Below are 72,089 nucleotides of genomic sequence, written 5' to 3'. Positions count from 1 at the left end.
ATCAAAAGTGTTAAAAGTGTCAATTTGTACCAAATCAAAAGACTCAAAAAGCTTTTAAAGAAATAATTGTTAAAACAATTTATAATCATCATTTGATTGAGTTCTACAGTTAACATATTCATATTCCTTGTAGGTAGTCTCTACATATCTATAAAGTGTTAAATATGAATGAGTTAAAAGATAATATCTTTATCTTGGTATGCAATAATTCACTCAAACACTTCCTGTGTCATCCTGGATCTAGCTTACTTTTTAGTTCCTACTTTTATAAGAAAGAAAGAGTGAAATGAAAAGTCATGCCACCAAGTAACTATGAAGTGTTGACATCTGTGTTAAAAAATTATGTGAGTGAGCATGTTCTAATTTTGAGGCAAAGCACTGTCTTAGATAACTTTATTAATCTGCATTGGTCTAATATATATATATATATATATATATATATATATATATATATCAAAGTAAAGTAATAATTTACTTTGAGATATATAAATAATTTACTTTGTTAAGGCTTAAAATTCCAAATTAATGTAATATAAAATAAATTTTTCCAAATCAACACTATTTTCTATTTCCTCATCTTTATTTGAAATAATGAAGAATAAAGTTTAAAAAAAAAAGAGAAAAGGGTTATTTATGAAAATTAAATCTCACTATAAACAAAAGCATACATATTAAAAGAATAAAGAACATAAAGAACACAATGGTAGTGAAACACAGTTCTCCCCAAACTTGATTTGCTTCCTCAATCTCTACAAAATTAATATCAAACAAAATGATACAGAATTGAGTGATGCTATAAGAACAAAACAGAACACCCACAATACAGATACAGAGAATGTCTAGAAACTCATGTAAAATTTCTTCAAGATGATTTCACATTTTGGGATCACTATGAACAGATGCCATATAATGGAAAATTGTCAACTGCTTTGAAAAAGTTTTGCAGCTTAGATCAGCAATGGAAGTACTCTGTAATAATAATATGCTTTCATGCTATATGTTATTTCCATCTGGTTAATATTAAATATAATTATTATTTGATAACATACATAGCAATTGGCTCTAAGAATCCAATACATAATCTGGGTAAAACATAGCAATTCTATATCTCTACAATGGTAACCTTGGACCTGAATACAATATTTCTTAAAAGAAAAAAAAAGGAAAATATTTTTTAAAGGATGGTCAGAATTGTATCTGTTCAAAAGTCCAATATTCTCACACTCACTCAAAGTGAAGGAAATGTAGCTAGATGTTATAAGTGCTGGGTTTTAATAAAAATCATTTCCATATTGACTTCTACCAAACAGCAATGATTTAGGTCTCCCCATGCACCAAGTCCTATCAACTTAATCATCGTGTTATTTCTCTCATATTCCCAATACTAAGCCTTTTGTAAATGGAACAGAAATCTGATACTGGCTCTTTTTGTAGTTGTGTTTTGTCACATATATTTGGAAACTTTGGGGAGAAGACTGAAAATTTCTGTGCATTTCTAAATTTCTTCTAGAATATTAGAAATACTTATTACTTTATTTATATCTTGAAGTTCAAAATGTAAGGCAGCATATTCAACAAGAACAAAAATATACACAAATGACCTTTCAGAGCCTTTCCTATGCAATGGGCACTACCTCGTGCTTGGCCTTGGAATCATGTTGGTTTTCTGTGATTGTTCTCCTACATCTCATTACTTGAGGGCACCAACATTTCAGAATGGATCCTTTGTATTACTGAGTAGATGTTGGGGAAAGGTGACTCTTATCTTGAATATTCTTAACACTGTCACGGTGCACAGAGCAACAGTGAAGATTTCTTTGTCCTTGGGATGACTGCTTTATTTTATCTGTTTATATTTTTCTTCTTAATTTTATGTGTACTTTCATATATTCTTGGAAAGTACTGAGATCATCAACCAGATCACCAAAGAAGAGGTACGCCAACTGAGCCTATGCTAAAAAAGTGATAAAGAACATAATGGCAAAGCCAAAGAGGTCTTTGGCAAACCAAGAAACAGTGTGGGCAGTAGGCTCATGGTCCCATTAGGATTGATAAACTTGAAGATTGACAAAAGAGGGAAGATATCCACAGATAAATGAATAAACACAATGTGGTGCATAAATACAATGGAATATGATTCTGCCACAGAAAGAAATGGGATTTGGGTACCTTGTACCATGCTGACCTTGAAAATATTATGCTATGGGAAATTATGTGTCATAAAATGTCAAAACTGTACCACTGCACTCATATGAAGCACTCAGAGTGGTCAAATTCATAAATAGAAAGCAGAAAGTATGTTACCAGGGCCTGAGGTGATGGGGAGATGGGAAGTCAGTGCTGATGGGCAGAGTTCCACCTTAGGATGATGACAAAGCTCTGGTAGTGCACATTGGTGATGGTGGTCCAACACTGTGCATATACTTTATGCCACTTCACTCCACACATTAAAATGTGACAATGGCAATTTTGTATTTTATAAGTTAACCACAGGAAGACTAGGAGAGAGGAGAGAAAGGACTGATTTTGTTGTTGTTTTCTGAACCCAGAACTTCTATTCTCTTTTTCCTGAAGGGTTTGCTGAGTCCCTATCCCATGACAGGCACTGTTCTTGTTGCTGGGAGGAAGCAGGAGGCAGAACACAACTGCAGGCTCAAGTGGCAACAATTTTCCAGAATGATTAAAATATCATGAAAATGGCCTTCCTTTTAGTTACATCCACTAGTGATAGTCTCAAAAGACAAAATAAAAGAGAAAAAAGCTATGCCAAACACCACACCAAATTTTCAGGAAATGCTATTTGTGCATTAGTAACTGTCATTCATGTTTGCATCAATGGTGTGGATGTAACAATGGTTATGTCACTGTTTTGAATCTGTACCATGACTCAAAGGCTGGCCGTCTATCCCCAGATTTAGGCTGGGCTGAGAGCCAAGAGGGACTTGCTGTGCGTTATGGCAAAGCCACCTGGAGTACTGCTCTAGACAAGGCTCAAGAACCTCTGCCCAGGTTGTACAGTTCACAGCCCTGGGGGCAGGACATCTGCACAGCTTGGAGGAGCGGCCTTATGGAAGAGCACCTGGGGGATATCAGAAGTTCAGTCAGGATCCCTGCCTCAAAGAACTTGAGAGTCAAGTTTTGGGAATTGAAAGAATTAACACAACAACCCAAATTAAGCACAACCACCTAAGGCCTATGATGGGAAAAAAAAAAAACTCAAGTATTTTTCTTAAGGTCTCTTCTAAAAGTTTTTTTTTTTTTCATAGTAAAAGAAAAATGTAAATGCTGATGTAATTCAACATTACTCTTGATGTCCCTTAGATGCTATTCATTCAATATCCCTGGTTATTTTTTTACTATTTCATGATAAAGTTTTGAAATGTTAGTTATGGTTTCTCCTGAACAGAAATATTGCTGAGTAAGGAGAATTAAAAACAAAAGGTGAGGTCTATGCCTTATGATGAACCTCAGGCTTTCTAGGTATAAACATCAATTCAGGAAAACACATAGAGCTTGGTAAGAACCTTCTGGAACAGCTGTTCAAGAGAAACTTCTGTGATGAAGGAATTGTTCTAGTATTTCAATTTCCCATTATAGTAGCCACTAGCAACATTAGACATTGAACACTTAAAATGTGCCTAATGGGACTGAGGAACTGAATATTTAATTGCATATAAACTTTATTCACTGAAAATTAAATGTAAATAGCTACCTGTAGCCAGTGGCCACTGTCTACACAGCACAATAAGAACCTGAGCTAGTAACAGATTAGGAGCTTCCTCAGAAGTATTAAAATTTCCAGCATCTCCAGAAATGATGATCACTGTACATTAAATGCCCCAATCTATCACCCACCTGGAAATGCACATTATACCTTGGGAACAGAGGGAAACATGTGAGTGAGGAACACTTGAGAAGAAGTTTCTGTGCCAGCATAGGTTCTGACTAATTTTTTTCTCTGGCCTCCTTCTGGAAGAGAGGATCCTCTAACATTTCCAAGTGCAACATCTCTCCCTCACCTGCACAAGATCTTCTCTGACTCTGGCTTCCTCTTCTTCCCTGAGTACCCACTATCATGGGATACTCAAATCTGCCCCTGAGTTAGAGTGTGTGGTTTCCCAGCCTAGCTACATAATGAAAAGGCCTCTTTTGCATGTGGTAAATGAAACCTATATTGTCAGATGGTAGAAAGAGTTCTGGCACCAGAAATAGAATTACCCATGCCCAGAAGAATGGTCACATGAGACCCACTAGTTTGACCAGATGTAAATGAAAATCTCTCTAAGAATTGGAAAAAAAATCTTTATATTTTACTCCTGTAGTATATAAATAAAAAAGAGTCTCAAAACAACTAGTTTATTTTACTAAACCAAGAAATTATTCTAGGTTTTAAAGACTACTGCTTAAGACAAACATATGATTGACACAATCCTGTAGACTTCAGAGCACGCACTGGAGAAATAAAACAGGAAAATAGAGGACAGAATCTCAAAGTGATGTCAAGGTGCAATGTATAGAATGCAATTACTTTGCTTAGGTTTCAGGTGAACTTAAAAAATTTGAGCCAGATAAACTCAATGCCTTGTCTGTATTCACAGGTTTGATGGTGTGATGAAGTGTGGGATGCATTTGGGGGAGAAAAATACAATTCTTATTCTACTTGATCTGAAAACCTTCTAAAGGAGAAGTGGATTGGCAGTCACCCTTTCCTGTTCTTCACAAAAGCACTCTGATTTCTTACCTTTGCAGTGTAAAGAGTTAATAAAAAAGAAAACAAAATGCAGCAAGTTTAAAAAAAAATTGATACTGCTGCGACTACTAAGCTAAAGAATCTAGTCATGACTCCTGCGAGATTAGCTATCTTCCCATGTGTGTGCATAATGGGTTCAAGGCAACTCACTGGAGTAAGGGAAGAGAACATGAAAACATGTAGGGAGGTGGTGAGAAAGTGTTATAATTCTATTTATAATTATCTATATTTTGCTCTTCTAAATGTGTATGTTTTTACAGATATGACCAATATTCCAATACATATAAGAATTTATACACACATTGGAATATGCAATCAAACTTTTCACTAATACACATGCAAGTTTAAAATGTGGAATTGTACTGCTTAGTCTTTGGTCAATATTGAAATCATTTGGTAAAAAGAAAACAATTATGCTATTCCCTTGGAAAATATAATACTTGCACTTTTATCAGATTTTCAATAACTTAAATAAAACTAAATCCACATAGATCAAGAAGCAGGGTATATATCCTTAAGAGTCGCAAAAATAACTGTGCTCTGGGATAATTAATAATCTATGTGCACTGCACTCTGCCATTAAAATTATTTGGGGAAATTATTTCCAGAGCTGTTGCTAAGTTTCAGTTTCAGTTTTACACTGAGACCTCTGGAAGGAAGTAATTGAGATGGAACATAATTAATAAGTAGTACAGAGGAATAGAAAGCCAACTGGACAAGTTCTAGAGCTACAATGCAGTTAATGGCAGGCACAGCATGAAAGAGGGCCTGATCTTGATTTCAGTCTCTGCCTTAGATTTCTTGTACCTTATACAGAGAACGTTGATGGAAATATCTGAAATTTTCTTTTTGTGGACTATTTGAAGGAAATTTTAAACTGCAGGAAATTTATCCTGATACTCCACATATTTTCAAAATATTTTTTCTTTTCAAATCTGACAAGTGTGCAGAGATACACAATTTTTTTTCAGAAGGTGGAGAAAAATGTCACTAGCAAAATCCCCAAATAAATAATTTCTCTCATATCTTATATGGCAGGCCAAAGCCAACTATGAATCAACAAGTTTTTCTGTGATAAATGAGGTTAATTGAGAGATCACTGTAAATGCCTGTTGATTATGAGAGGTTTCAACTCAGGAATTGGCAAATATGTGGTATCCCACAAACATAATTTAAAGAAAATGTCAGATTCTCTTCTGGGGATATTGGGAAACAAAATGCTAAGGAAATAAAAGATTATAATTAACATTTTATAATAGGGTAGGAAATTTGATGTTCTTCAAACTACCACAAACATCACCATATTCAGACAATTTCAGAAACCCTGAAAAGTTATATTCTGGGAGTGTAGATGTCCAATATCTCTTCCAACTACAGTAAAAGAGAAAGAGGCAAAAAAATCACCACTTTCCAGGAAGGAGCCAAAATTGGTGATGTATCAGATAAACTTGACCAATTAAATTGCCAATAATGAACCACATCAATGTTGCTGGTAATTCAACCAATAACCTGAACTGCGATAGGAGGAACTAAAACAACAAAAATACATAGATATGTACAAAAGAGTCTCTATCTCTTTTTCCCTGCCTTTATAAGGTAAAAAATCTACACCTGCAGCTTATTCCAAGTTAGCTGCAAGTCATTTTATGAGAGCCAATACCTTCATACTTTTGGAATCTTGCACTAAGCAAAAAACCAGACTTCTCAAGGCCTCTTTTCTAAAGGATTTCATCCTTTTCAGACCTTCATTCAGCTTTCTGGTACTTATACTGCCCAAAATGTTGTACAATTTTCTTAAATGAAGAATTCACAAAAAAACTCTAAGGTTTCTTTTGGATGTAAAGACATTTTACGAGGTAGAAAGAAGATAAAGGAGACACTAACCATGCACTGAAAATAAATATCATCTAGTGGAGAAGAGGGATGGATATATTTATATATCCATAAACCAAGTGTCTCTTTCATTCAATCAGTAGACAACTCCTGATCAAATCTGAAGTTTACCACTGGGGTGCTCCAGCACACAGCCTGATGGTTCATAGGTTCTCAGTAAATGTGTATTGGCTGAAACAGTAACATGTAGATTTCACACTCATGCTAATGCCACTAATCTTTAGTGCTTTCCTGAAACTGAGGTGAGGATTTTTCTTGCCAAATTCCAATTTCATAGGTGTCAAGTTAAGTGAATTACTTAATGGTAGCATCTTCCTATCAATCTAAAAATAGAATGTCTAGCTCCATAATTTATTTCAGATATTTACAAGCCCCTGGTCAGCTGTTAGGCAACACTATCTCCTCTAGTACTGGAGGGGAGGCCACACCTGGAGTCTAAGTTGTAGCACCTGTGGGTGGCCATCCCACGCAGGAGCTAAGCTGCCACCACCCCCAGCCTTGAGTAAAGGGGGTATTGGGCGGGTATCACAAGGGTATATTTTATTTATTTTTCCTATTGTGCTTAAGATCCAGTACTGCATTTTGATCCTGAAGGTCTGAGGATCTGTTTAGCTTTCATTACTTCAGTAAAGGAGTAGGAATGGATTGCTTTGATTATGACACGCCATCTGCTGGACATACTGGGAAACAATGTCTTCTAGCCCTGAAGAATGATTATTTTAACACAGTTCATCAAACACCAACCTGGTCCTTTTCCTGGGGCAGCCCAAATGTCCTTGAGTGACAGTTCTACATTTGGTCATGAATCAGCAACACAATGAGTCTATGTTGGTAGCAGTTAAATGATCCTTGGATTTGAAGTCAGATGATAGGAACAAGGTTTTCAACTTTTCTCCAGCCTGAATATCTGCCTCTAGGATTCATGATTGGGGATGTTGATACACTGGCTAGCTAATAACTCACCTGTGCTTAAATACTTTTTTGTAGGAAATGAATACAGTAGAATCTAGCACTTGGGAAAACTAAAATAAAGAAATGTAAAGACATTTGCACACTCTTAATATGCAATGGAAACTTCATATTTCCATCACTTCTCTGGTCAGTCTTTGATGGAATATGCCACTTGGATGGCACCCACTCTCCCACATGAATGTAATTGTGAAGGCCTCAGCTCAGAAGAAACAGACAACCTGAAATGAGTGCTGGAAACACTTATATATCCATGTGAGCATAGTCATTCTGCTTTTTGGCTAAAGTCCTAACCCTTCGTTTCCAATTTTCCATAAATGAAACCAGAGCAAAACATTAAAACACAAGTAACCAAATAGTAGGTAAACTACCAAAAGCTGCCTTTAAACATGGTTAATCATTTCAAAGTAGTTGATGGTTATTCTTCTGTTCTTAATATTCTTGAGAAAATACAATACAAATATTGAATACAAATAAAGATATTTAGAATCATATCTATTACATAAATTAGTTACTAGAAAGATTAAACAAACTAATATCTAATCTAAAAAGAGAAAAAATATTGAAAATAACAGGAGAGTGTGCAAAAGAGAGGAAAAATAAGAGAAATTTAACAAAAGCATAAAATGTAAATGAAAGAAACTCTTATTGATGAACAATTTCCAATAAATATTAGAAAATGACAATGACATTTGTACAACATTTTTAAAACCCTCAAAATAATGTTAAAAAAAATCTTTGCAAAGATGTATGAGGGACAAAAATATTTTTTAAATGTGTTAGGTGATACTATACTCATTTGATAAATGAGAGTATAAAGTGAACATGGGGCCTGATGAACATTATTTAATGTTGATATATGTATGATAATCAATGATTTAAGTATCATGAATCATATGGATTCAATTGTAGAGCTTCAACACAGAAAATAATGCCTACTAGTAATATGAGGAAAATTAGCAAAATCATATTGCACTGGAAATTTAAACCTACCTCTCTCAATCTTTGATGGAGAAAGTAGACAAAAATTGCCTAGAAATAAGTGTTTGAATTGAATATGTGACTTGCTATATGTACATCAAACTTCATGCAGGTTGAGCCTCCCTAACCCCCCCAGAACTGAAATCTGAAATTGTATGAAATCTGAAAGTAATAGGTCAATTTGACACCACAAGTGGAAAATTCAACACCATGAAACTTTGTTTCATGCCCTAAATTGCTAAAAAATATTGTATAAACTTATATTCAGGTGATTTGTACAATTTGCAGATATCTTGGATCCATCCCAAAGAAATGTATATATATACTTTCAGGTGTTGAGATTATATAATGTATAATATGATATAATATTATATATTATGTGCTATATATATTATACATTATATGTTATATATTATAATAATTATATATTATAAATAATATAATATATATTAGATTATATATATATATATATATATATATATATATATATATATATATATATAAAGGTGCAGGGTGATTTAAGGCCTGAGAAAGGTGACTGGAAGAGAAGTAACAAGTAGTTTACATGTGTTCAACTCAAAGCCATGGCTCTTCTCAGGATGCTTGTATAGAGATTATTGGTGTTATCAGATATGAGATATTATATTTTATATATTATATATCAGATATTATTATATATTATGTATAATATATAATATATGTTATAATATATTATATATTATAAATGTATTATAATATATATTATATTTATTGTATATAAATATGTATTATATATTGTGATATAATATATATTATATGTTATATATATAATCTCAACACATGAAAAAATTCCCAAACCCAAACATTTCTGGTTCCTAATATTTTGCATAAGTGTATTTAACCCTCTCTACCCAATTTTTACCTAGCAGAAGTATTGCCCCAAGTGAGTCAGAATCTAGATTTTATTGCTCATAATGCTCCACAATTACTCAGAGTCAAATGGGCAGGGAAATAGGTTTCATTCAAAGCCAGATTTGAAGAAAGATAAAAGAATGCTCTTTGTTTTGAATTTCAATCTTCAGAAAGCTCCAGGGCCAAGAAAGCTTTTATAAGAGAAGGAGTGATAAAGAGGACAAAAGGTAGGGAAATATATACATGAAAGTTTATCTAATCTGTGTTAGAGATCATGTCAGTGGTGCCTGGCCAAGGTGGGGTTAGTTTCTCTTGTCAACATGAGGAAGTTCAGAAGTTCTAACAATTTGGGGCTTTAATCCCTCTTAATTTCAGATGCATTTCCCTAATTTTAGAGGGAGTCATTTCAAATTCTCCTGTTTAGTCAGCCTTCAGAGTTGAGGAAATTAGTGTTCCAATGTCATCTGACTAGCTGTTGAACATTGTATCAGTGTGCAGAATTAGAACATAAGGAGTCAGATGCTTATTCCCAAAGGGGTAAATTCTGAATTATCAAGTATTTCCACCTAGGGAAAGAGCTTCAGTGTTAGTTTGTGTAATTGCTCCTTCAATGCCTTCTCAGTTGTTTGATTTGGTGGGTTGGATGGGTTTCTCCATGCAATCTCAACCCTGTCTCTGAACTATGTCCTTTGAAAACACTGTGAATTATTTATCAAGCTTACTTACCCCATGGTGTGGGAGCCTTGTCTCATTCTTTGATCTCAGTGGGCTCAATTCAGAGGAGATCTCTCTTCCTGTCACCAGTGAAACAAGGAGGGTGAGTTTTTTCAGCTGTTCCCATTCCATTACTTCCTCATCACTTCTTGACCATCATAGAGGACTTTGCCCAGTTCTTCAGAGGCCCCCAGTAATAGTGAGCAGAACCAAGGGAGTGAATGCTGTCACATAGTCTGTCCTCCACTTTTGGCATTTAGTCCCTATTCCTGTGAAACAGAGTTGAAAGTCTAAATAAATATTCCATCTTCACATGCTTTTCTTTATTAGTTAATTGACTTAAAATCAATAATTTTGGAAGTCATGGAGCTGAGCAATATTATCATTAGCCTCCTACTAGCTTTGCGGTACTTAAAATCAAGGACATGTGGGGCATGGTGAAATCATTTGCTGGGGTTGTTTCCCAGGGATTCAAAGCCCATGTTCGTTGGAGCCAATGACTTCACTTGGGCTTGCACCAGTATTGCATGGGTAACATTTTGACATCCCCAGGCCAGAAATTCCATGCTCATATCTGCTAACACCAATAATTTCTGAACAAGCATCCTGAGAAGAGCCATGGCATTGAGTTGAACATGTGTAAACTACTGGTTACTTCACCTCTAGTCACCTTTCTCATGCCTTAAATCACCTGCACCTTTATCCCAGAAAACACCATAAACCTTACTCTCAGGAGGGTCTCTTCTTTCTTTGTGCTGAGTCTATTTACAAATACATTCTTTTTTACAAAACTTGTCATTGCAATGACTGGCATACAGTGAGGTGTGCAAAATGGAACTTGTTTGGAAACAATTTGATGAAATGGCCAAAAATAACATCCAGAAGAACATTTGCCATGGCTTTTTAGCCCCTTACCACTCTAAAAACCTTTGAACAAGTCAAAACAAGTATCTAAGCACCTTGTCCCATGGAACATCCCCGGGACTTTTCCTGACTCAGCACTGTGGACCTTCAGTGCATAGTTTCAATTTTGCACTCTGGATTGAAGACTTCCTACCCCGCGAGTCACTTTCCTATAAGCAATCAGATTCCTATTTCTTTTCCCCTCTCACTTGGCTTTTCTAGTGAAGGAGCTGGATTTGGATAGACAAGATTTAACATCTGAATGGAAGTTCTGGTTTGAACTTCCTTGGAGGCAATGTGATTCCAGACCAGAGAGGGATTAAGGATCCTCTATCTACAGAAGTTCTCTTTGGTTTCTCTCTGGGTTGGTCTGGTTGTGGTTGGAGATGGACCGCATCAGATTGCAGAAACCTGGTCAGACCTGGTTTGGCCTTCATTGCAAGTGTCCTGAGACCTGATTCTAACTACAATATAAGTAATAAAAGAATATAATTTTGACTTGTTTTGTCACTATTCGGAAACAATGGGAAATATTAGCTACATCTCCACATGCAGCCCATTAGTTGAAATTCTCCAACAACTGGGTCACTTGCAGCTATAAATCCATGAGAAGAAAAAATGATTTTTTTTGGTAATCCTGTCTGATCTTCATATTCCTTGAATTAAGGAAAGCATTAGCCTGCTGGAGACAGCACTGGGAAGAATTTAACTTAAACCTGCCAGGTATACTGTCACCTTAATTCTGAAGAGTAGCTTTAGCAGAGGTTCCTGGGGCCACTCTGCTCTTTTGCAGGGGATGCCCATGAATTTTTTAAACACTATTAACTCCCAGTAACACCTTGTTGCCTTTTCTGGTAAATTCATTTTGGGTCTGCAAGCCTAATTTAATGTTTTATCAGCATGCCTAATTTACAAACTTCTTGGGAGTGCATTTTAATTAATCTTAAACTGCAATTATAGGGTGAACATATAAAAGTTTTAAGCTTTTCATTTTTTTCTTCTAATGACTTTCTTCTTATATTAAGGATACCTGTTATTATGTGGAATGCAAAATCTAAGAGTTACCTCATAAATTATTTTGGAAATGAGAAGAAGGAAAATGAAGGAGAAAGATGAAATAAATAGTCAAGAAAAGAAGGGTGAAGAGGAGGAGGGGGAAGAGGAGGAGCAAAGGTCACAGTCTTTTTAAGAAATCAGGCTGCTATGAGATCTGCTTTACCTAAAAAAAATTTGGTCCACAAACTTCCTAAGATTACAAAAGAATATCTTAAAGTGTAGTCATATAAAGTGGTTATCTTAGCTTCTACCATTTTGTCATAAATATAATTTGGATTGAAATGCCCTTTAACAAACTATTCAATTCACATTGCTTTATCACACTTGTGTATCATGTGCATCAAGTACATGGGTTTTCTTTGACTAAGAAATAACTTGAAATGGTTGTCTGATGTCTCAGCAATGCAGGTATAACTGTCAAATATAGACTAGGTGAATAGAAATGAGATTAAATATTTATAAATGTACTGCTCATGTTGCCTAAAGTCTTAAATTCTGTTATGCTGAAATTTGATACAACATCTGAGTCATTTCCAAATAAGAAATTTAGGAGATAGAAGAAGACTGTAGCCTATTTTTCAAAACAGCTGGATATAATCACTAAGTATGCCCATATGCCTGAGTATGGTAGCACCCACTGTGATTTGCTGCAAGAAGCAGAGAAGTTAAACTCCAGCCAGGTTATCACTATATAAAGTCCACTTGCAGGAACAAAAGAAGGGAGTTGACTTACCTGGGGAGGTGAGGCAACATTCAAACTATATTACTGAGCAATTCTAATATCACCATGAATTCAGGATAGACTTAAACCCAGACTCTGTGTTTCCCACTGATGCAAAAGTACCCATTCATAACTGTATCCATATTATTGAGCAAGTGTATTCCTACCATCTTGACCTAATGAAGCTGCCATTGGAGAATCCAAAACTTGAGATGTCCACATAGATAAACAGTTTTTTGAACCAAGGTGTGTTAGCTTTCTATAAACATAACCAAAATACCTGATAAGTACACTTAGAGGAGTAAAAGTTTATATTGTTAAAACGTGTTGTTATTGTTGAAAGTTTCAGATGTTTAGTTCATAGAAGGACATGGTGGAGGAAGTTGGTCAGCTCTTGGAAGCCAGGAAGGAGAGAGAGAGAGGGAGAGAAAGAGAGAAAGAAAGGAGAGGAGAAGTGAGGCCAGGGACAATATACAAACCCTAAGGACACATACACAATGAACTAAGTTTTCCAGCCAACCTAATCTTATCACCTAGTAAGTAATCTATTCAAATTATTATTTCTTCAAAAGAATTAGTCTACTCAGTTATTGCTCTCATAACCTAATGATTACACCTTTGAACATTCCTGCATTAACACATGAGCTTTTCCAGAGACACTAAAGAGTCAAACCTCAAAACAAGGACAGCACAGAGCTGATTATAGGGCATTAACCCAGAAAAAAAAACATTGAAAGCAGAAGTCCTCCCACCTAGTTTTTCCACATACAAGGAAGGGTTTGTGGCTCTAAGAAAGGCCCCTCCATTTAGAAGGAGTAACTAGCACATAAAAAAAAAACCCACACCACCACCACCACAAAACTGTTCTAAAAATGGAGAAAGACAATGTTAACAGTTCCCAAAATCAATAGAACATCATCTAAGCACATGCAAACTCATATCTGTATTTATAAGATTACCCTACTTATAAATAGTAAAATGTGGGGGTTTGCAAGTGGGATAGAGGGAGTAAGAAGGAAACAAAAGGAAAGAAAGAGATAAGAGAGAGCGGGAAAAAGAAAATAAGAGAAAAGAGAAAAGAAATAAAAGGGAGGAGGGAGGTGGGGCATATGCAATTCCTCTATATTATATTATTCTGGTGATTCAGTTGTTAAAGACCTTTTTCATGCACAATTCTTGGTTTCACATATGTTGAGGTTGTGAGGACCAGAGGGGGAAGGGTAGAGGAGACTGGATGAATGGATGAAAAGAGAGAGAAGAGAAAGAAAGAAAAGAAAAAGAAAATGTCTCTCAGAACTGTTTTCTTTTCTTCCAGTAGGTGGCGTTGTCTATTCCTAGCTTGAGTCTCTGCGTTCAGGGTGGTGGAGGTAGCCAGTGTGAGAGGACTTGAGCTTCCACCTGTGGCCTCTCTACTCTTATTCTCTGAGATGTAAACCAGGCGCCTGATCCGCCACAGAACCAAGTTGGTAGCCACGCCCACCAGTTGGTGGATTTTAAGGGTTGGTAGGATTTTCCAAGATGAGTTCCATCAGTTTTTCTTGTAAGGTGTTTGATAAGGTGGGGGCTGTTGGGGAGACCTTATGTTTGTCCAGAGTTCAGTTCAGTGACGGCACGGGCAGATGGCTGGGCCCCTCCTCCAGTTGGGGTGGTCTGCCTACCGTGTGGGCGGGCGGCTGGGCCCCTTCTCCGGGTTGCGTGGTCTGCCTTCCGTGAAAAATATGGAACGCTTCATGAATTTGCGTGTCATCCTTGCGCAGGGGCCATGCTAATCTTCTCTGTATCCTTCCAATTGTAGTATATGTGCTGCCAAAGCGAGCACTATTTCATTATTTTCATTCAAGTATTTTCTACATAACAGTTTTTGGTATATATTTTGAATTTATTTATTTGCTACTTTATGTGTGTGCAGGAAGCAAATCTAGGCTGTGATCTCTCTATCACTGAACTTCATCCCCAGCACTCTGAATTCTTTTATTTATATAAATTCCAAAATACCTTATACGACCTAATATCCTGTTTCTGTTATTTATGTTTTGTCTCAAAATCACATTTTCTTTCTCCTTTTTCGTATGTTTATACTATCTTTGAGTTGCTGTCAGAGAATGCTGATACCACAATATTCATTAAGATCCAACTATGAACAGTATCCTAATTTTGGTTTAAAATGAAACCTGAATAAATGTATTTCTATATGAGTCTTCCCAGTGACAAAATGAATCCTTAAAAAAAAAAAAATCATGAAAATGTTTGTGTTCATCATGGACATATACTTGAAGTTCTTTAAGTCTCCAATATAGTACCTTTGATATTCTAAAAATTATGTACTGTCAATTTTCTTACCTTCCCTTCATGCCTGATTTTCCTGAATAGGACACAATATTAACAATAACTCCTGAGGTCAACAGCATGACACCATGGTTTTTCTTTGTAAACTGCAGATAGAAGATTTTGTCCACATGCAGGTGCTACTTTCTGAGGCCAGAGGCACGGGGTGAATGCTGGGATGGCAGTACTTGCTCACAGAACCTGGTAACCAGAACTTCTCCTGAACCCATGCTATCACTTTCTAGGGTTTCCTGTCTCAAACTAATGCAGAGAAATAGTTATTTCAGCAGAGTGAAAACATAGAAACCATCCACAGGTATACGTTCATTCAAACCCTTCATCCCTTTAGATTCAGTTCCTGATGTATTTGGCTCTGGACACAACCATCTAATTTGTCCCAAATTCATTAACCAGAAATCACCTCTTGCCCTTGGGATGGGTGAAGTGTGAGAGCAAAAGCCTAGGTGTCAGAACTCCTAGTGCTCAGGGACAGTGAGCGCAACAGTGCCAAACCCATTCAGTCACATGAGGTGTCCATCAGCCTTGGAAGTACCCACTAGAGCGAATTGCTTCTGTTCCTTTGAAAAAGCACCAGAGGTGGGGATTTTGGTTTGTCCCTGTGTGGCCAGGGACAGTCTTCTCCATCAACTGGACTCCGCAGCGGGGCAGTGGTCCCTGAGGTTTGGTGCCTTGAAAACAGAGGCTTACCACAGTCTATCAGTTGGTGCCACACCTTTTGCCTTCTGCCCCCGCCCTGACCCAGGGAACACACTTCAGGGAGAGGTGGCCGTGGGCATGCTAGCTGGACAGCCTGAGTCTCCTGTACCAAAGTCCAGTCCAGGCTATCTCCTAGAGGTCCAGTTTGCTGCCCCCAGCCCTGAGAGAGGCTACTAGCACCTTCCCACTAGGTGAGTGTTTCTCCTCTGGGTAGAGGGAGTGGTGGGGTCATCTCCATCTGGGAAGGGATCAGTGGAGGCTGTGGGCACTGTCCTCAACCCCATAGACAGCTTCATCAGAGTGCAGGAGAGAGGGGAAGCACTTAGACCTCCACTGGGGAGGGAGGGAAAGGAAGGCAGAGGAAAGGAGCCAGGGGACTGGGGGAAATGCTTGAGGATTTCTACAACAGTACAGATGCTTGGTGGCCTTGTGGACTGGAAGCTGATGTTTCATGGCCTGTATGGAAATTCAAGCTGACTCCTTTTGACCTCCATATCTGTGCTTTATATCCACGAGTTTTATGCTATGCCTCTGAGCAGAAATTTGTGCCCTTGGTCATTTGAACTACTATGAAGTGAACAAGTTTGTGTGCCAGGAAATGTGGGTAGGTATTTTTTTTTTATTTTATTTTTTTAGAAAAGAGCACACTGGGGCTGGGGATGTGGCTCAAGCAGTAGCGCGCTCGCCTGGCATGCCCGGGGCACTGGGTTCAATCCTCAGCTCCACATAAAAATAAAATAAAGATGTTGTGTCCACCAAAAACTAAAAAATAAATATTAAAAATTCTCTCTCTCTCTTTAAAAATAAATAAAGACATTGTGTTGTGTCCATCTACAACTCTCTCTTTAAAAAAAAAAAAAGTACATTGCTTAAATGACATGGCTGAGTTTGTACCCTTGGCAGTTTGATTTGAGAGCAGGAAATAAAAACAGTCCATACAGAATTTTTTTCAGAAAACGATATGGCAGTGCAACTGATTCTGGGTCTGGTAGGGAGTCCAGCCTGCACAAGTCAGTTAAGATAAAACTCTTGCCTGTTCTCAAATGTGTGAAGATAAGGAGAGTTAATATTGAAGAAGGAAAACTTTCCTGAGCATGGAAATTACTGCTGGTGGAGGAAATATTTATTAGCATTAATACTGTAAAGGGATTGGCAAAGCAATTATTTTTCTTATTTCCAGGTTAGTTTTCTCATCAATTTGGGTAGTTTGCTACAGAGTTCTTGAGGTCTCTTTCAGAATTTTTATGGAAATATTTCAGTTTTGATGATTAAATGTAAAAATTAACCAACTATTTACAACACTTACTAAAAACAATACTAAAAACATTCAAATGATGCAAAAAATTCAGCCCAAAAACTAAATTGTAAGTAAGTTTTAAAATGTTTGTGTATACAAAGCAACATGTTCATATATATATATATATATATATATATATATATATATATATATATATATATATTGTTTACTCATTCCTTTTTCAGAAAAATATACAGATTCATAGCAACAAGTGTGTTTATTGGGCTTATTTGTTCCAGGGTCCTGGACATTATTCGGGAGTTCACTTAGGGAACACATTACTTTACATAACATGTATTAAAATACAAACACATGTGTGCAAACCTATTTCTGAACTTAATATCATTAGGCACCCATGAAGCATTTGAAGTGAGCATGTGAAAGATAAACTACCACCTAGAGTAGAACATTGCCTGAGGGAGCACATTGCAATAGACACAGGTGAACTGAAAGGCCCTCTGTACATAAAAATGTGTATCCTGAAGGTCATTAGAGAGAGAGAATGATCAGTCATTCCCTCTGAAGCTGGTTCATGAGAGAAGCTTTTCCTGGTGTTTACTTTTTATTATTTTAAAACTTTTTTTCTCCATTTTTGTTGCATTTTATGTGTACATAGTGACAGAATGTTGTTTCATTTTCATGCTTCTATATCCATTCTACTGTATATTCATTCTTCTATATTTGGATAACCTGCTTTCCAAGCTCCGTTTTTTAAAAAGACTGTCCATGCTCCCATGCATGTTTTTTGCATCTTAGTCTAAAAGGATTATTTGAGTATTTCTGAATGGTTTTGTTTATGAGTCTTCTATTCTGTACCATTAGTCTGTGTTTCAGTTTTCATGGCAGTTATTTTTGAGCAATATGTTGTGTGTGTGTGTGTGTGTGTGTGTGAGAGAGAGAGAGAGAGAGAGTCACCTAGGCATGCAGAAGAGACAGAGGAATGGCAATGGAGAGCACCCTCAGTGTGATCCTTATGTATGCAGTAGTGTATGTTCTAAGGGCACTTCCTAAGGAGGATTTTTGTAGTTGTAACTGTCCTTACTCTGTTACGGACTCACTTGAATGATAAGACCCTGTGGTCCCACATGCTATTGTTGATGGCTGGATCTTTTTTGGGAATAAACCTGGGTTTTATAGAGGGATAGGTGAGCATCATATTCTTTTAATAGTCTATAAATGGGTTTGTCATTAGTTTAAAAAATATATGTATATATTTTTCAATTGACCCACACTAATTTAACATAGGTAAGTATTTGGTGTGACATTTTCTTACACATCTACAATGTGCAACTATAAGATGAGGGTAATTGGTTTATCTCTGTCTTCAAACAGTATGCTGACAGTTTTTGATATGAGTTTGGTAGCAGTTGAAGACAGGATCAAGGAGGGAGGAAGATTTATATTATGTTAAAAATGAACCATATACTCTGGGGTAGGAAGCTAGGATTGAAAGGTTTCAATGAAAATGAAAGAGCCCAAATGGTCTCCCTACCTGTGTCTGTCTATAGGCTCTCTAGACCTACGAGATCCTCATCAGTCCTTTAAATAATCAATGCTGAGTTCACTTCAGAATGTGAACCAAAAATTGATGGCTAGATGATTATGTTCCCATAATTTTTTCTTTTTCAATAATGTCTTGTATAATTTTATTCTTATACTGTATCTCTCCAACTTAATGTATACTTCTGTGGTTACTAATATATATTGCTATTAATATTAATATATATTCAAAGTCAGTCATGCATCATAATCCAACAAAACCCATACAGATGAGTACTCCTTCTCTCCACTCACTAGGAGGCTGAGAAGAGTAGATCCCTGAGTTTGAGTTACCCAGTAAATTTATTTATAGAGAGAAAATACTCAGTGGATCATATTTAAAGTTAGTAGTGTAGCAGTCGTTTAAGCCAGGAATGGGTGTGATAAGTACAGAGAAAAATCGCTATGCTACCTTCTGCTCCCATCTATGGTTAAGTTTGTTTTAACAAGAAGGTAATGAAATTTCTACTTCATCAGGAAACCTGTTGAACCAGTTTTCCTATACTTTATGGATCACTACCTCAATTTCTTGGATTTGTGACTGGAGAAGACCTTGCTGCTATTTAGAGAAGGGTCTGGCTGGAATTTAGTTCTTAGGCTCAGTTAGCATTAGGTAATACAATTCAGTCCATGTAGAAGGTAAAATAGATGTTTCTAGAAGGTAACAAGTCTTGTAATCTCCCACTAAACATACTGGATGGAAATTTTTCAAAGAAAGAGGAAGCACTGAATGAGAGGAGCCAAAGAAGGTCTAAAGATTGTGCCAGTAGGATGGGATCAGCTTGATGCAGAAAGTAGACAAAAGGTGAGGACTTCCCAGGGCATCTGCCAGTGATGTCTTCCTAACTGCCTCAGATACCCCTCCCCTGAGTCTTGTTACCTACTCCTCTTATTGAATACAAAGGGGTTTCCTTTTACATTTACATGAGATTTTCTCTAGTTTCCAAGGGCCATAACATCATAACATTGTATTCTTTTTTTCAAATTTCTTTTTTGTGTTGGTGATGGGAATTGAACCCAGAGCCTCATGCATGAGAGGCAAGCACTCTACCACTGAGCCACATTCCTACCCCTTTTTTTAAGTCCCCAAATTGATCATGGGCTGGGATGGTTTGGAACACGTTAAGTTCATAAGGAACCCTTACAAATCCTCTGTTCAGTTGGGTCCTTGCTGGTAAATGAGGTTCTCCTCCTCTTGAAGTTCTTTGCTTTTCCCATCCACACCTGCGTTTTCTACTGGGCCAGGAGAGAGTTCTTCAGGTGGTGTGTTCTTGGTATGTTGTGTCTGATAAACCCGGTGCTCTTTCTGTTCTTGGAGTTCTTGAGTGGTATTGTACTGTGGCAGCACACACACAGAGAAAGAGACTTCTAAGATCTTATGACAGAGGAGGGTTCATAACAGTGTCCCCTGGCTCTTGGATTGTTACAGTAGCCTCTCATATGATCTCCTTGCTCCATCCCTACCTCTGATAAAAGTCAGAGTGGTAAAAATAGTTAAATCATGCCATTCCTTTACCCAGAACTTCCTGGTACCTCTCATTCTCATTTCTAGTCCAAGTCAAATTACTTATGGGCTCTGCTTCAGCTGTCTTTCCTCTGACCTTAGCTCCTCTCTTCTTGCCCTCCATCACACACCAGGCCCTCTGACCTCTTTGCTGGTTTTGTACATTTGTGCTCAGCTCAGCACTGCTCCTCCAGATGGCCTCCCTCAGTGACAGCTCAACAGTCTCATTGGAGTTCACTTTCCTGACCACTTTTTCTACCTGAGTCCCCTTTGTAGCTGGTTATAGTGATTTGTATCATCACATCTAACTGGAGTTTTTAATTTATTTTTTAAAGGTCTGGTTATTTGGTGATAAACTATGTTTTCCTGAACATATTAATAAATGGTTTTAATGTCAGTGTTTGATAACTCCACTGTGTTTCACCTGTGGGTCTTCCTTTATATTCTGATTTGGAACTTTAGCTCCTATATTCTGGCATGCCTGGGAATTTTAGATTAAAAGTTTGTGCAATGATCTTTTTTGGTGTTTGTTACCAGGGATTAAATCCAGGATTCTTACCTATTGAGCCACATCCACGCCCTATTTATTTATTTATTTTGATACAGCATCTCATTATATTGCCTAGGGCCTCACTAATTTGCTGAGGCTGTCTTAAACTTGTGATCTTCTGCCTTAGCCTCCTGAATCCCATAATTACAAGTGTGTGCCAGCACACTTGGCTGATATCTTCTTTGAAAGTGGATTTAACTTCTTCTAGCAATGTCTGAGTAGATGACCCCGATTAAGCAGAGAATGGTCTATTTTGGGTTTTCCCTTATTCCCAGGCAATAATGCTTCTGGGATCGCTAAAGCTTGGGTTCTTAGGGAACCTCATCACCTCTGCAGGCTCAGCTGTCCAATTTTTGTCTCCCTGGCTTAAAGACTGCTGAGATATTTGCTCAGATGTATTAAGGGCTTCTGGAAGATGCCTCTAGCAGCCTTTTCCTGCCTGGATCCCAATGTTGCCCCTTTGTGTATAAAGTTTGCATTTCCAAATACCTGGAGAGGAAAAGGCATGAGGTGCTGGGATTGCTCAGTTCTCTTCCTACTTTTTGGGATTTTGGTTTCTCCACTCCTGTGGCTTTGTTGCTCTCATCAGAGACTTTTCACATGCTCCTTCTCATGTTCTGTCTGCTTCGATGGTTGTTCTCAGGAGGATGGAGCAGCTGTCCTCCATAGGCAAAGAGAAAGTTCTTCATGGATGGTTTTGGATTTCACAAATGAAAACTCTAATTACTGCAGTTAGTATTTCAAGCCTATTTAACAACCTCAGTTCATCACCAAGTCTTATTCTGAATTGATTTAAGGAGCCTTTTGTAACTCTCCAAGAAACATTTTTCACTTCACATTAACTTAATATTCAATTTTTCTTTAAGGCCTTGAGCTCTTTAACTATTCGTTCGATTTACTTAGTCATTTTCATATGTATGCCCATTAAATAAATAATAATGTCAGTACAAAACAATGTTGGAGTTTACTGTTTTAGATAATCGAAGGTGCGCAACAACCAGAGATGTACAAGTTGAAACTATAAATTCAGAAAAATCTTTCCAGCTCCTGACTGCTATACTAAGCTCCTTTTGTAGTCAAAATATTATAAACTCCAATATTAAAAAATACAGGAGCTGCATGATGATCATGTAGGCTATCCCTGAACTGAAGTTGTATCATAGTGTGAATTTCAAGTCAGACAAGATATAACTATCATCTGCCTTTTACTTCCTTTCTGGGTTTTGCATAATTTTCATAATTTTTACTTTTTAGAACCCCTGAATTTGGGAACATGATATCTAACTGGAATGCCAGGATTCTAATTTGTATCTGCCTCTGATTATAGGTTCTAATGTTGTTCTTATCACAATCATGTGGGCTATTCTTTGGGAAAGAACCTACTCACTGCAGCACAGTTTAGAAGATGCTTGGTTTAAATGTGTTCTTATCTGGTGTTTAAAATCTTGATTGCCTGAACTATCAACTTACTATTGATTTTCCCTCTACAGAAAAACATAACTCTGCAAATGTCTGCCAATAAGGACTCATTTTCAATCGACTTACTCCCAATAAACTCTGATGGCTTCCTTGGGACCACCTCCAGTGACCAGAAAGGGCCTGTGTTATGTTTCTACAACATCTGTTATCATGTAAAAGAGAAGAGAGGCTTCCTGTTTAAACAGAAAGTAACTGAGAAAAAGATACTATCAGATATCAAGTATGTGCATGACCTTTTTTTAAATTAAATTATTTATTTATTCTAATTTGTTATACATGATGGCAGAATATAATTCAAATCATATTGTACATATAGAGCACAATTTTTCAAGTCACTGATTGTACACAAACTATTTTCACACCATTCCTGTCTTCATATATGTACTTAGGGTAATGATGTCTAACTCATTTCACCATCTTTCCTATCCCCTTCCCCGCTCCCTTACCCTTCCTCCTCTTTACCCTATTTAAAGTTCCTCCATTCCTCCCATGCTCTCCACCATTGCCATTATGAGTCAGCATCCTCATATCAAAGAAACATTTGGCCTTTGGTTTTTAGGAATTGGCTTGCCTCATTTAGCAATATATTCTCGAACTCCATCCACTTACCTGCAAATGCCATGATTTTATTCTCTTTTAATGCTGAGTAATATTGCATTGTGTATATATACCAAAGTTTTCCTATCCACTCATCTACTGAAGGGCATCTGGGTTGGTTCCACATTGTAGCTATTGTGAATTGTGCTGCTATAAACATTGGTATGGCTGTGTACAGGGGTAAGATTTTGTTTTTAAGTACTTTGGGTATAAACTGAGGAGTGGGATAGCTGGGTCAAATATTGGTTCCATTCCAAATTTTCCAAGGAATCTCCATACTGCTTTCCAAAGTGGTTGCACCAATTTGCAGTCCCACCAGCAGTGTGTGAGTGCGCCTTTTTCCACACATCCTAGTCAACACTTATTGTTGTTTGTATTCTTGATAGCTGCCATTCTGACTAGAGTGAGATGAAATCTTAAGACTAGTTTTGATTTGCATTTCTCTAATTGCTAGAGATGTTGAGCATTTTTTCATATGTGTGTTGCTTGATTGTATATCCTTTCTGAGAAGTGTCTGTTCAGGTCCTTGACCCATTTATTCATTGGGTTATTTGTTTTTTTGCTGTTAAGATTTTGAGTGCTTTATATATCCTAGAGATTAGTGCTCTATCCAATGTGCTTGTGGTAAAGATTTGCTCCCAAGATGTAGGCTCTCTATGCACCTCACTGATTGTTTCTTTTGCAGAGAAGAACCTTTTTAGTTTGAATACATCCCATTTATTGATTTTTTATTTTGTTTCTTGTACTATATGAGTCTTACTAAGGACGTTGGGGCCTAATCCGACATGATGGAGATTTGGGCCTACTTTTCTTCCATTAGGTTCAGGATCTCTGGTTTAATTACTAGGTCCTTGATCCACTTTGAGTTAGTTTTGTTTTGTAAATGGTAAGAGATAGAAGTTTAATTTCATTTTGTTACATGTGGATTTCCAGTTTTCCCAATCTTTTTGAGGCAATCTTTTCTCCACTGTATGTTTTTGGCACCTTTGTCTAATATAAGATAACTGTAGTTATGTGGGTTAGATTCTGTGTCCTCTATTCTGTACCATTGGCCTACAGGTACAATACCATGCTGTTTTTGTTTCTGTTGCTCTGTAGTATAGTTTAAGGTCTGGAACAGAAATGTCTCCAGCCTCACTCTTCTTGTGCATGACCTTTTAAAGGACCACTTTATTGACCTACAATGAACTTCCAGGTTTTCTGTATTAGCAATAAACTCTATGAATATTTGTGTTCAAATCTTTAGACATATTAACAAATGCTTTCATTTCTTTTGTCTAAAGTAGGAGTGAGATGATCTCTTAAGTGTATGTTTAACTTTGAAAGGAACTGAACTAACAATCCATTTGTAAAAGTGATTGTACCATGTGTATCAATGTTTGAGAAACTGACAAATTAATGTGCCATTTAGTTTTTCATGTGTCAACCACATGTTTTGGTTGAAATAGGCCTGGTGGTATAATCTATTGCTTTTTTATATATATACTGGGAATTGAACCCATGGCACTTACCCATGGAGCCACACGTCCAGACCAGCTGTTTTTCACATATTATTTAAGATAGGATCTCCTTGTGTTGTTAGGGCCTTGCTAATTTGCTAAGTCTAACCTAGAACTTAGGATCCTTGTTCCTCATCTTCCTGAGCTGATGGGATTACAAGCTTGTGCCATCACACCAGGATAGTTTATTGTTTTTTGATTGTGGGTACATAATGTAACTCTGATCTTTCCAAACACTGAAACAGAATATGTTTCTATTTCACTACTCAAACGAGCTTTCTGAAACAGATTGGTTTTAGGTACTTGTGCACTTTATGTCCTTTATAGTCTACAACAAGGAGGTTGAAATGAGAGCATATTGTGAAAGTACTTTTCTTTTTAAATAGACCTGTTTTAAATGAATGCTCTATGATTTTTCACATTCTATAACAATTTACTTATTACTATAATGAAGACAGATGGAACATATATAAATATAAGATCCCTACAATCTCACTAATGTTATGTAGTTTTATAGAGTACCTAATAATTGTAATTTTATTTTTATTCTTTTTATCCAGAAACATAATCAGAATTCAAAGTGTGGTGTTAAAGTGAGATCTAGAGCGGAAAGGAGATGAGTGTTATTATAGAACCTATTACTATGAGGTACCTCTATGAGTTCACAGGTGCTGGCCTTAGGAGTGTCAGAGTTTTTCTGATATTTGTGAGCCTCTGCTTCCCTTCTATGGAGTCATGATGTAATTTGGCTTTGCTCAGATACCATTGCCTATGAATTCTGTTTCTGTAATAAGGGAAATAATCATCCCTAGTCAAAGTAAGCACCTTCAACTGGCTTTTCAAGGCTGAAGAGTGACTATAAAATAATTTTTTGACTCAGTGTGGCTGCAGATCTATACGTAAGTTGATGTTTGTTCTGTTTTCTTGATAATTTTATATGATTTTACACTTTTCAGTTAATGCCAGCCAACTCCCTTTAGAAATCAAAGAATTGACAAAATAGCATAGAAATTTCTGAGTCATTGGAGGTAAAGAAATAGCAAGGATTTAAGGGCTGACTGGGCTGAGGCAAGGGCTGCTGTGGAGATACAGAAAATGAAAACTCTTTGTGTGTGTGTGTGTGTGTGTGTGTGTGTGTGGAGAGAGAGAGAGAGAGAGAGAGAGAGAGAGAGAGAGAGAGAGAGAGGGAGAGAGAAACAGAGACAGAGAGAGAGAGAGGTTGACCATGTCCCAAGAATGGCATTTAATTCCTTTGACTATAAACAAAACAAGACCAAAGGGTGTACCATGATCTCATAATGTGTAGTAGATCCAACAGGAATCCTTCGGGTCTTTTCATGTTGTACAGTCAGTATTTGGGATTCAGTGTGCCATGTCTAACAGGGGAAGGTGTCAAGAGCGGTAAATGAATTATGGTCTTTGAACTGTGCGGATTCAGAGACGATGCCCCTCCTGGAAACTCTAGGGGCCTAAGTTGCCAATTTGAGACTACAGAGCTTCTTTAGTGACAACCTGTTCAAAGGGAAATTCCATACTAGCCATGAATTTATCAGTTCATGACCTAGGTTCCAATACCAGCTGCCTGGGGGAAGAGAATTAGGGGTGTAAGCTAATGGTTCTAATTGGGCTGTTTATATTCAAAATTTCAGTTTTGCTTTTCTTGAAGAAACTTTCTCACAATGTTCCTTTTGCTGTTTAAACCTATATAATGAATTTGCTGAGCCTGCTCATGGTCACTATTTATCTATCAATGTACAGTGATCTACCAGGCCCCAGTTTTTTCTCTATTTGTGTGTCTGTTTGTCTTTTATCCATACCCTCCCACCCAGTATGGAAACTTGAATTAATAGTAGTGCAGGGTGCAGCAGAAGGGCAGGAGGGAGAAGTGGTTACAGAAAGACACAGTCTTCTTGGCAAGGTTTTACAGTTTTAGGAGAGAGGCATATGCTGTAAAGCAGAAAATAAGAGGGGAATGGCTTGTGAGGGGTGAGAGAAGGGTGGAGGTGAAGATGGGGAGAACAGGAAAGGTGAAGGACTTAACTAAATTTTTGACATGAGTGTAGCTCCAGACTCTATTGAAACAAATTAGCATGGTTCTGTCTACTCATGGTGTTTGGGAAATAGAAAATAATTGACCACCTGTAGGTGCTCATTCCCTTGACTAGAGTGTGAACTCCAGGGGCTAGGACTTTGTTTTTCCATTTGTTTATCTACTGGATTTGCTCTCAGCTCTATCCCATGTCCTAAAATAGTATCTTGTACATACATAGTTGACACGAGGTAATTGTGTTGCCTGAATGGATGTGGAACTAGTCAGTGCCCTACATAGTAACTGTGGCATTTGGGTTTCTAGCTTCTGATGTTTTCTGTAACACTGGGATTTACTGTCAAAGAAAGCCAAACAAAGGGACTTTTGAAATGCTTTGCCTTACTATATTCACATTTGTTTTTCTGGTTGAATCGTTCAGGATGGCTTGCTCTTTTTTTGACTACATATCTTAAAAACATGGGAAATTTTCTAGGCAATGAAAACTTAGGAAATAAAAAGGGTTTTCCTGATCATTTCTGAAGCAGTTTCTAGGTAGATATTAATAAGGGAGATGCATTAAGAACTGTAGACAAATGCACTTTGAGAGTTTGCCCAAGCATTGTGAATTTGGGTTATTGCTAATGATTGAACCCAAGACTTCATGCATGCTAAATACCCCCACTTGCACTGACCTACACCCCCAGACATACCCAGTCATTTGTGTGTCTTTACACTGGGGGAGGAAGGATAACAAATGAATTAAGAATTTTCTGAACCCCAGTTTACCACACTCTCAATAGTCCAGTGATTCAGAGTTTCCACAGTTAATAAACAAAGTGAATGGTACATATCACCTCAGCCTCTGGCAGCGCTAGTTTCATTTGTTAAAAATCAGGTGCTACAGGCCAAGAAAGATGAGATCATTCTAGATGTGAGTGCTGTGGGGCAGTTGCACTGGGACTTTCATATTTCATGACACCTATGCAATCATAGGATCAACCTCCCTGGGTATCAGTATGTGAGGGCACATAGCTGTTGGCTTTGATCCTGTTCATGGAATAGATACTGATTCCACTGTAGAACACATCTTGATGTGCCTAGCAATTCAAAAGAGGGACTGGCATACACACCAGAGTTCTGAATGCCTGAAGCCAGACTGCTGTATGCACTCCTGTGCTCCTGCAGTAGCCCTGCCCTTAGTTCTCTTCCTCCACCTAATTCTTCCTAGTAGATTCACCTCTTATGTTTAGGATAATAATCAGCCTAAAATTGACTTCCTGGGTCTTAGCACAGTCAACACTGCCATAATCACCCTCTTCTACTCTGATTGTTTACTACCCTCAGGAATACACTTAATTTGATTGAAGCATACTTATATCCATTTTTTGACTGTACATCTCACAAGGATGTCCATACTACAGGGATGTCACCCAATACACACAGAACATTTTCCAGTCAATTAATCAGATACTTAACAAAGCAGTGAATCATCTACCCTGTTTTTTTTAATTGGTAAGATATTTTTCTTGAATGTGAAGAACACGCGATTTTTTTTTTTATAGTCTGGAGTACTTTGCTCCACTCTGATTTCTACTGAAGATATATTAATTTTCGTTATGACTAGATTTTAAAAGTGAGAACACTACTACTGATCAATCTCCAAATCAGAGTTCATTAATGGTGTCTAAGTTGACTGGGAAGCAGGTGAAGGGATTTGAAGAGGCTGATCATTAAACATGATTTAGAAACTGTTTTAAAAGGAGTAAGAGTAATGCAGATCATTCATAAAAAATTCACTACTTATTTTGTGGTCTGAACATGAAATATGTCATTTCCCCCAAAGAGATTAGGGGTTTCAAGATATTTGAGGGATCTCAGACATTTTTTATAGGTCCTGACTAGACTTCTAGTAATCAATGATATTTTACATTAATATTTGGTGCTTGTTACTTATCTGCAATTTCATCAACCTTTCCTAAATGCATTCAGTGTAGACCCTAAACCTATGGAACTCTTTGTAAAGTAAAATACTAGATCAGTATATTTTTGTGTTTACAGTGGGATCATGAACCCTGGCCTTAATGCCATCGTGGGACCCTCAGTTTCAGGCAATACTTTGTGAGTACAAAAGAAGGTGTAAGTAAGCCTTTTGGCTGCATTTTAGTATGCTTTTTAAAAAATCACATGTGTTGGTTGTGCATGGTAGTGCTCTCCTGTAATCCCAGCAGCTTAGAAGGATGAGGCAGGAGGATCATGTGTTCAAACCATCCTCAGCAAAAGCGAGGTGCTAACCAACTCAGTGAGTTGCTGTCTCTAAATTAAATACAAAAGATGACTGCAAATGTGACCCAGTGGTTAAGTACTACTGAATTTAATCCCTGGTACCCGGCCCCCACCCCACAAAAAAAAATCATGTGAATTTGCTGTGCATTTCCTGTCTGATGCTAGGTACTATGGATAAAATCAATTCAGACTAGCATATGGTTTTAATCCAAGGACCAGGAAGTCTTATTAAATTCAGTTTTAACAACATGGAATGAGGAAGTGATCACACTATAGCAGTCCATCATATTATGAACTAATGTGGAAAGAAGATAAAGGAATAATGTTAAAAGTGAACAGAAGGAGCTGAAGTTCTCAGGGAGATCATGCATCAGAGATAAAGGAGACTGTTGCCTGGGTTGGAACCATGAAGGTGAGGGTCACTGGGAGTCTATACTGGATAAGCCAATAATATTTTGCTTTAATGATTTTGGAATGTCTTATAGCACATGAAGAAAAGGATGCTAAGAATTTCTATGTGTGCATGCACATACACAGACACACACATATGTTAAACCATAGAATTTTTTGACTAGTTCAATTTTTAACTTGAACAGATACTGGATTCTGAGGAGGTGAGAGATGTGGCCTTTGTAGGAAGGAAAAATCTCTGAACATGTGTATCCTTTTATAGGTTGTTAGATATATTGGCTGCAAGGAAGGATCCAAGTGGTATATCTGGAGATGTTTGGGTACATGAAGTACCTGAGGATTCCAATATACCACATAATACAGGCTATGTGGTACAGGTAAGTATTGGTGATTTTGCCTTTTAGGTTTCCCCTGTTTCTGTATGTGCAAGAGACTGGGCTTATAGTTTTACATGCTTCCAATTGAAGATGCTCAGTACCAACTTTATTTATACCACCTTTACATAATCTCCTTTAAGATTGAGGTAGGAGTCAAAAGGAGAGGCAGAAAGAACCTGGAATACAGACTTTTAGGCAGTGGCATCAATTCTAGATTTTATATCATTTCCAAAACCATCTACTGTTGTCTTTTTGGCTCTTCATTCACCTCTCTTCTTCTCCTAAGGGATGACTTTAGCAACGCCTCATAATAATCATTTTGTAAATGTCTAGAAGTCATCATATTTGTGAGTGCTCCACCTGAGTATGCAAATAGCTTCCCTTGGGCTCTAAAGCTGTCTGTATAGAATTTCTGAAATCCTTAGAGTTGAAACTTTACAATAGCTAGAACTTTCCTTTGGGTTTATTTAATTTATTTATTTTTTTAGTTGTTGATGAATCTTTATTTTATTTATTTATATGTGGTACTGAGAGTCGAACCCCATGTCTCACACATGCTAGGCGAGCACTCTACACTGAGCCACAACCACAGCCCTGGTTTTATTATTTTCATATTTTAAGTTACATACACAGAAGTGATGGTCTTAGAAAAACTCAGTGTTTCTCAATGAAATCACATTTGCCTTCAGGATGATGTTGTGATGGACACACTGTCCGTGAGAGAAAACTTATGGTTCTCAGCAGCTCTTCGGCTTCCAACAACTATGACAAAACAGGAAAAGAAGGAGAGGATCAACAACATCATTAAAGAGTTAGGTCTGGAGGAAGTGGCAGATTCCAAGGTAATGTGTAAAATCTGATAGAGTCATAACCAGGAAAGAGGAGCTCAGAAGTTTCCTAATGTGTATGGTGTCAAAACTGGCTGCTTTCTGTAGTGATGAGAAAGGTAACTAGTTACATAGTATGAAGAGGGAAATATGTGGGGAACAATCTTAACTGTGGTCTAGTCCTGAAGAAGGAGTAGGTCTATGTGGAGAGAGCCCCTCACATGGCCGTTTCCATGGTCCTCCCACCCCCATTGTTGAAGACACAGGTTATTTGATGTCTTTGCACTGACTTTTCTTGTTCTTCTTTTTCCTCTTTTAGCTGCTCTTCTCCAACTCTTCCTCCAGGAAATATTGTTACATGTTTTTTGAGGTATACTTCTGGATTTCATAAATGAAAAGAATCCAAGTATTCTTTTTTAATTGTTTTTTTAGTTATATGTAACACTGGATTCATTTTGACATAATTATAAAAGCAGAGAATATAACTTGTTCTGGTTCATTCCCAGGTACTTCCCTTTTCTTCTCCTCACTCCCTCCCCTGTTCCTATTCCTCTACTCTACTGATCTGTCTAGTTACTTACAGTATTTTTAACATTATTTATTGTGGGTGTGTGTGTATATATATATATTCATATATGTACATAAAAATGTTTGGTCAGATTCATTCCATTGCCTTTCCTTATCTAATTTTCCCTCCCTTCACTCCATTCCACTTTGTCGACTCTACTGAATTTTTCTACATTTTTATCCCCTCACCCTTTATTCTGAATTAGCTTCCACATATCAGAAAAAATAATCAACCCTTGTCTTTTGGGGGGTTTGGCTTGTTTCACTTAGCACAATATTCTACAGCTCCATCCATTTACTGGCAAATGACACAAAGTTGTTCTCTTTATTGCTGAGAAATACTCCATTATATATATACTATTTTTTCTTTACCTATTAATTGTTAAAGGGTATTAGTGATTTCCAGGTATTAGCAATTTTGCCTTTTAGGTTTCCCCTGTTTCTGTCTGGGCAAGAGCCTGGGCTTATTGTTTCATTCCATAACTTGGCTATTGTGAATCATCTGCTATAAACATTGCTGTGCATCACAGTAATATGCGGATTTTAATTCTTTTCGATATATAACAGAAGAGTGAGACAGCTGATATATGGTAGTTCTATTCTTAGTTTTTTTTTTTTTGAGAAATCTCCATACTCCAGAGTGGTTGAACTAATTTGGAGTTCCACCAACAGTGTATGAGCTCACCTTTTTCCCCTATATCATTGCCAACATTTATTGTTATGTTCATTCTTGATAATCAGCTTTCTGACTAGAATGAGATGAAATCTCTGTGTAGTTTTAATATGCTTTTCCCTAATTGCTACAGATATTGAACATTTTTTCATGTATTATTTCTTTTGAGAAGTGTCTATTTAATTCTTTGCCCATTTAATGGTTGGTTCATTTGTTTATTTGGTGTTAAGTTTTTGGGGGGTTATTTGTATTTTCTGGAAATTAATGCCCTGAGAAGTAGGTAAGAAATGTTTTCTCCCTTTCTGAGGCTCTCTCTTCAAATTCTTAGTTCTTAGCTGTTCAGAAACTTTTAAATCTGATGCCATCCCACTTACCGATGTTGAGTTTATTTTCTGTGCTCTAGGAGTCTTAATAAGAAAGAGGTTTTCTGTGCCAATATGTTGGAGTGTTGGGCCAACATTTTCTTCTAGCAAGCGCAGGGGTTCTAATCTAACACCTAGGTCTTTGATCCACTTTGAATTGAGATCTGTGCAGGGCAAGAGGTAGGATCTAAATTTAATTCTACTCCTTATGGATTTCCAGTCTTGTTGGTGCCATTTGTTGAAGAGATTGTCTTTTTTCCAATATATGTTTATGGCATCTTTTTCTAGTATGGGATAACTGTATTTCTGTGGCTTTGTCTGTGTCTCTCCTATTCCATTGGTCTTCATATCTGTTTTTGTTGGAGGCCATGTATGAATTATGATAAATTTTGTGTTTGTTTGAGCCAGCATAAGGCATGGAAGCTGCTTTTTTGGGAACTCCTGGATGAAATTCCTTGGTTCGAGAAAGCCCAGATCATGCTGGTGCCCTGCCTTAGCTCACAGCCATAGGATCACACACAGCCCTCAGGAGGTGGTCGTAACCAACTAAGCACCAAACAACCTGTTTCCCCCCCACACACTTATCCTGTTTTTCCTGATGAAATTATTTACTATGCCCTTTGGTCTTTACCACTATACATAAAGTAAGCACAGGTTTTCTCTTTATTAGGGTAAGACCCCATCAGGTGTGTTCCACCCATCACAGCCACACTTTGAAAATATATATAATTCTTACCTCTTGTTTTTATTTCTTTAATATTACTTTCCTAGCTTTTATTTCCAGCTGGTCAACACCTCTCATAGTTACTCACTCCCTCCCCATGCAGGTTGTGAGTGAGATGTTTTGGTGCATGTAAGATGCTGTTTTTGTTACTATATCTCTGAAGTATTATTTAAGGTCCAATATTGTGATACCTCCTGCTTTGCTCTTCTCTCTCAGGATTTCTTGGGCTATTCTGGGTCTCTTATTTTTCCAAATGAATTTTATAACTGCCTTTTATAATTCTTTGAAGAGTGTCAGTGAAATTTTGATGAGAATTGCAGTGAATCTGAACAGTGATTTTGGTAGAATGGCCATTTTGACAATATTAGTTTTGCTTATCCAAGAACATGGAAGGTCTTTCCATTTTCTTTTCTCTTTTTTTTTGACATATCATAGTTTTGAATTAAATGGAGTATAATTTCTCATTTTTCTGAGATCTTCTTCAATTTCTTTCTTTAGTGTTCTGTAATTTTCATTGTAGAGATTCTTTTACCTCTTTTTTCAGATTGATTTTTGAAGCTATTGTGAATGGGTTGTTTTCCTAATTGCTTTTTTAGCCAATTTATCATTGGATTATAGGAATATGGTTGATTCATGGATGCTGATTTGTATCTTGCTATTTTGCTGAATTCATATATGAGCTCTTGAAGTCTTCTGCTAGAGTTATATGGGTCTTCTAAATATAGGATTATGACATCATTACACAGAGATAATTTGAGCTCTTCTTTCATATTTGCATGTCAATTTCTTTCTCTTGCCTGATTGCTCTGGTTTGAATTTCAAGGTCTATGTTGAATAGGAGTGAGGAAAGAGGGCATGCTTTGTTCCTGTTTATAGAGGAAATGCTTTCAGATTTTCTTCATTTAATACAATGTTGGCCTTAGGTTGCTCACATATAACTACAGATAGAAAAAAATTATCTCAACATTGTAAAAGCTATATGTCAATATCTTTAAGATTTTATAGTTCATTGGAATAGAAATTTTCAAAATAGTTTCTGATGATTCTATGGATTCAGTAGCATAAAGGTTGATATTTCCTTTTTCATCTCAAATCTTATTTGCGTTTTTCCTCTTTTAATTTAGTTAGTTTGGCTAAACATTTATCCTTTCCAAAACCAACTCTGTTTCATTGATCTTTTGAAAATTTTTGAATTCGATATTTTTTGGTTTCTGCTCTCACTTTAATTATGTCCTATCGTCTAATGATTTAGGCATTGGTTTGTTGGTTCTTGTTTTCCTAGGGGCTTGAGATGTAATTTTAGATTATTTATTTGTTACCTTTCTATCCTGTTAATGTATTACCTCAATGCTATGAACATTCTTTTTAGAGCTGACTTCATACCGTCACAGAGAATTTGATATATTTTATCACTATTCTCATTTACTTCTCAAATTTTTAATTTTTCCCCTGAGTTATTCTTCTATCCATTCATCTTCAAAAGTGTATTATTTTATCTGCTGGTGTTAGAGTGGTTTCTGCTTTTTACCTTATTGTTGATTTCCAATTCATTCTGTTGTGTTCTAGTAGAATTCAAAATATTATCTCTATTTTATTGTATTTGCAAAGATTTGGTTTGTGACTGAAAAGGTGGTCTGTTTCAGAAAATTTCCCATGTGCTCTAGTGACGAAAGTGAATTCAGTCATTGATGGATAAAATATTCTGTTGATGTCTTGTAGGTTCATGTATCAATGGTATTTTTTAGTTCTCTACAGAACTAGAATCTTTACTTAGCTTATGTTTGGTTGATCTATCCAGTGTTGAACAAGGAAATTTAAAGTCACTCAGTGTCATTGTATTGTGGTCAATTTGATTCTTAATATTGCTAAGGGTTTGTTTCATGTATGTAGAGGCTCTGTTGTTTGAGGCATTAATCTTTTCAATCATTATCTTGTTGATATATGATTCCCTTTAGTAGTATGAAGTAACTTTGTCTTTTCTGATTAATTTTGTTTTAACATCCACTTTATCTGATATTGGAATAGTTATGGCTGATTGTTCATGGTTATACTTTAATGATATATCTTTTCCCATTCTTTTACCTTATGTCTATGGATATATTTGCCTCTGAGGTGAGTCTCTTGCAGACAACTATTGTTGGGTCTTATTCTTTAATCTAGTCTGCCAATCTGTCAATTGATTGAAGATTTTAGACAATTTACATTCAATGTTGTTATTGAGAGATGGTTTATAATTCCAAACATTTGATCTATTTCTAATGTTTAAAGCAGACTTGTTTTCTTTTAATTGACTTTTATTTCAGGGACTTCATTCCTATGTTTCTTTTCATTTTCACTCTTCATTTCTTCTTTATGGAAAATTTCATTGAATATGTCTTATAATGCAGGCTTACTAGTTATGAATTCTTTTGTTTCTGATTTTCATGAAATATTTTTATTTCATCTTTAATTCTGAAGCTTAATTATGCTGAGTATAGAAATTCTTGGTTGACACCATTTTCTTTCAGAACCTTGTTTATAGTACTCCAAAATCTCCTGGATTTTAGATTCTGACTTGAGAAATCAGTTGAAATCTGTTTTGATTTAGTTCTAAATGTGACCAGCCCTTTTTTATTGTAGCTTTTACAATTTTATCCTTACTCTATATGCTAGGCATTTTCATTATAATGTTTCTTGGTATGAATCTATTGTGATTTTGTATACATGAATTCCTATATGTTTCTTTGATTTGAATTTCTCTCTCATTCCAAAGGGTTGGAAAATTTTCTAATATCATTTCATTGAAAAAATTGTGCATGCCTTTAGCTTATATTTCAGAGCCTTCATCTATTCCAATAAATACTAAATTTGGTGTTTTAGTGATATCTTATATTTTTTGAATTTTCTATTCATTCTTAACATCTTAACATTGAATTTTCTATTCATTCTTAACATCTTTTCTTTATGCAATCTTTATTCTAGATTATATGTTTTGTTTTCAAGACCTAAAGATTTATCTTCAAAGTGATATAATCCATTCATGTTTCTTTCCATTGAGCTTTTAGTTTGGTTTCTGAGTCTTTCACTTCTAAGATACCTATTTGTTTTCCTTTTAGAATTTCTTTTTTTTTATTGAAGTAATCTTTCACTTTCTGTATTTTTTTCTCTGATTTCACTTTTTTACCTTTTTACGTTATAGAATATTTTATCTTTTAACTTTCCAATTTTTTTCTGACATATTCTTTATGGTATTGTCTATGGAGTCAGTTGTTGAAATATTAGGGACTTTGGGATGATTTTTTTTCTTGATTTTTTTTTCATAGCATTTCTATGCCTGCACATCTCTTGGTATAGTTCTCACTTCTTTTTTAAGAGAATGACTACTTATGAGTTTTTTTTTTCTTAAGGGCCCTGGGATGATTTCCTATTCAGATGCTAATTTTTTTGTCAATGTGTGACCTCTACTGATCCTAATATCAGCACCAGTTTCAAGGATGCCACTGAACCCTATTTACTATAACCACTCCAGAGCCAAGGCTTGTATTATTCAACCTTATGAGAAAGAAAAGCTCATTGCTATTTTTCTCCACAGTTTCCCAAATACATATGTAAAACTTTAAAAGTGTTCTGGAATAGCTCCAATCATAGTTATTAAATTTAGTACAATTACTGTAACCATAAATGAGGGATTGGTGGGGAATTGGGGAATATAGGCCCTAAAGGATTGGAAAAGAGAAAAATTAGGAGAGAGAGAAAAGATAATTTGCAGTAAGGTACAAAGGTAAAATTGATGGATAGTGGGTATGTGAGGTAGTAGCAGATAATGCAAGAGAATGAATCAGGGGTAAGAGGAACAAGTATAAACTAGAGATATGAAAACAAAGATAAGAAGATTTATTCTTATAATACTTTAAACCATTAGATGAAATACATTCAAATGGATTGAAGGTACAATGTTGGCTATTGGGGTTAAAACACTCATTCATGCTAAAGAGTTATGTAAATGATCATAGTTGATGTTAGAATTATTCATAGTAAACCATGCCAAGGTGAAGAAAAATCTTGTTAAATTTTGGTTAGGATATCAATGCGGCTTGGACAGGTAGCAGATAAACATCATTTTTTTTTTTCCTGTGGATCTCTCCTGAGTTACGATGGCACAGGAGCTTCTTTTTAGCCCCTTTGGTTGTTGTTGTTGTTGAGTGATTGGGGCTGCTTTTTAAACTGATTTTATCTTTCTAGGAAGACACTTTCTTTTACTCTTACTTAGTTCCAAGTAGGCACTTTAGTGTGTTGCTTTCTTGGATTTCCAGGGGAAATGTACAAAGGTAATTGTGGCTTCTTAGAATCATATAATCTCATTGATTGAAGTAATTTATTTTTTAGCCCTTTATGATATTTTAACATAACAAAAATGTAGACAAATAGTCTGATTACTCAAATGATATGATGGATAACCTAACAATGAATTACTGCCTCTATAGAGTAGTACTATTCCCTTCAATGGTCATTTGTATCCCTTTTCTCCCACAATAACCTAAGGAAATGAGCACATATCTTACCTTACTGACACCATTATCGAACAAATGGAACAAGGTCTCTATATTATGAGCTGTTACATGTTTATATTTATTAATATGTCCCTGATTGTTCCCAAAAGCCCTTTTCTCTGCTTATAATAATTACACAAAATAATATATTTCATTGTGCCATACTTATACATTTATATAATACTTTGATCAGGTACCGAAATGTCTTTTAAAGATCAGTTCTTAATAGAAACCATTCAAGGGTTGGGTGTTTTTTACTTCCTACCTCCCCTAAATCTTCTTTATCCCCTCCCCACACATTTACTGGATGCAAATATTATGCCACTCACCTTGTGAAATATCCCCTGTTCTGGATTTTTCTGAAAAGATGAGTGAGCAATTCTGAGGTAAGTTATATATAGAAAAAATCATTTTGGGGAAAAATATGAAATTTAAAAGATGCTAATATGGTATGTTGGAAATTATATGCTCCTGGCTCCAAGGTCACTATCTTCTTTTCAGTCCAGTTGGGATATTTTGTAGATGTGGTGTGTCTGTATGAGACGTTCAGAATACACTAAAAGATCATTGTAAGTAGTTTCTTTTTCTTTTCCTTTTTTTTTTTTTTTTGTTGTTTTATTGTTTGTTGTTGTTGTTGTTGTTTTGGGGTTGTTGTTTCTTTTTTTTTTTTTTTTGGTACCACGGATGCTTAAACACTGAGCCATATCTTCAGCCCTTTTTTATATTTTATTTAGAGATTGGTTCTTGCTAAGTAGCTTAGGGCCTCATTAAGTTGCTAAGGCTGGCTTTGTACTTGAGAACATCATTCTGAGCCTCCCTAGCCACTGGGATTACAGGCATACTACACTGTGCCAGGCTCTCCTTTATTAAATATATTTCCCTACATCATAGTTTTCTTTTTGGTTTGGTTTGGTTTTTTAGTGTTTTAACTTACTCTCTTAAAATATTTGACTGTCAAGGCATGCTCAGGACTATTAAAAGAATGAGATTCAAATCAGGTGACTACTCTGCACTGAGGCTTAGCTTACACATAGAGTTAGAGAAAAATTTTTTTCCCCCAGATGTCATTTATTTCCTGTCCAGAATAATGAGGAAAATGAAGTAAAGTGTCTCTAACAGGAATGGTACTGGTTAATTCACCAAATAGCAGTGACCATGGAAATTCTTGAACATGATAATAATTCGTGTTTTAGGTGGAATCTAAAGGAGAAAGAAAAAAGACTAGTATAGGAATGGAGCTGATCCTTGATCCTCTCATCTTGTTCCTGGATAGGCCCACAACTGGCTTAGATGGGAGAACAGCTAATGATGTCTTTACACTTCTAAAAAGGTAAAAACTATGGCAACATTTTATTTCATTCATTTACTCTTTGATCACTTCTATTTTACTGGTATTTCTGGTGCAGGAGATTTAGAAGTTTTTTTTAAAAAAATGTTTCTTCTTCGTAGCAGGATACAGTCAACAAACAAGAAGTGGTTCAAGAAAGATGAAGCAAGAATATAGGAAAGGAAGTCTAAGGTGAAGGCAGGGAGCTTTTTAATTAGAAGGACCAGAAAAGGCCACAATCATGTGACACATATGCTAGGAGAGAATGAGTGAGATGTGCTATAAATCAGAAGAGAGTTCGTGTTAGAAAAGGCAGCCAAGTGGCTCTGAAGCACAGCATGTCTGATGTGTGGGGAAGACCAGCAAGGCCAGAGGGACAGACCCAGAGACTATGAGGAGTGACGTTTGGTGAACCATCACAATACCACAGACTGGAGGCTTAACCACAAAAATTAATTTTCTCATGACTCTGAAGGCAGAAAGTTGAAAATTGTATGCTGTGGGTTGTTTCTTCATTGGCCTCTCATTGGCTGCAGATGGTCACCTTCTCCCTTTGTATGTCTGTGTTTTAATTAACTCCTAACTGGACATAGTCAGATGAGAACCCTCAATACCTCATTTAAATTTAAAGACCTCTTTGAAAGCACTATGTTCACTGTGGCCACATTCTGAGGCCCTGGGGGATAGGGCTTCAACATCTGAGTTTGGGGAGGACCCAGTTTAGCCCTTCACAGGTGGATTAGGATGTTAAGTGAAGTTGGGCTGGTGGCAGAGGTCATGTAAGAAGTATGGCTTTTCCTGTCACGAGAGGAAATGGGGAGGTTTTTGAGAGTTTTGGAGCACAGAAATGGCTGTGGGGAATTCTGCAGTTAGGCAAGGATGAGGGAAGATCCAGTGAAGGAGCTGATGAAGGATGATGAAGCGTCGACAAGGATGGTCCTGGTGAGCAGAGGGTGGATTCTAGATCTGTTTTCAAGGGAACCAACAGGATCAGCTCAGGATTTCCACCTGTCATGGGAGGATTGAGACAATGACTGCTGACATTTGAGGTTTCAAGAAGTGGAAGAATGAAATTAGACAAATGCATTTCTTTTTATAAAGAAAGAAGAATGCAAATGGATGTTTATAGGAAATTTTTCAATAGTTGAGATTTAGACATCATCTTTAAAAATATAGTCACATATTTCAAACTGAAAGGAAATATCCAAGAATAATACAATTGAAATTCTACTTTTCTCACCTGGATTTCCCTCTGTTACATTTCACTGTATCTGTAGCCCCTCCTTTCCTCTCTGCTACTTCCCATGTAGTTTCTTCTGCCATCATGCCCTTTGACCCCAAATACTTCCTACCAAAAACTCTAATCCAGGAGAACACACCATCATCTTAAATTCCCAGTCAATAAGCCTTTCTTTGCCAGGATCCAATCATGGCTATTCAAATCCTTTGCTAGGATACAATCAGAGCTAGCGTGTCTGTTTCCTGTCTGTCAGAATCTCTCCAGAAATACACTTTTCCTGTCTTCTTACAATCTGGAGCAATTCGTGGTGTGACCCCCTGCAGGGCCCATCCCAGTGAGTGTTGCATGATGCTCAAGGATGAAAGGATGCTGAGTACTCAGTGCAACACACTTGAGAATGCAACCTGCACAGGTAATGTCAGCCTTTATCATCTAATTGTGGTACACATATATTTATACATAGATATTTACTAAAAAATATATGCATGAACGGAGATCTATAACTATTGCTGTTTTGTTATTGTATATACATTGAAAAGCCCATGAATTCATAATAATATTTCTGACTCCAAACTAACACCTCTGTCTTACTTTTAGTCTTTGCTATTTTCATGTTTGTGACTTCAGACAGGGAGAGTTTGGGCTCCCATTATCTCAAAATATTTACTTACTTGCTTACTGATGTAATTTATTTGTTTATTGGAACCACTCTCCAAGTAGTTCTAGTCTCTCCCTTTATCTGCCACCTCTAGAAACTCCTCTGCCTCATTGTTTTAAGGTGTCAATCACACTATCTTCAAGGCTTCCCCTCTCTGTCACAACCTTGCTTCCTCTGATGCTCATAACCCTATGAGCAAGTCTCTATGCTAGAAGAGAGGAAACAGCAAGAAAGGAAGATATTTATGAGTTAGACATCACAGGTTTAAAGTACTATTTGCATATATAAGTGATGATGCCCAGTCATGGGTCTGGAGTTCAGGCCCCATTACAGAACCCATGTATGATATTTAGATTCATAGACATTTTCTTTGTGGTTTGCTCTGATTAGCACACAGGCATCTTTCCTCATGCAGAGAGCTCTGATCAGTCCTTCCCAAACACTGCTGTGCAAGTTCATCACCTGGGGTCTGGTTGAAATGCAGATCCTGTTTCTGTAGGTCTCAGGAAGGGTTCAAAATTCTTCACAGGAGATTTGAAGAATTACTGACATTAATGCTGTTAGTCCTCAGAGCACACTTTGAGTGTCAGAGCTCTCAGGAACCACGTGTCCATCTTCCAGTCCTTTCCCAGCTCCTATTGCCTATTGACTGAATTTCCATCTTTTTCTGAAGTGCTCACCATAGGCCTGTTTTGCCATCTCTCTTAGTTATCTTCTTCACCCAAAACAACACCAACACAAGCAAACACATAAACACTGCCTGTCGTGTTACATGGAACTGCTTCTTACAGTTTTGAGAGTAGACTTGTTCACTTTGTTCACCTTGTTCTTTCACTGCATCTCTTTTCTTAGCTCACCATCACTGGGAATTTGGATATTCTACATATATCACCTTCAGACGGGGTTATCACTCTCCTTTTTTTTTTTTTTTTTTTTTAACAAGGAGTCATTAACTACTTCAAATCCACATCAGATTGAAGTTATAGATCTTACTTCCTATTTCTCCATGAGGCAGAACCCCCTTGGATACAATAGATTTATGAGGTGCTTATCAAATTATTAAATTGAAGTGATTCTTTTCTCAAAATACTTTAAAAATTGGGAAAGTGATGTTGGCCTTTGTTTCTTCTAAACTTAAGTAATAACTCCTATAAAGGGCAGTTTAAAACTGTTTCTACCATAAAATCTGACCAGAGCTCAGATCCCAACAGGGCCCCTCAGTAATTGTGAGGGCTTAGCCAGTTACTTACCATTTAGGCCTTATCTGTAAAAAGAAGGAAATACTAATATCATAACAGCCTTACTATAAAAATAAAGATGGCGATATGGCTCAAGCGGTAGCGCGCTCGCCTGGCATGCATGCGGCCCGGGTTCGATCCTCAGCACCACCTATAAACAAACACGTTGTGTCCGCTGGAAACTAAAAAATAAGGATTAAAGTTTGGGCTGGGGATGTGGCTCAAGCAGTAGCGCTCTTGGCTGGTGTGCGTGCAGCCCGGGTTCGATCCTCAGCACCACATACAAACAAAGATGTTGTATCCACCGAGAACTAAAAAATAAATATTAAAAAAATAATAATAAAAAATAAAGATTCATCTCTAAAACATTTAAGTGCTAAATGGCATTCTAAATGCTAAATAATATTAATATATTACCAAGGTAGGATAAAAACCAATTACTAAAGATTCAGCATAATTAAATAATCAATGAAAATTCGTTATATGACCATCTTTTTAATACTTAATCATTAACTAGTTATTTTTTTCATGTATTCACTAAAAATTTTATTAAAAGTGTTAAATTACCAAGACATTGGCCAACATAAGACAGGATAATGACTTGTAAGAATTAAAATTTGAACAATCTACACATAATGAAGATGGAATATAATAATATACAATTTTTTCTCTTTATTTGTAGACTTTTCCATACTGTACTATTTGTAGTCTCACAGGTCATTAACTAGTTCTTGAAAGTGGGTGTACTCAAGAGATTATCTGAGATACTTGGTAACAATATGGATTCCCTATTCCAACCATCAGAGATTGTGTACCAACTTCCCTGAATTCACTGTCTGGGTAGACTCTAGGAAAATGCATTTTCTCTCAATCTCTATAGACAATTCTAGACTGCTGATGCACCAAACTTTAAGAATATTTAGTCTTTCAATAAAAGCATTGAATTTTATTTTCCTCAATTGCCAAGTATGTAATGAGTTGAGATGACAAGTTTGTAAGAGAAAATCAAGTTGAACTGAGAGAAAAAGCTCTACTGAGAGGAGTAAGTATTCTATCAAGAAGTGCAAGGTCCGGATGTTTAATGATTCATTATTTCCCTTTTTCACTTAGGATTTCTCAGCAGGGGAGAACAATTATCTTCACCATCCATCAGCCTTGTTATTCCATCTTCAAGCTCTTTGACAGTCTTACCATATTGGCCTCAGGGGAACTAATGTATCAAGGTCCTGCCCAGAAGGCTTTGGAGTACTTCCAATCAGCAGGTGCGATTAACCTTTTCATGCACTAGATTCGTCATTCACAGACTTCTGGAAGAGCAGAGGAGTCCACAGGAGTGCTACAGGAATGCTCCTTGACCTTGCATAGAATTAACTGGAGTTACTCCACTCTAAAACATCTTTGGTCAGTTCAGTGCCCTAATTTTTCTTCATTATGCAGCACTTGCTTATTGTTCACATCTCCCTTCTTGTCCTCTCCTATTCAACTATGCATGGTGTGTGTGCTTCTGTGTGTGTGTATGTGTGTATTTCTCATGGGCCTTTATCTGTTCTCCTTCCCAGTTATGATAACCTTTCCCTTAAAGGTCAATAATTAGCATGTTGGACTCACAGCTAGTTATTCTGTCAGTTAAAGGTTTTGAAAAGCCCCAAATCATTGCTTTTCTTCAGTTTGTTCTACTTAGTTGTATTTGAAAGCAGAATGCATTTCAACTCATTGTACTTGAATGGAGCAAAACTTTTCATTTCTTGGGCTTTACATGATGCAGATTCACACTGTTCATTCAATCATACATGTACCTAGGGTAATAATAGCTGACTTATTCCACCATACTTCCTACCCTCCCATACACCCCCTCCCCTTATTCCCCCTGCCCAATCCAAAGTTCTTCCATTCTTCCTTAGCCCCCACCCCTTTATGTATCTGCACCTAGATAGCAGAAAAAAATATTTGGAGTTTGTTTTTTTGGGAATGACTTATTTCACTTAACATGATATTCTCCAACTCCATCCATTTACTGGCAAATACAATAATTTCATTCTTGAAGGCTGAATAATACTCCTTTGTGTATATGTATCACATTTTATATATCCATTAATCTGCTGAAGGGCAACTATATTGGTTCCATAGCTTAGCTATTGTGAACTGAGCTGCTACAAACATTGATGTGGCTGTGTCACTGTAGTGGACTGATTTTAAGTCCTTTGAGTGTAAACCAAAGAGTGTGCTAGCTGGGTCAAATGTGGTTCCATTCCAAGTTTTCTAAGGAAACTCCATACTGCTTTCCAGCATGTTGCATCGATTTGAAGTCCAAACAGCAATATATGAGGGTACCTTTGCCCCCATATCCTTGCCAACACTTATTGCTTGTATTCTTGATAATTGCCATTCTGACTGGAATCAGATAAAATCTTAGAGTTATTTTGATTTGCATTTCTCTAATTGCTAGAGATGTTGAACATTTTTTCATATATTTGTTGACTATATTTCTTCTGTGAAGTATCTGTTCTGTTCCTTAGTCCGTGTATTGATTGGGTTATTTGCCAAAATATTGCCTTTTTGACCATGTAACACATTGTGGTTTTCCAGTACTTCCCCTGACACATGGTCTTCCTCTGCCTTTGTGAGGGTTCATGGAGATACTACTGCATTTTCTAGTAACATTAGATTGAAGATATATGTCTTGAGTGGTGTAAGTGACTATTACTCAATAGAATGGATGGTCATGAATCAGACTTAATGGGCCAAAATTTCTGAGATGCCTTGTTCTTTTTATTTCAGATTGAATACTATGATTTCTTTAACATCTTATCTATCTGCTTAATTTTAGAGCTTTTTGCATATGATTATAGATGTTTCTCCATGACCACAAATATAGTTGTAAATAATCATTTTTTCTTAATTTATTTTTATTAAATCTCTGTCACACACACACAAAAAAATCACACAATCTGGGAAGTCCAGGGACAATGAACTGAAAGATATCATTATCCAAAGTACATGTATGAAGTCATGAATTGGTATCAACATACTTTATATACAACCAGAGATATGAAAACTTGTGCTGTATATGTGTAAAAAGAATTGTAATGCATTCCATTCAATAAAAAAGAGTCACAGCTCAAATTCCATTAAAATACACAAAACATTCTTCATAGAAGTAGAAAAAACAATCACAAAATTTATTTGGAACCAGAATAGCCAAAGCAATTCTTAGCAAGAGAAGTGAAGAGGAAGCATCACAATACTAGACTTTAAGTTACACTTCAGACACATAGTAACAAAAATAGCATGATATTGGCACCAAACAGACATGTAGACCAATGGTATAGCCTAGAAGACACAGAGACAAACCCACATAAATACAGTTATCTCATACCAGACAAAGGCACCAAAAATATACACTGGAGAAAAGATAGCCTCCTATACAAATGGTGCTGGAAAAACTGGAAACCCATAGGTTGCAAAAAGAATTTAAACCCCTATCTCTCACCCTGCACAAAACTCAACTCAAAGTGGATCAAGGTCTTAGGCACTAAAACAGAGACTCTGTACAAAATAAAAGAAAAAGCAGGCCCAAATCTCCACCATGTCAGCATAGGAAATGACTTCATTAACAAGACTTCTAAAGCACAGTAAGTAAATTCAAGAGCCAATAAATGGAATGAAATTAAACTAAAAAGCTACTTCACACAAAGGAAACAATCAATAATGTGAAGATAGATCCTAAAGAATGGGAGAAAATCTTTACCAGATGCAATTCAGATACAGCATTAAGCTCCAGGATATATGAAGAACTCAAAAATCTTAAACACCCAAAGCACAAATAACCTAATCAATAAATGGGCATAGGAACTGAACAGACACTTTACAGAAGAAGAAATACTATCAATCAACAAATATATAAAAAAAATGTTCAACATCTCTAGCAATTAGAAAAATGCAAATCAAAGCTACTCTAAGGTTTTATCTCACATCAATCAAAATGGCAATTTCAAGAACACCAGCAACAATAAATGTTGGTGAGGATGTACTATAAAAGGCACACTCATATATTGTTTGTAGGGCTGAAAATTGGTGATTTATGCTGGAAAGCAGTATGGATATTTCTTAGAAAACTTGAAATGAAACCACCATTTGACCCAGTTATCCTACTCCTTGTTTTATACCCAAAGGACTTAAAATCAGCATGTTACAGTGACACAGCCACATCAATGTCTGTAGCAGCTCTATTCACAATAGCTAAACTATGGAACCAACCTAGATGCCCTTCAACAGCTTGATGGATAAAGAAAATGTGGTATATATACACAGTGGGGTATTACTTAGCCTTAGAGAAGAATGAAATTATGACATTTGCCAGTAAATAGATGGAATTGGAGAATATCGTGCTAAACAAAATAAGCCAAACTCAAAGAACTGAAGGCCGAATATTGTCTCTGATATGAAGATACTAATTCACAATAAGGGAGTGGGCACTTGGGAAGAAGAGAGGTACTTTGGATTAAGGATTAGAATGAATTGGACATTAGCCCTATTTACATACCTGATTACATGCCTGGTGCAACTCTACATCGTGTACAACCAGAAGAAGGAGAAGATATATTCCATTTATGTATGATGTGCCAATATGCATTGTATTGTCATGTAAAACTAACTAGAAGGAATTAAATTAAGTCAGAGGTCAGAGTAAGTTTAGATGATTGTGCCACAGGAAGTTGAGGTAAGATGTCACATGTACTGTGCTGGTCACATTCTCTTCATAACGCTCCTCTGAAAATTTGTTGTCTATTTGGAATTATGGCAGCTTGAGAGGTGACCATTGGGATCTCTGAATTTAGTAGGTTGCAAAGCAATGTGCTGACCTGCCTACTGACATTCCAGCATTCTCTAGGTGAATTCAAAGAGCAATATCATTTTTGGAGCTACATTTAGATTTTTGAAGAAGTACTGATAAGCACCAGAGCATACTGATAGCTTCCTGGGGTTTGAAGATTTATGGGAGTTAAGGAATAATGTAAAATGTTCTGAAGAGTCCAAAAATGGTTTGGAATAAGTTGGGGTTTTGCCTGGGAGACAGATAGTTGTTGAAATGTTGTGTGATTGAATAAAAAAGAGAAAAGGATAAGTTAGTGAGGGCAGAAAAGAGCAAAAAGATGAGGAAAGAGTTGTTCAGTCTGTCTTCCCTACCCTCACATCCAGCATCCTCACATCCTGCATCCTCTGAGGTGAGTCTTCTATACTTTCCAAGACTATCAGCTTGAGTTATTTGGGTGTCTTATTTTGTAGGTTTTCCCTGCAAATTCTACAATAATCCTGCAGAATTGTTCCTGGATATCACTGATGGTGTAATAAAGAGAGATTCAGAAGACTATGAAGGTATGTAAAATTTTCACATTTACATAATTCTGCCTAATTAATTTGGCTGAGGTTTAGCAATGTGGTGACTTATTAAAACATGGCTTGGTGAATTTGCATGTCATTGCAATGAACAAATAGATATTGTTGAAAGTGAGTGCTATGTGTATTTTTATTTAACTTATGAATGAGCATGTGAATTACTTTTTCTATTCAAGCTTTAGAATGTGGGAGTTCTACAAATAAGAGATCACAGAAAAACTTGTGAAATCAGTAGTAATCTGTTAATACTGAGTTAGTAATCTGTATAGTAATCTGTGGCCTGTTATCCGCTTTTATTCCGAAGTTTACAAGACTGAAATGTGTTCAAGGACAGATGATTCAGAGATAAAAGAACTAGCTATTCATTTTTCCAAGTCCACTTTCTACCATGACACAAAAACTCAACTGGAAGAACGCTCAAGGGATGAAAATAAAAGATGCTTGGTCAGGAAGGAGATTCCCTATGTCACTTCCTTCGTCCATCAGCTCATTGGTCTCATCAGGCGTTCATTCCAGAACTTTACGGGTAATCCCCAGTACTGGGCAACTTTGGTAAGTGACATATTCTCCCAATTATGCTGTGAAATACCCATGTGGGAGCAATTTGTTTCTAATATAGACTTATGCAGGATTCTTTTGTCTTCTACCCATACTTTAATTTATTTGTCATTCCCACTCAGAATTTGAAAACAGCCAATCAATCTAGTGCATTGTCTTGAATATGAATTGTCCCCCAAAGGCTCATGGTTGAAGGCTGGTCTCTAAAGGAGCAATGTTGAGAGGTGGGGCTCTTTGGAAGTGGCTGTATCATTTGGCATCATCAAAAGATTAATCCATTGGTGAATTTACAATTTGATGACATTATTGGGAGGTGATATAACTGCACCACTCAGGGCCTAGTGGGAGGAAGTAGGTCACTGTTGCATGCCTTGGAAGGATGTATCTTGTCCCTGACCCCTTCCTTGCTCTCTCTGTTTCCTGGCTGCCATGAGGTGAGCAGATTTCCTCTTCCTTTTCCATATGTCATGATGTTCTTCTTCATCTTATTCCCAAAATTAATTTAGCCAGCAGACTACAAACTGACATCTCTAAAACTGTGAGCCAAAATAAAATTTATCTCTTGTTTTAGTTGGTTGTCATGTTTTTGTGACCAGTTTACCTGACAAGAACAAATTAGAGGAAGAAATGTTTATTTATTTGGGATTCGTGGCTTCAGAAATTTCCTTTCATAGAGAAGTGACTGCATTGTTCTGGGCCCAGGAACAATGCAGTGCATCGTGGAGGATGGGTCCAGCACAAAATGCTGCTCAGCTCATGGTGGGGTCCAGAAGCAGAAAGAGAGGGAGAAGGGACCACAGGAAGAACAGTGCTTTCAGGGCATCCACTGCTTTGCCCCCAGTGACTCATCTCCACCAGCCACATCCCACCTGCCTACAGCTAAAACCCAGTCAGTCCATTCCAGCTGGTATTGACTGATTAGGTTACAGTTCTCACAATTCAATCATTTCACCTCTGAATGTTTTTGCATTATCATAGGAGCTTTTGTGGCTACCTCATATCCAAATCATAACATCATCTTTCTTAGTTCTCTTAATTATTTTGTCACAGTGATAAAAACAATGAAATTCCTACTCATATAAAGCTTTTAAGTGGCTTCCTAAACAATGAAGTTCCTACTCATATAAAGCTTTTAAGTGGGTGATATATACAAACTCTAATGGATAATATTAGTCAAATTTTTATTTCTAAAAAAATGTTCTGACAAACAATTTTCAACCAATTGTGGCATTTTCTAGGAGCTGTCCATTATCATTTATTGATTCATTCCAAAGAAACATTCCAATATCATGTGTTTCATTTGAATACTCCACTACAGTAGTGAACAATGGGTTAAAAATTTAAATTTCTGCTTGTGTGAATCTTATTTCCTTATGAAGGAATCAAATGATAGCCTAATAAAGAAAAAAACAGAGCATGTAAGATGGTAGAATGAACTATGCATAAGGTTTAGGGAGTGAAAAGGTGGAAATGAAGGAGAGAGAGGGCTGGAGGTGGGGAGAAGAGGATTGATTTGCCATTGAAATCAGGTGTTGAAGCAACTTAGTGTCATTTTTTCTTCCTGAAGGTAGTTTGTTCTGTCCACTGTCTGAGAGACAGTGGGCAGAATGCTCTTCCTTATAATTGACCCTCCTCATTAATTGATTCTAATCTTGGCAAAGCAATAGATAACCCAAGAATGTGCACTTATGCACAGAAAGTAACCATACTTGAAGTTATATTCACATTGGGTTTAACTCCCTTAAATAAGATGCAATAATGTTCTATTCTCCTTTTGATCAACTCTGTGGTAATTTTCATCATTCCTCAAGGTTCGCATTTTGTTTTGTTTTGTTTGCAATACTGGGGATTGAACCCAGAACTTCACACACACTAGGTCAATGCTCTGCCATTGGGCTACATCTTTAGCCCATTTTTTTAGTTAGTGTTATCCCCTATGTCACACTAAACACTGGTTCTCTTAGTTCATTTGTCCAATATTTTTAGAGAATTCAATTTAGCTGGTTATTTTGGTTTATTATTTTTATGATCAATCATTGTATTTCTGTGGAGTATTAAGATATGACATATTGCAGGCTTTAGTGAACTGACTTCTCAGCATGAGTAGCACAGTTTTCGTATTTAAGTGTTGCTCTCCACATGTACATGAGAGTCTGCATCCCCATTTCAGGGATGATGTTCATTGCTTAGAACTTCTTTAGTCCTTGTGTTTTAGCATTTCTTTCAAACACTTTTGTTTCCTGTTGTTCAAGAGCAATATTTTATTCTTAGATAATAGACTTGAAGTAATTTGGAACAATGTCAGGTCAATTATATGCATTAACTTTGGTAGCCCACTGTTCAACAGGAAGACACTCTAATAATTTGATTCTTCTGAGTGATTTGTTCATTAGGCTTTTCTTACTTGTCTCTAAAACTGATTTCTAAGTGTCTTATCCAAGAAACATATGGTAGTTCTGGGAAAGACATTATTAGAACATGGGTGTTTTTACACCAGGTGTGCAGGTGTGGGCTCCTAGGCTTCCTTAAGAGTCAAACAGCAGGCCCAGAGCCTCCAGGTAGCACATTCGGCCTACTTGTCTCATCATTGAACTCGGTTCTCCAAAAGCAATTCCAGCAATGTTCAGGGAAGCAGTAGTCTCTACAGTAAGGGAAGAACCTTGTAGATCCCTGAGCTCAGTGGGACAACTCTTGTTCAGGATTTTAAATGTTGAAATGTTAGCTCAGGAGCAGGTAAACCCTTTTAGGTAAAGGCTCAGAAGATAAATATTTTAGGCTTTCAGAGCCACACATGGTGTTTTGCTCACAAGGTCAACTCTGCACTTCATTATAAAAGCAGCCACAGCTAATATGTGAGCAAATGAACATGTCAGCATTCCATTAAAACTTTATTCATGGACACTGAATTTTGAATTTCATATTGAAAGAAATATTATTCTTTATATTTTACCCCACCCCAGCAATTGAAAAAATTGGCAAAATATTCTTAGCTTGTGGGCTTATCCAAATAAGTGGCTGGTTTTGGTCTGTGAGCCATAGTTTACTGATACTTGGTTTAAGTTTTTTAATTAATTAATTATTTTTTTTATTAGTTGTTCAAAACTATTTTATTTTATTTTATTTTAGGTACTGAGAATTTAACCCAGGGGGCTTTAACACTGAGACACATCCATAGAACTTTTTATATTTTATATTAAGACTGGGTCTTGCTAAGTTGGAAACACCTTGCTAAATTGATGAGGCTGGCTTTAAACTGTGATCCTCCTGCCTCAGCCTCCCGGTTTCTAGGATTACAGGCCTGTGCCACTGTTTCTGACTCTGACATAAGGTTCTTAATCTTGTATGATTTTTATTTCTCTAAGTTTTTGTAAATGGAGCTATTAAAAGTTTTAATGACTTCCTGATAATCCTTTATTTATTGACTTATTGTATTTTAGTTATTTATTGCCATGATTCCAACTTGGCATTTAATGAGATGATATGTTGGGAAGATATTGCAATGAATGGATTACTTGAAAATGAGGTTTTTTTGTTCTTTATATCTACTTGACAACATTACCACTAATCTCTCTAAGCTTCATGGTTTCCACTTGCATATTAAACATTTGACTATGCATTAAATTATTAACAAACATCCCTCAGAATACACTATGAGAAATGTTATTTAAGTATATCTGAACCAGGGCAGAATAATGTAGTTGGATAATTTCTTTCTTTTATCTGTTTTGAACAGAGACCAGAAGACAGATGCACAAATCTCATAGATCCATTTACTCTGTTTTGAAATGTTCACTTTGCTCAATGTCTTTTTTTTTCTTCATGCAAGAATAAACAACACATGTGAACTTTGTAGAGACATCAGCATTGATCTTGGAAGCTTGACTAGTTGAAAGAAAGAGCAGAATCTGAGGGTTTTGGAAATATGACAGTGGAATGAATTCCCGAAACTACCCCAAATATTTATCTTATTTAGCAAAAGAATTTTAAGGATATCTTATATGTGAAAGATTCCAATAATCTTCTTTCCTGAGTATTTTCCTTACAATTATTCCTTACAGATCATGGTTCTTTTCTTTGCATCTTGGCTGCCATTTTTCCAACTGTCCATTACAAATTAGTTCATGGCTTGATATTGTTATAATATTGAGATTTTTAAAAAACTTTTACATTTCCAAGATAACTGGAAAGGTGTTTTGCTTTCTTTACTTTCCCACCTTCTGTATTATTATAGTTAACCCATGTATAATTATAAGAATAATTCCTCACATGTATTCTAATATAACCTTTGACCTTATGCCCACTGAAGCATCCTTAAGAGATTTTTATTCTAAGAGCAAATGTAATATTGGTCCATTTTCTCTGGGAGACATTCACACAGACTGAGTAAGTGAAGATGGGTGATAAAGGCAAAAATGGGCAGGTCAGGTGTGCCATATTAACTGTAGGCCTCAATGGTTGGTATTAAAAGACAACAATGTCAGAGGAGATAGTCACTGAAGCACTTGGATGCCCCCAGGTGGCCAATGTGCTTCGGTGACTGTGACAATGCTCTTTTTCCTGTGCAGGTGGGAATTCCAAACAGTTTGAATAGGTGCATATCACTACTTACTTATCATTCAAAATTCCATTGATAAAACTTTTGAGTGGTATTAAAATTTTACTTATGTCTTCATTTTGCAGTGATTGAGAGCAAACCCTAAGTCTGGCAAATGCTAGGCAAGCATTCTGTAGCTTAGCTACATACCCAGCCCCGAAATTTCATTTATTTCTAACAATTGGAGTGAAGTCATCCAATTTTAATTTGAACTCCTTGAAATATAAAATTGTGCACATTCACTGGCATGAAACATGAGAATTCAGTTCAAGTCAAAAGTCTTATATTGTTCCCAAAACATCTTTTTCAAATGAATTTCTCATGCTATTAACCCATGTGACATTTGTGGACAGTGCCTGGTGGACACTGGGAAGAATCTTAGCTTTTCTGGTCATCTGCTCCCTTGTCCTGTCAGTACCCAAAAAACAGAATCCTTACATTTTCAATTTTAACTTAGAAAGTGTCTAATAACAATCACTGTTTGATAATTCCTCAGTGACTATGGTCAATCCATTTAACATGTATATTTCAGTGGAGAGATTTGATTAGGTAATAAAAAAGCCTTACCTGTAATTGAAACTCTTTCCTTTCATTTTTCACTTTTCTTTTTGAATAGATAATTTCTACATTTGTTGTGGGACTGGTTACAGGTGTCATGTTCATTTTGCTGAGGGATATTTGTTCTGAAATCTACAATAGGTAAGTAAATTTGGATCTCCATTTTGTGAAAATGCCATCATTTTGTTTAAATGATGAACATCATGAACATCCATTAAGATTTCAAATTTATGACATTACAGGGTAAACATTTCTATTTTATTATGGGATAAGATTAGTTAGTGTACTGAAAACTGAATGGAAGAGTTAATTTTCAGTTTCAAAAATTTATATATGTGTGTGGTGGTAAATTACATACATCACATGCACATTCTAACAACTTTAGAGTGCACAGTTGGTGGCATCAAATACATGCATGTTGTCACTGGTCAACACCATCCAACTCTGACCATTTGTTTATCTTCTCAGGTGGAATCTTCAACCACCTTAGAGTAACTACCCACACCCATCATTGTCACCTCTACAACCATCTGTAACTTTCTTGTTCTGAATGTGGCCATTCTAGAAATCTCACCAATGTGAAGTCATATAATACTTGTCTTTTCATGACTTCCTTATTTCCTGAGCATAAAGTCCTCAAGTTTCACCTAAATTGTAGAACATGTTTTAATTTCTTTCTCTTTTAAGATCAAATTGTATATAAGTATAAACTATATTTTATTTATCCATTCATCTACTGCTGAAAATCTGGGTTGCTTACACCTTTTGGCTATTGGAATGATGTTGCTATGGGTATACACACACCTGCTTGAATCCTTCTTTCAACCATATCTTGGAGCAGATACCCAGCAGTAGAATTTCTGGATCATGTTGTAAGTTTTTTAATTTTTTCAAGACCTGCCAAAGTCTCTTCTACTGCATGTATCATTCTTACCAACAGCACACAGAGTTCCAAATTTTTTACATTCTCACCAATACTTACTATTTTTTCTTTTTAAAAAAGAGAGATCCACAGACTCTTGGGAGAAATGTTTGGTTTAAGTTCTTTGCCAATTTTGAAATTGTTTTGTTTGGTTTTGGGTGTTTTGTTATTGATGATGATTGAAGTTCTTTATATTTAGGAGTTTTTCATCCCTTTTCAGATATATAATTTAGATATATTTTATCCCATTCTGTAGGTTTCTTTTTCACTGAGTTCATAATGCCTTTATGCAAAGATGTTTTTAATTTTGAAATGATTCAGTTGATGTGTTTTCTTTGGTGGTAATGAGACAGTTTCCTCAATTTTTGTATTTGTGTGACTTGAGAGTATAGGATATGTGGATGGAAATGAGTTGTACCTGACTCTCCTATGCAAAGCACTCTAGTCAGTGTTATGATCCTTTCTAGTTTCGGTCATAATGTGCCCTTAACTCATCCCCTGATGACATTTTCAACAGCTCCCTCATGTTCTAAACAGATTCTCAACGTCTCAGACCTCAGGATTCTCATCATAATTCATGTATGGAGAACCATTCCTCGCTAGGCACTGGGCTCCATGCTTCATGATTATGGCTGTTACACCTCCCAAAGCCCAAAGGCCAAAGGAGTGAATGATCTCATCCCCATTTTACTGTTGAGAACAGTGGAGCTTGGGTTTTGCCTGAGGAGCTGATGATAATTCAAATAATGAAGAGATGGTATTTTGTTGTTGGGGTTTTTTTTTTGTTTGTTTTTTTTTTGTTTTTGCGGGGGGGAGGTGGTCCTGGGGATATAACCCAGGGACTCCTAACCCCTGAGTCACATTCCTAACCACTTCCCATTTTTTATTTCTTTAAAATTTTGAAACAGAGGATCACTAGGTTGCTTAGACCCTTTTTAAGTTGCTGAGGCTGGTCTCAAACTTGTGGTCCTCCTTCCTCGGCCTTTAGAGTCACTGGGATTTTGGCATGGGCCACTACACCTGGTGAGAAGGATTTGAGAAAAAGAAAAAATATTAATTTATTATTTTTTATTATATGATAAAATAGTAGACTAATATTTCCAGAGCTATTATCTTCTGTACAGGGAGAACAAAGGGCTATTAAAGGAAAATTCTGGGACAAACTCATGTGTGCCTCTTAAAACTATGCATAATGTACACATGGTGCTTGAGGTAGCTTTTTGTCAGAACTGTTGGTACCAGTTCCCAGGTCTGAACATCTTAATGACACTGATTTTCTTATTCTTCTTGTTAATTAACCATGCCTGAGACAGGAAGAATGTTATTCTTGATTCCCCACAGATAAGGAAGGAAAGAAGGAAAAGAAAAAAAAAATGTCATTTTTTAAATAAGCCCTCTGCTTTTAAGTAGCAAGATGCATAATGAAAATCTAAAATGAATCCCAGATATAGGCCAATTGTATTTTTTTAAATTTTTTATTCTAATTTGTTATATGACAGCAAAATGCAGTACGATTCATATTACATATATAGGCAAATTCTTCATATCTCTTCTTCTATACAAAATATATTCACTCCATTTGTGTCTTCATACATGTATTTTGGATAATGATATCCATCTCATTCCACCATCATTTCTACCCCCATGTCTCCTCCCTTCCCCTCCCGCCCCTTTGCCGTATCTAGAGTTTGTATATTCCTCCCATGCTCCCCCTCCCTACCCCACTATGAATCAGCTTCCTTATGTCAGAAAAAACATTCAACAATTGGTTTTTTTTGGGGGGGGGGAGGGTTAACTAACTTCACATAGCATTGTATTCTCCAACTCCATCTCTTTACCTGCAAATGCCATGATTTTGTTCTCTTTTATTGCTGAGTAATATTCCATTGTGTATATATACCACAGTTTCTTTATCCATTCATCTACTGAAGGGCATCTGGGTTGGTTCCACAATTTGGCTATTGTGAATTGTGCTACTATAAACATTGATGTGTCTATGTCCCTGTAGTATGCTGTTTTTAAGTCCTCTGGGTATAGACTGAGGAGTTGGATAGCTGGGTAAAAATGCGGTTTAATTCCCAGTTTTCCAAGGAATCATCGTACTGCTTTCCATATTGGTGGCACCATTTTGCAGTCCCACCAGCAATGTATGAGTGTTTCTCTTTCCCCACATCCATGCCAACACTTATTGTTGTTTGCTTTTGAATGAAAGAATAACCATAAAATTCAATTCTGTACTCAGGTGTAGTGAATTTTCCATTTATTGAAGTAGATGGTGTTTACCTATGAAGAGACAATTATTACATCTGTTTTCCAGAGTTAAGTCACTTTTTTACCTTCTAAAGGCAGAAATCTCTGGATTTTTTTACAACTCTGTTAGTATTTATACCCTGCATAGATGCCATTTCTTAACCAAGCCAAGCATAATCACAGGGTCTTGAAGCCATGAACCTTGTATACTGTGCAGCAGGAAGCCAGTGGGAAAAGCAGTGAGAAATCTGTCATCAACTGCAGTGTTAAAAAAGTGAAAAGCTGACCATCACATGTTTTGGTAGAAAAATCCATAGAAATACAGGAGTATAGTTGTTTTTTCAAATGTTTTCTGGAGAAATTGGACACTAACCTTTTTGAATTTGCATTTTTGAAAGTCGTTTGCTACATTTTTAGAAGATTTTGGACTATGTAAAAGTGGCCACTGTGTGTGGTTCATCTAACTCTCCTTTAATGATCAGATGATTAATGATAGATTGTTTCAATTAGAAAATGATGTCTCCGCTTTCTCTCTGGAACCAAGTGGTTAGAACTTCCTTTGAACATGATTATCAGTCCTTCATTTAAAATTGCTGTGAAGGCCAGTGGTTTAGTACTCTTCTTTGGAATCAAGTGGTGTCATAGCACGTCTTCTAACTGTGTAACTAAGGAATTGGGTTTGAATCCAGTGTAGACTGTGAGCTCCTTTGAATTCATAGCCTTAATGGGTTGTGATGACAGCTAAACAAATTAAGAAAAAGATGTATTTTTTTTAAAAAAAATATTTAAATCTAGTAATCCCACTTCAGTGTATTTACACAAAATGTTTTAATTCAGTTAGTTGAAGAGGAATCTGCACCCCTGTGTTCATTGCAACCCTGTGCACAACAGTCAATTCAGGAATCAATTCAAGTGTCCATCAGATGAGGAATGAATAAGGAAAATGGGTGTATGCCCAAGGGAATGCTGTTCAGCCTCAGGAAAAAATTTTACCATTTTTGACAACATGGATGAAATTGGAGAGAACATTATGCTTAAGTAAAATAATCCAAAGAGATAAAAAAGAACCACATGGCATCACTTATATGTAAATTCTGACACTATTGGACTCTTAAAACAGTACAATGGGGGGTTACAGAAATTAAAATATGCAGGAAATGATGTGATGAAGGTCAAAATTACAACTCTCAGTAAGGTAAGAAGGATAGGTTTTGCTTTCCTTTGAGATATATTCAGCAGAGTGGTGAATGCAGCAAATAATAATGTACAATTCAAAATTAGTGAGCATATATTTCAAACATTTTCATCATAAAAATGATGAAAGTTAGAAGTTCAACCCCTGGTAACCAAAAAAAAAAAAAAAAAAGTCTCCTTGTTTTTAAGTCCTTTGAATGATGCACACATCCTCTCTTTACATGTTTACACCATTATCTTCCCTGTCAGTTTAGTTGTCTGCTTAGGCAGGGAACCCCATCCCTGTTTCAAGGATGTTGTCAAGCTCCCATGAAATCCTTATTTCTGTTGAAGCTTAAATTAACTGGACACTTTGCTTGCTAACCCTCAATTATTTTACAGAGATGTACATATTAATACTCTTCATACAGTTGATTGAATTCATTTTCATTATGAATAAGCATCAGTTTGATGTCATTTTTATCACTTTGGAAACTCCATAGGCTACCCACCTCAAGGATAGTGTTCAGGCTTTCTGATGTCCTGTGTGGGTGTCCTCCACTCTCTGGCATTTTCCTCCACGTGCCCTATTCTCTTGTTACTTCACTTTAAAACCAAATTGGGTAATTGAATACCTTAACCCTTTGGAGCTTTATTTCACTTAATGTTTCTCTTCATATATTAGGAATTATACTCAGCATTTTTGTGAGTTAAACTGAAGATGAGAGTATTTTTCTGATCTAAGTGTTAGCTCAGACTGTAATAGCAAAGCATCATAGACTCAGTGACTTACATGAGAAACCTTCATTTTGTTTCAATTGTACAGTCTGGAAGTCTGGGGTCAGAGGCCTCTTCCAGCAGGTCAAACTGCTGTGAGGGTCCCTCCCTGACTGTAGAGGGCTCCTTCCCTCCGCATTTCTCATAGTACAGAGTGTTGCTGTTCCTTCCTCTTACAAGGGCACCAATCACATCACAGGGGCTCCACCCTCATAACTTCAGCTAAACCTTATACTCTCCTAAGGACATACTTCCTAGTACCATGGCCTTCGGGGTTATTTCTTTAACATAAATTTTAAAAAAAATTAGTGAATACAAGTCAGTGCACAGCAAACCACACAGAAATTTCAATATGTGCTATAATGTGGTATAACTAGGGTCCCACCGAGAACACACAGGGAGAGACCTGATGAGGTGATGCTTTCCTGTCTGTTTAAACCAGAAGAGTTCTACTCTGGAAGGAGTTCTGTGGGAAGAAACCAACCTAACAGTGTGACTTGACTGAGCTGCTTTTATTCCCATTCTCTCCTGACAGAGCACTGATGCTCTTCTACCTAATGGCCTACCAGTGTGGCTTCAGCAAATGGACAGTGCAGCACTTTGTGCTCCAGAAGAAGCGATTTGTGTGAGTTGGCCTCTATTCAGAGAAAGAGCATTGTTGGCTGGTGGGCAAACTGTTTCCATCCTATACGGGGCCAGGGATTTGATAATGGGGATTACTGAAAAATTTCTTTCCTTTTAATTACTATTCCATTCCTTATTATCTAAATTGAAATTTAAATTGAATATATTTATCATGAACAACACAAATTTTTGAAGTATATATAAGGATTACCAATATTAACTGAGAAAAGCAGCCTTAAATGGAGTGGAAAATCAAGAGCATGTGAGGGCTGCTACCCAGAGAAATGTCAAGGATGAGGTGTGGTCGACTAATCCCAATTCTGCAGAGAAAGTGAGGAGTAAAGAGAGTAAAACATGTCTTTTGTTTTTAAAAAGTAATACGTCAGGGCTGGGGATGTGGCTCAAGAGGTAGCGCGCTCACCTGGCGTGCGTGTGGCCCGGGTTCGATCCTCAGCACCACATACAAACAAAGATGTTGTGTCCGCCAAAAACTAAAAAATAAACATTAAAATTCTCTCTCTCTCTCTCTCTCTCTCTCTCTCTCTCTCTCTCTCTCTCTCTTAAAAAACAAAAAGTAATACGTCATAAGGACCCTCTCAAGAAAAATTCAGGGGATTTGGTAGGCATTTAAGTGTTGCGTTAGCAGCAAATTGGAGATGAGATATGAAGTTAACAAAGTATATGGCCAAGCTCAGCCCTGAGTGGGTCACAGAGTGGAGAGAGCCAGAGGGCAGCCTTACAGGAAAGAGCAGGATGGTTTTATTTCTTGTACTGTTTAAAGACTTGCCCATGCCCACATGCCCAGGACAGGAATCATCAGAAAGGAAAGGAATGAAGACACGGATGAAACAGTTTGGAATTTGGAAAGAGAAGTGTTTGGAATAACAAAGATTAAGATTTGGTATCTAATAAGGATGTATTGTTGGAAAGCATGATCACTAGAGAAGGAAATCATTTTCATGTTTTAACATGAGAATGGAATTGAAAAGAGTTTGGGGGATCTTCAGCTACATTGGAGGCTTGGAGGGTAACAACATCACCTTCACATTGCAAAGTGAGGAGAAGATAGTCCCTTGTACCACTGAGATTAGTCCTTTCTTCCAGCAGAGCCAGCCTCAGAGGGAAAGCAGAGTCTCTGAGGAGAGTGAGGAGATGCAGACTCTGCATTGCTGGAAGGGTTATATGGGGCCAGAGTGGGCAGCAGCAGGAGAGGTGCTGATGCCCCAGGGGGGCTGCACCTGATGGGGGAAGGGCCTGGGAAATCAGCCCAGGGCTTGTGGGCAGCTGCAGGGTTAGACCTGGTGGCAGCAAGAGTCTGCACAGCAGCCTCTCCTCTGGGCTCTGCCTTTGTAAACTAACCTGGCGTGTTGGTATATATTTGTATTCTATAGACATGAGTCCTCCTGTGGGTATTACAGAGTGTCGTCTTATTTCTTTGGAAGTCTTTTGTCTGATTTACTACTCGAGATGTTGTTGACAAGTTTTGTATTTATTTGTACACTATACTTCATGGTTGGTAAGTAACAAGACAAAGATGATGTCTTTACTCTTGGTTATGTGGAGAAGTTAACTTCTATTTGCAAACATGTTTTGGGATCCCAAAACTAAAAACAAGCTATAAGGGAGAAAGTACACATCTACTGTATCCTCTCTAAAATAGCGAGTTAGAATGTACATGCTTTTCTAGACTTTCTAAATGAACTTTTAAAACTACTTATAAAACTATAATTTACCTGTTGCCACCTATAAAACAATACAGATGCTGTTTGTCTTATACAAACATAGACTGACTTTTTTAAAGTATTTGAAACTGTGTTAGAGGAGCTGGAATATTTATTGTCTTTTTCTATTGTTTTTCTCTCTCTACATGTATCTCAATATAGATATGAAATATAAATAGCCAGTAACATCTATAGTTTCTATAGAGACACATAGAGATGCACACACAAAAAAAAATCTTCATACACATATATTCTCTCCCTGCTCACTTTTCAAATGAGAGGAAGATGGTAACTTGGGGGTTTATTGATTTAATGAAATTACTTGTTTGACGAAGTAGACAATACCATTTGTGCATTATGCTCTGGCTTCACCCCAGACTTATTGAATTATCATTTATATATGTTTTATAGATAAATACTCGCCCCCGCACACACACATTCACACACATCAGAAATTTCTTTGACAACACATTATAGAATTTGAACCAATAATGGAGTTTACAACCTTCCATTTTACAAATAATACTTATGGCATAAGAATTAGGCACGAGATCTAGAGTCCTAGATTCCTCATCAGTGTTCTTGTAGCCGTTCCCAAATCCTCAGATCATGTGACACAGAACATTAACTCATGATAATTATAAAGTAGTTTAAGAAACTTAAGAGTCCTATTCTGAACCATAGAACCATGTGGCAATTTGTCTATAAGGACTTAAATCTGAAAATACATCCTCTCAGTTATGTGACAGAAACAATAAAATTGTTTGGAATAGTGGGTGACTTTTTTGTTCTGCTAGTACTGTTTTCTCAATGTTATACTGATATTGGCACAATAAATATTCCCTAATACACAGGGAGCTACATTGGACTAATCCCTTCTTTTTTTAAGGATCCAAGCCAACAGTAGAGACTTTCTTCATCATGTTCTTAACCCTCTTGGCGGTGGCTTTTTCATCCATTTCCATGACCCTGACCATAGTAGCAGGACACACTGATGGAAATACTGTAAATCGTATCGTGGACTTTTATTTTACACTTCTGATGGTGAGTGTGTACAGTGCTTCTCTGAGATGTATTTTCACCCTTGTTTCTTCTTCACCTTCCTGTCATGTAAATCCATATTTGGGGATTTGGTAGGTGGGACTCTTTCAGGAGGCCACAGACTGAAATATAGTTTACATTAGAGAAGATAACACTTTCCTAAGGAGTGTTATCTCGTCTCTTTTGCTGGTTTCTAGTTACTTAACTTAGGCACCATGTTCTTACTAATGATCTTTTAATAGAGACTTTTTGGTGACATATTATGAAATCTTGATAAATTGGAACTTCAAAAAACAGAAAAATTAGCTGATTCCCTCACAAACACACAGCTCTCTGCCTGCCTTTCATGCTGGTGTTAGAGAACTGCCGGCTGTATAAGCAGCAGAGGTTTGGTTGGATTCACTACCCCCCAAAGTGAAAGTGAAGCTCCATGAGAAGTGTAACGACAGTCTAGTTCCAATGCTTCTTGCATTTTGAAAATATTTTAAAATTATTGGAAATTCTAAAATCCATAGTTTTAGGTCCCCATTGTCCTGGATCCTGAGGATCTCTTACATTAATATATTTTTCTTTCATCTTTTTATTATAAAAATATAGGTTACTAAATCTTTATAATTTATGCTCTCAAAATTAGCACAAACATAAATGAATCAACAGATGAATAGAATAAATGTCCACATTCCATCCACTACAACATCAGCTATAGAGACATGCTCAAACTACAATAGAAAGTGATGTCTTCCAATGACACTTACAAAGCACATACTCTTTATTAAACACTTCTTATTATTGAGTTATAATTATTCATAATATTAGGGTTCATTTTGGCAGAACCATTCAAGCATGGCTTAGCACATACTCTTGCCAAAGTTTAGTTCTCTGTTTCCGAATTCGGCAACTATCAATGAATAATTAATGAGAAGTGATAAGTGTTGTTTATATTTCATCTACTGTAAAGGAAATGTACTTCAATCTAAAAAAAAAAGATGTTTTGTTTGATTTATTGATACTTTGATTTTTTATTTAAAAGTCTCCATGTAGAATTTTAAAAGCCAGTCATAAAATTGCATTTTATTCAGAGAGTCCATATTGTCCACCAGACACTTGTTAGGTCAAGTCTGATGTTTGCAGGCACACCAGCACGCTCATTGGTGTGCATATCCCCACACACCTCACACCAGTTAGGACAAGAGTGAGGTGGAACTCAGCCTTTCCTCTCATTCATCTCCAACGTTCCTTCCTGAGTCAGCATTGCTATACTGCTTTTTTCTAGCATTAAATGGAGACATTTACCACATTTTTCTGGTGCACTACACCGCATTATTTAGTTTATCAGTTCTAGCCTTTGGGAAACCTGAAGCCTGCAATTCTGAAGCCCAATTTAATATTAACATCATGAATACAAAATGCAAACACTGTAAATAACAACACTTATTAACATATGGGAGTAGAGAGGGGTATGTGATGCTCAGGAATGTTCTTGTATATGTTTCTAGATTTTCAGGATTATTAGGGGCAACACAATGTAGGGATATAATTAGAATAGTGAGCACAATAAGGCCCATAGTACATGAATTCTGCATTCTAAGATGCAATCAACCACAAACAGAAAACTTACAAAACAAGAATTGTGTGTGTACTAAATATGTACAATTTTTCCTATTTTTTACTCATTATTCCCTAAGCTACTTAGTATATATGGCTATATGTATATGGTAAAATCTACACACATAGCATTTCTATGCTATTACATATTATGATAAATGTGGAGGTGATTTAAAATATGAAGGATACATATATTTAAAGTATAAACAATTTACTTGGGATTACATGCAAGCATTATGCTATTTAAAAATAAAGGGACTTGAGCATATATAGATTTGGATATCTCTATGCGTGGGTCCTGAACCTGGGCCCTTTAGATACCAAGAGACAAGTATACTTCTTAATCTTTCATTATATACAGTTGCAGAGGAAGTTGAGGACAAAGAATTGACATAGTATAATTATAAAGTAGTTTAAGAAACTTAAGAATCCTATTTTATAGTATATTTATAGTATATTTTCCTTAACTTAAAACTATCAACAGCCTTAGTCATGCAGAGGTTTGAACATGCAAAGGAAGGTTAATGTGTAGAATAAGTGCAAAATTTTCAAGAGTTGTTCCTAGCAGAAATGTTGAGAAGATTGTAGAGTTCTTAGAAAGCATCTTCTTACAATTCTTCTTGAAATCCTTGGACTGTTCTAATTCATACTTTTTCTCTGTGTAGATTCTTTTGGGTCTGTCATTGTATTTTGGAACCAGGATAACTCAATTCTCATGGGTTCACTTCTTCAGCATTCCTTATTATGGCTTTATGGTAAGCTGTCCTTTTCTGCCCTTGTGAGTGTGTCTCCAAGATGGGAACAGAGAAAATAAAACCTACCCATTTTATCTTCCCTGGTTTGACTTAGGATCATCTCCCACCCAAGAATTTTTTTTTCAAGAGAAATGGATGGGGAATCTCTAATAGCCTTCATTACCACAAGATCAGGGAGTCATCTGGGGTTTTCCTTCTGTCATCCTGTTGTTTGAGGGTGAGAAAGGGTGGGGAGAATAAATCTCATAGTAAAGCAGAAAGATTGACTGATGCAAAACATTGTTTCTATTCAATAAGGAAGTGAGAATATGGGAGACTAGAATACATAGATCATGTTGAAAGGGAAATTATAAAAGAAACAAAGGCTATGTAACACTCAACCCTGTTTAGCAAGTTAATCAACTAAAAAAAAAAAATGGTGCCTTAATACAGTGTAACCAAGAGTCTATTACCTATCATTATAAGTGGTTTTAATGAAAAGAACAGGAAATGTCATTATAATAAGTCTTCAGTGCTTAATGAACAACAATGTATCATTAAAATTATAAGGTTGTATGATGACACAGAGAGAGCAGGAGGGAGGGGCTATGAGGTTATCTAGCAAGAGTTCTTCCTTCTTGGCTAATTGGAAACAACATCCCAACTCTGGACCTCTTGATTAACAACTTCAGTCACTTTGTTGTGACAGACTGCAAATATGAAACTTGGTTTGTCTTTAAATATCATAGTAAGTTTAATAAACTAACCCCAGAAAAGCAAAGGCCAAATGTTCTGTTCAATATGCAGATACTAAGCCCCTATTAGAGACAATAGGGGTGAAGAATAGAAGTCGATTGGAATAGACAAATGGAAATGAAGAGAAGAGACCGAAGACAGTAATAGAAAGGACAGTAGAATTAATTGTTCATAACTTTCCTAGCTTTGTATTTGAATATATGACCAGGGTAACTCTGATCATGTACAGCCATAAGAATAGGCTCCTAATTAGAATAAGCTGTACTCTGTGTATGTATAATATGCCAAAATTCAGTCTACTGCCATGTATATCTAAAAAGAACAAATAAAAAATTACTATAAAGACTACACTTGAGGATTCAATTGTGACAATTCTTCGAAAAGTTTTTGAAATTTAAAACCATCATGCCTTGCTTTTTATGTTATATAGGCTTTGCAGCATAATGAGTTTTTGGGAAGAAACTTCTGTCCAACACTCAATATAACAAATGGCAATCACTGTCCTGGCTATGTAATGTAAGTTTGTGTCCGATGTCATAAGGATTTTCCTTTTTCTGCAATGAGATTCAGCAAGTCCCTTGGGCTGTGACTGTAAACTTGGCTGAGCTCATTAAGCCTACTTCCCCTCCTCTTAAATGAATATGATAGCTATACATTTTAAGGATTAAGTAAGATATTATATGCAAGTTGCTTAGCATAGTATCAAGTTACATGTCTGCATTCCATGACTGATAGCTATTGTATGTGAAGAGATAATTTTGAAGATATTGTTAGTCCATAGTTTTCTTTAAGGAAAAGCAAATAAATTGACCAAAACTTCACAGATGCTAGGAATAAAGTTATATTTTCTGCTTAATTTCAGATGTTCTGGTGAAGAATTCTTGTTAATGCAGGACATGGATCTCTCACCTTGGGGCTTGTGGAGGAATCATGTGGCTTTGGACATTCTGATATTTATCTTTCTCATAATTGCTTACCTAAGAATGTTATACCTTAAAAGAAATTCTTAAATTTCACTTTCATTTACTGCGAATTACTTTCACATTTAAAAAGCACCCTAATTTACTTTAAGTATTTTTTTTTTTTGTCTTTTGTTCAGTTCCATCACACTGTTGATCAGGAACAATTATTTTCAACAGAAAATCAAAAAACAACAACAAACTGAATTATGCATCAAAGAACAAAACCCAAAATCTAATGATATTTCATATTGTATCAATTTATCTCACCAGAATATAAGCATTAGGAAGAATTCAGGCTAATTTATTGACCTGAAAAAAGAGAACTTGTCTCTAGAAACTCATAACAACTTTCCATTATCTCTGGCATCAGGTTCCCCATGCACAAAATGAGTAGGCAGGTTAGTAGCCCTCCAGTTTTAATAATCTGTAAAAACTACCATTAAATATGATCTACCACTAAATAAATAAAATGTGTAAATGTTGTATGAGAAGTATGAAACCTGAATTACTCTGGAAAATCAGTGCTTTTTCTGGAATGAAAAAAAATCCATGATGATAAAAAATCACGTCTTGGATAAGGTAATTGAAGGTGTTGAACTTACAGATATTCTCTAGTGGAATTGTAAAGGTTTAGGGGTCTTAACTGGAACCCTTGGGCTGCAGGTCTAATTGAGGGCCAGGGTCTGGGGATGAGGTTCTTGTGCCATTTCTGGGACATTCTGGCTCTGAAAATTCACTTTACCACCTTGCATGTCTCAGTGGTATATAATCTGGCTGCATCAGAATCTCTTGAGAGCTTTGCTAAGACACAAATGTCAGGTCCTGCCTCTCCCACTATAGGAGCACCTGCAGAGGTGCCTCCATGAAGAATTGTCAGGGCTGATTGTGACCTTTTCCAATGTTCTTTCAGCTCTGAAAATGTTATGATTATGGTTTAATAACTTGGAGATCTACACAAGATCTGTATTCTGTATTTCTGTATTCTCCTTTAATTCTTTACCTGTAGTAGAAAACTATTTACCAGTACTGTAAGTTTGTCTTTAAAACTTCTCTTTTATTGAAGGGCAATGTAACAAAAAGTACAATTCATTGAGTTAGCATCAAAATAAGGCACATGTGGCAGCCACTAGTTCAGGCCAAGAATTAGAATGTGACCAGCACAGAAAACCCCACATGCACCTTCCCAGTCACTGCATCCTCTTCCTATGTTCCCCTCTCTTGTTAGCAGAACATCACTGCTGCTCAGGTTTGTGAGTTACTAGTTTGTTTGATTCTTTTTTGTGCACAGGTACATTCTTAAGTCTCTCGTCCACTTTTAATAAACTTTTAATATTTAAATAATTTTATATTTACAGAAAAGCTGCAAAGATAGTGTGGAAATTTCCACATGTGTCCTTTTCCCAGATTCCCATGTTAACATTTTATATTCCAAGCTTCACCAAAGGTCAGAAATGAACCTTGGAACATCCTTGTTGATCAAACTGCATAACTGTTTCAGATTCCACCATTTTTTTATTAATATTCTTTTATTGTTCTGGGAGCCAATTCAGGACATCACAATGTGTCTGGCTCCCCTTTTCAGAAGAAAATACAGGAATGAAGGGATCTAAGAAATCGCCAGATGTAGAACCCTGCGACTGTGGTGTTTTGGAGCATCATTTAGCCATCACTGGGTACCTTGCCACATTGCTGCAATGTCAAAATAGGGACATGGCTGTTGATGTTTATCTTTACTTTAAATAATGTTATTTCTTTTTATAACACTTGACTAATGCATCTTATAACATTTGTTTTACCAGATTATTATGTAGATATCAAAGTCATTAATTTTTTTTATTTTTGGTAGAATTTTTCTGTATCTGTATGTTACAGTTCTCTACATACACATTTCAATACACAGAGAGGAATATATATCCATATTTATACACAATATACACCTGCCAGATTAAAAACAACCCAAATTATCAATATCTTCTTTTAAAATTAATAATAAAATAGATCATATTTTATTTATTCTTTGCACTATAATTGCCTTTTAATGTACTTTTTATTGTGGCAACAAACACACAATATAATTATAATTTTGTTGCCTTCTAAGTGAAGGAACTTTAACAAAATGTGAATTATTTTTCATAAGCTGAAAGATAAAATATTAGTTTATAGAAATTTACTTAAGAACATGTATGTATACATATGTAATTTATTTTTATTTCCTTGGATGTCAGAACTAATATATAATAGAAGGAACCAATCTATTATGTGGGAATAAATGAAATGTCAGTTGATATTTATTCTCCAGTTATTTCCCTTGGGATACTGCTTAAGACTGCAAGAAGACTGCTGCTATGAAAGGTTGGGAGGAAGGGAAGAAAAAGTGGGTAATTTGGAGAGATGTTAAAGAGGAAGTACATGTACCACTTTCTCTGTCTTTGAAGCCATTCTCATGCACCTTAGATCTCAAATTTATTAGAATCTATTGCATTTATATACATTTGAAAGTAGTAATGCTGATTTTTTAAATGTCTTTTGCTGACTCCAGTGTATGTTCAATGAGCTTTAGAAGAGAATTGTCAAGGGGGCAGGAATGGAGGCTGGAGGTTGCCAATGGATCCTACAATTCCTGGAATTGGTGCCAAGGTAGATCTACTGAGGGCCACTCCTGTTGCTTGAGCTGGCAGCAGCAGGTGCTGCATCATTTCCATAAACTCAGTTGCAGAATTTATGCTTTAGGTCTCTGCACCTTTAGGACCTGATGTATTAGAGGTCCTGAATCTGAAGATTAGGTAGACAGGGGCATACAGGAAATTTTCTATGAAATCTAACAGTGTCTGTCACTTAGTCACTTTGGGATTTCCACAGTGGTGTCACGGCAGCAGAGAAAGGAGTTATAATATTGGTCATCCCTGTAATCCTGAAGGCTGGGGTTACTGCCATATATTAGGCAGAGAATTCACAGAAGTAACTCAGTTCTCTCTGCAATCAAGTCTCTGAGACTTCCAGAGTGAAGGTGTGGATAAGTTTACCAGAAAGCAGCTTAGAGTACAGCCTAAAGCAATGGCCAAGAATGAGGAAGTTCTAGAAAGTATGGTGGAAGACACATGTAGAAAAATGTGATCATGATCAACAATGGGAACCAGCTAGTTCCACTGAACCTCTACACTTCTCCATGTTGTGTTTTCTAGAAACTACAAGTGGCCTCTCCCTCAAGCTGTCCAGAGTGGATTTAAAGTGAACATAAGTGGATCTGCATCGTATGAGGGGTGGGCTGAAGTAGGTGCTGTTGTGCTGTCACATCTCTGTGCACCTCCACTTTTGGTTGCTGCTGTGGTGGGCAGTTCCATGTGAGCTGAGCTCATTCCAACAGCATCCCTTCTCCACCCTGCACCACACCTCTCTCCATGTTTCTGCTCTTAGTCCTGTTTCTATGTGGTAAGGTCCCCAACTTGCAAGCAAATGTGTTGGGGAATTTCAAGGGTAACATCCCATGAGAACTCATAACCAGCAGGAATAAGGCCAAGCAGAAATGTCCCAGCACAATGTTTTTCAGATAGGAAATTATGGAATGCTTTCTTTCATGTGGTCAGAGGAGGAACCTAGATGGTTGCCTACAAAGGCAACTTAGGCAGCCTCTTCTCCTTTCCTATCTCATTTTCTAATACAGGTTTCTAACATGGACTTCGGAGTAAATTACCTGTAACAAGTCCTTGTTTTGGCCCTTTTTTTCACATAAATGCAAACCCAAACATGTTTTGATCTGGGCTCTTTTGATTTCTTTTCCTCTACCTCTCATTATGGTTTACAGGATTGCAAAATAGAATGCCTTTTCCGAAGACGAAGGATTCCCCATGTTACTGATTATTGTCCCCTTACTTTCTGGCTGCAATCTCTTTTTCTTTTGCAAACCAACCCACTACTCTGAAATTCTAAGCATGCTTAACCAAAGCCAAACCCTCCAAATTCTCGCCGAGCTGTCCCTGTTCAGGTGCCAACTGTGTAACCCCCAACCCCCGTCCAGTGCAGGCTACTGAACCGGGGTCAGTTGGGTGACACACACAAAACGTACCTTTTTCATGGGCCGTTCAAGAAGACTTCTCCACTTCAGATGTAAGCTCCCACGAGGCAGGCAAGAGAAAATCACGGGAGGCAGGTGGGAGAATGTGCGGGAGCATGTTCTGAAGCCCAATTTATTGGGGGGGGGGGCATTTGATGGAATGTTCCATCCAGAAAAGGAAAAGGGTAGTATTACAACAAACAGGTGGGTGTAAATCAGCCTCATAGGGTGATGCCCAATCCCAGAGCTGGACCTCACCTGGCTGAGCAGAGGTAAGTCCACATGCATCACAGTGGGTGCAATGCCAGTTCAGTACCTCTTTACTCAAGACTCAAAAGATGTGCGCATAGCTCCTGTTCAGGGTGACCTCCGACAATATCTAGGACTTTTGTGAAGCCTGGCTAAAGGAATGCGAAGACACTTGTACACTGTAAAATGTGATGAAAATGTGAAGGTTCCATCACTTCTCCTTTCATTCCTCAATAGGAGTGAAAGCGCCACTTAGAAGGTGGCATTCACCGTCCCTAAATGAAAGAAATTGTGAACAACACAGCTAACAAAAAAAAAAAAAAAAAAACCAGACAATCTGAAATGAGTGCTGGAAAGGAGAGAATATAACATACATCAGGTCAAGAACATGTATATATCTATGAGCACATAATCATTCTGCCATTTGGCTAATGTCCTAATGCTAAATTTCCAATTTTCCATAAACTACACTAGAACAAAACATCAAAACACAAGCAGCCAAACAGTATGCAAACTATCAAATGCTGCCTGTAAAACATGGTCTATCATTTAAAAATAGTTAATGGTATTCTTTTAGTCTTATTGTTGAGAAGATGTGCATACAAATATTAAATTCAAATACAAGATATTTAGAATCATATCTATAATATAAATTATTATCACTAGAATAAGAGCAAATAAAAAATCTCTAAGAAAAGAAAAATAGAGAAAATAATAGGAGAGTGTTAAAAAGAGAAAAAATAAAATGGTAGATATTTTACAAAAGCAAGAAATGTAAAAGGATTAAGCTCTTATTAATGAAAAGTTCCAATAAATGGTACAAAATGAAAAAGAAATCTGTAGAAATTTGAAAACATGCTCAAAATAATGTTAAAAAATAAATCTTTACAAAGATGTATGAACGACAAAATGTTTTAAAAAGGTGTTATTTGATAAATTTTGATAAAAGTGTTATTTGATAAATGACAGTATAAGATGAACCTGGGGCCTTTTGAAAAATTATTTAATATTGATAAATGACACCATACTCAAGGATTTGATTACCATGAATCACATGGATTGAATAGTAGAGCTTTAACACAGAAAATAACACCTACTAGTAATATGAGAATTAGCAAAATCACATTGCAACTGGAAACTTAACCCTACCTCTCTCAATCTTTGATGGAGAAAGTAGACAAAAGAGGTTTGAATTGAATATTGTGACTATAGGTGCATCAAACTTTATGCAGGTTGAGCGTCCTTAACTCCAAAATCTGAAATTGCTTGAAAATCTGAGAATGTTTGACTGGTCACTATGACACCACAACTGGAAAATTCCACACCATGAAACCTTGTATCATGCACAAAATTGGTAAAAATATTGTATAAAATAACCTTCAGGTTATGTGTACAATGTGCAAATATCCTGGGTCCATCCCCCCAAAATTTCTTATAAAAATATATATATATATGTGTGTGTGTGTGTGTGTGTGTGTGTGTGTGTATATATGGATTTTTTTCAGGTGTTGAGATATATCTCAACAAACACTCCTGGTTACAAGTTATTTTGGATAAAGGATACTTTCTCAACCTTAACTACGAAATTATTACCCTGAAGAAGTATTGTTCTGGAGGGGTAAGAATCTAGAATTTAGTGCTTATAATGCTCTACAAATACTCAGAGTCAAATGGGCAGGAAAAAAGGGTATTATTCAAAGCCAGGTTTGAAGAAAGATAAAAGAAACCTTTTTGTTTCAAATTTCCATCTTCAGAAAACTCAAGGGCCAAGAAAGCTTTTTATAAGAGAAGAAGGTGATGAAGTGGGCAAGAGACAGGAAAAATACATCTGAAGGTTTAGCTAGTCTGTGTTAGAGATCACCATGTCAGTGGTGCCTGGCCAGTGCAAGGATAGTTTCTGTTCTCAACATGAGGAAGTTCAGAAGTTATAACAGTTGGAGTTTTAATTACTCTTAATTTTAAATACATTCCCTTAATTTTAGAGAGAGAGTCAGTTTCAAATTCTTCTGTTTAGTCAGCCTTCAGTGTTGAGGCTTCATGTCCTTCATGTCCTCTTCATGTCCTCTAGCATCAGTGTGCAGAACTTGAATATTAAAGACTCGGATGCATTTTCCTAAAGGAAGCAAGTTCTGAGTTGTTTAATAGCTTCAGCTAGGGGAAGGGCTTTACTGTTAGTTTGTGTAATCACTCCATTCATGCCTTGACAGCTAGTTATTTTGATGATGTTGGACAGGTTTCTCCATATAATATTCCCCAGTCTCTGAACTATGTCCTCTAAGGACATTGGATTATTAGTCAAGCATATTTGTCCCATGCCACAGAAGCTTTGTTCCATTCTTTGATCTTACTGGTCTCAATTCAGTGGAGAAGTGACACTTTGATTTACTGCCAGAAGACCTCATTTTAGCCAATATTAAGCAACAGAGGGTTTTGAAAAGATGTGCCTTAGGCCAGAAAAATACAAAAATATAAACAATAACAAAGCAA

The 72,089-nt window shown here is 36.6% G+C and overlaps 1 protein-coding gene and 1 non-coding gene across 2 annotated transcripts; one reads left to right on the top strand and one right to left on the bottom strand.

The window, feature by feature from the left end:
- Positions 1 to 14,590: 14,590 nt before the first annotated feature.
- On the bottom strand, positions 14,591 to 14,697 carry LOC143406622 (U6 spliceosomal RNA). The gene has a single exon (XR_013092256.1). It is a non-coding gene; the product is annotated as a U6 spliceosomal RNA (small nuclear RNA).
- Positions 14,698 to 22,369: 7,672 nt separating this feature from the next.
- Positions 22,370 to 68,647, top strand: LOC143405699 (broad substrate specificity ATP-binding cassette transporter ABCG2-like). Its single transcript, XM_077110149.1, has 12 exons — positions 22,370 to 22,509; positions 28,473 to 28,532; positions 29,371 to 29,485; positions 30,175 to 30,327; positions 38,361 to 38,497; positions 42,741 to 42,892; positions 46,917 to 47,006; positions 47,332 to 47,579; positions 57,030 to 57,104; positions 58,395 to 58,484; positions 64,771 to 64,856; positions 68,485 to 68,647. Exons 2-12 carry the CDS (start codon positions 28,480 to 28,482, stop codon positions 68,645 to 68,647), a joined length of 1,362 nt encoding a protein of 453 aa, XP_076966264.1. The 5' UTR covers positions 22,370 to 22,509; positions 28,473 to 28,479.
- The last annotated feature ends 3,442 nt before the right edge of the window (positions 68,648 to 72,089 follow it).

The sequence above is a fragment of the Callospermophilus lateralis genome, chromosome 8 (genome assembly GCF_048772815.1).
Source record: "Callospermophilus lateralis isolate mCalLat2 chromosome 8, mCalLat2.hap1, whole genome shotgun sequence".
NCBI classification, from domain to species: Eukaryota; Metazoa; Chordata; class Mammalia; order Rodentia; family Sciuridae; genus Callospermophilus; species Callospermophilus lateralis.
The sequence above is the reverse complement of the archived record's forward strand: the minus strand, read 5'-3'. Positions and strand labels throughout refer to the sequence as shown.

Bases quoted from the DNA above. Each gene is read 5' to 3' on its own strand.
- LOC143405699 (XM_077110149.1), top strand. From the start codon at position 28,480: ATGAACCCTGGCCTTAATGCCATCGTGGGACCCTCAGTTTCAGGCAAT. The intron at 47,007-47,331 runs GTATGTAAAATT...TTTATTCCGAAG, and splicing joins AGATTCAGAAGACTATGAAG to TTTACAAGACTGAAATGTGT. The intron at 57,105-58,394 runs GTAAGAAGGATA...CTCTCCTGACAG, and splicing joins AAATTACAACTCTCAGTAAG to AGCACTGATGCTCTTCTACC.